The 71762-nt window shown below is 49.3% G+C and overlaps 1 protein-coding gene across 4 annotated transcripts; it reads left to right on the top strand.

Annotated features, from left to right (window-relative positions):
- The first annotated feature begins 15357 nt into the window (after positions 1 to 15357).
- On the top strand, positions 15358 to 49535 carry PUF60 (poly(U) binding splicing factor 60). Of its 4 annotated transcripts, none has more exons than XM_063921099.1 (11): positions 15358 to 15495; positions 26567 to 26662; positions 30315 to 30404; positions 30946 to 30996; positions 43602 to 43763; positions 44888 to 45001; positions 46393 to 46606; positions 47077 to 47267; positions 48231 to 48366; positions 48554 to 48789; positions 49110 to 49535. In XM_063921099.1, the coding sequence occupies exons 1-11, from the start codon at positions 15475 to 15477 to the stop codon at positions 49407 to 49409; spliced, it is 1611 nt and encodes a 536-aa protein (XP_063777169.1). In that variant the 5' UTR covers positions 15358 to 15474; the 3' UTR covers positions 49410 to 49535. The 4 variants fall into 4 exon arrangements, with proteins under 4 accessions (XP_063777169.1, XP_063777171.1, XP_063777170.1 ...); XM_063921100.1 differs by having other exon boundaries at positions 15360 to 15495; positions 44888 to 44980; XM_063921101.1 differs by lacking the exon at positions 30946 to 30996 and having other exon boundaries at positions 15359 to 15495.
- Positions 49536 to 71762: the final 22227 nt, after the last annotated feature.

Here is a 71762-nt window from a genome sequence, read left to right as displayed (position 1 = left end):
CGTGGCTCATGTAAACCGCCAAGGCGGGACAAGGAGCAGAGTGGCAATGGCGGAAGCCACCAGGATTCTGCGCTGGGCAGAAAATCACGTAAGCGCTCTGTCAGCGGTATTCATTCCGGGAGTGGACAACTGGGAAGCAGACTTCCTCAGCAGACACGATCTCCATCCAGGAGAGTGGGGACTTCATCAAGAAGTTTTTGCAGAGATAACAAGTCTTTGGGGACTTCCTCAAATAGACATGATGGTGTCACGCCTCAACAAGAAGCTTCGGAGGTATTGTGCCAGGTTAAGGGACCCTCAGGCAGTAGCGGTAGACGCCCTGGTGACACCATGGGTGTTTCAGTCGGTCTATGTGTTCCCTCCTCTTCCTCTCATCTCAAAAATATTGAGAATCATAAGACGAAAAAGAGTGCAGACAATACTCATTGTTCCAGATTGGCCTCGAAGGGCCTGGTATTCAGATCTTCAGGAGATGCTCACAGAAGATCCGTGGCCTCTTCCTCTCAGGGAGGACCTGTTGCAGCAGGGGCCCTGCGTGTTCCAAGACTTACATCGGTTATGTTTGACAGCATGGCGGTTGAACACCGAATCCTAGCGGGGAAGGGTATTCCGGAAGAAGTCATCCCTACTCTGATAAAGGCTAGGAAGGAAGTGACGGCGAAACATTATCACCGTATCTGGAGGAAGTATGTATCTTGGTGTGAAGCCTAGAATGCTCCTACGGAAGATTTCCACTTGGGCCATTTTTCTCCACTTTCCACAGACAGGAGTGGATATGGGCCTAAAGTTAGGCTCCATTAAGGTACAGATTTCGGCCCTATCTATATTCTTTCAGAAGGAATTGGCTTCTCTCCCAGAAGTCCAAACTTTTGTAAAGTGAGTGCTACACATCCAGCCTCCTTTTTATTTATTTATTATTTATTAGCAGTTTCTTATATAGCGCAGCATATTCCGTTGCGCTTTACAATTAGAACAACAGTTATAGAACAAAACAGGGCAAAGACAGACATAGAGGTAGGAAGGCCCTGCTCGCAAGCTTACAATCTATAGGGAAATAGGCATTGATACACAAGGATAGATGCAACCTGTTACATAATGGTTCCCCAGATTGCTAGGTTCTTAGTGGGTTGTATGATATGATCACCCAGCAATGTTGGAAGACAAAATGTGAGGTTATGGGGACTGTGCAGAGGGAATGTAACTGGATAGGGAAGCATTGAAGGTTATGTGTGTGGGTCAGGAATTTGGTAGGCTTGTCTGAAGAGATGAGTTTTCAGGGAACGTTTAAAGGTTTGGAGACTAGTGGAGAGTCTTATTGTGCGTGGGAGGGCATTCCACAGAGTGGGTGAAGCCCGGGTAAAGTCCTGTCATTTTGAGTGGGAACAGGTAATACACCTGGATGAGAGATGCAGATGTTGTGCAGAGCGGAGGGGTCTGGTAGGGAGATATTTTGAGATGAGTGAGGAGATGTATGATGGTGCAGTTTGGCTAATAGCCTTGTATGTAAGTAAAAGTATTTTATATTTGACACGGTAGAATACCGGTAACCAATGGAGGGACTGAAAGAGTGGATCAGCAGATGAAGAACGTCTGGCGAGGAAGATTAGCCTCGCAGCTGCATTTAAAATGGATTGAAGTGGTGAGAACCTATGTTTGGGAAGACCAGTAAGGAGACTATTACAATAATCAATGCGGGAGATGATGAGTGCATGGATCAGAGTTTTTGCAGTGTCTTGTGTAAGATAAGGGCGTATTTTGGATATGTTTTTAAGGTGCATGTAACATGATTTAGAGACAGATTGAATGTGTGGAACAAACGACAATTCAGAGTCAAGGATGACACCTAGGCAGCGAGCTTGTGGGGTAGGGTGGATAGTTGCATTGTCAACAGTTATGGCAATATCAGGTTGGTAACTACTCTTAGCTGGTGGGAAAATAATTAATTCTGTTTTGGAAATGTTGAGTTTGAGATGGCGAGATGACATCCAAGATGAAATGGCAGACAGGCAACCAGTGACACAAGCCAATACAGATGGTGATAAATCTGGGGAGGATAGGTAGATTTGAGTATCATCAGCGTACAAATGATACTGAAATCCGAAGGAGCTGATTAGTTTACCAAGAGAGGAGGTATAGATTGAGAAAAGCAGAGGACCTAAGACTGAGCCTTGCGGTACTCCAACTGATAGAGGTAGAGAAGAGGAGGTAGAATCAGAGAAGTGAACACTGAAAGATCGATTAGATAGGTAGGATGAGAACCAAGTAAGGGCTGTGTCCTGAAGACCTAGGGACTCTAGTGTTTGTATGAGAAGAGAGTGGTCAACAGTGTCAAAAGCAGCAGAGAGATCTAGAAGAATAAGTAGTGTGTAATGGCATTTTGATCTAGCAGTGACCAGATCATTCACTACTTTGGTCAGTGCCGTCTCTGTGGAGTGTTGGGCACGAAAGCCTGACTGAAGTGGGTCCAGTAAGTTGTGGGAGTTAAGAAAGTGTGTAAGGCGAGTGTAGGCAAGTCTCTCAAGTAGCTTGGAGGGACTGGGTAGCTGAGAAATGGGACGGTAGTTAGAGAGTGTGTTTGGGTCAGAGTTGTGTTTTTTTAGAATGGGAGTAATCACTGCATGTTTAAACAGAGATGGAAAGATGCCAGTAGAGAGAGAGAGATTACAGATTTTAGTTAAGGTTGGGATAAGCACAGGAGACAAACTTTTGCTGACCTGTGAGGGTATAGGATCAAGAGGAGAGGTAGTGGAGTAGGAGGATGAAAAGAGTGTTGATACTTCATCTTCACTTGTGGGATCAAATGAAGAGAAAGTGCCAGAGGGTTCAGTTAGGGAATTGAGCAGGTCACTGGCTGAGTTAGAGCATACCATTTCATCTCGGATTTTATTAATCTTATCCTTGAAGTAGGAAGCAAGTTCTTGTGCACTGATAGTGGCTAGTGGGGGAGGTGAGGGAGGGTAAAGAAGTGATTTAAATGTATTAAAAAGTCGCTTGGGGTTGGTGGCATGATAAGAGATGAGAGATTGGAAATATGTTTGTTTGGCAGTGTGCAGGGCCTGACGATAGGAGTGGTAGGTAGTCTTATATGTGAGAAAGTCACTTGGATTCTGAGATTTCCGCCACTGACGTTCTACCTTACGTGACCGTTTTTGTAGGTGTCTTGTGCCATGGTTGGCATCTAAGCCTACGTGGAGTGTGATGGGTACGGTAGCTGGAGCAACTTCATCAAGGGCACTCTCTAGGGTCTGGTGCAGGTAGGATACAGCAGTGTCAGGTGTGGTGAATGTAGAGATTGGTGAGAGACGTTGTTGCAGAGAAGTGGAAAGTTGTTGAAAATTTATATTGTTAGTATTTCTGCGTGTTAGAGGAGGCTTGCTTGGTTTTAGTGTCCTAGAATTTAAAGTAATAGAAGAGATTGTGAAGGTGATCAGGTTGTGATCAGAGAGAGGGAAAGGAGTATTAATGAGTTGGGAAACTGAGCAGAGCCTGGTGAACACAAGATCAAGGCAGTGGCCCTCCTGGTGAGTAGAGGAGTCGGACCATTGGGTTAGGCCAAGAGAGGAGGTTAGAGAGAGGAGTTTGGATGCATGAACAGATTGTGGACTGTCAAGAGCTATATTGAAATCGCCCATAATGATAATGATGATAAGAAGTGTGGGAGCCAGGCAGAAAAATCTTCTAGAAATTGTTGTTTAGGTTGCCCAGGAGGGCGATAGATAGCTGCAACACGCAGAGAAAGGGGGTGAAAATCCTGATAGAGTGATCTTCAAATGATGTGAATGCGAGTAATGGAACCTGAGGTAGAACAGTGTATGTGAAAAACTGTGACAGTAAGATTCCAACCCCACCACCTTTACTATTATTAGGCCAAGATGTGTGTGTGAAGTGGAAACCACCGTGTGACAGTGCTGCAGGGGAGCCCTTGTCTGATTGTGTGAGCCATGTTTCTGTTATAGCCAGCAGATTAAAGTTGTGAGATATGAAGAGGTCATGGCACCAGTGGCACCATGGGACCTTAACGTGGTGTTACAGTTCATAAAATCTCACTGGTTTGAACCTCTTCAAACAGTTGAATTAAAGTTTCTCACTTGGAATCTGCAAGGCGGGTGTCCGAATTGGCGGCCTTGTATCATAAGAGCCCCTATCTCATTTTCCATGTGGATAGAGCATAGTTGAGGACTCGTCCTCAATTTTTGCCTAAGGTGGTGTCATCGTTTCATATGAACCAACATATTGTGGTGCCTGTGGCTACGGGAGACTTGGAGGATTCCAAGTCCCTTGATGTAGTCAGGGCCTTAAAAATTTACGTAGCCAGGACGGCTCGGGTTAGGAAAACAGAGGCACTGTTTGTCCTGTATGCAGCCAACAAGGTTGGCACTCCTGCTTCTAAGCAGACTATTGCTCGCCGTATCTGTAACACGATTCAGCAGGCTCATTCTACAGCTGGATTGCCGTTACCAAATTCGGTAAAGGCCCATTCCACTAGGAAGGTGGGCTCTTCTTGGGCGGCTGCCCGAGGCGTCTCGGCTTTGCAGCTTTGCCGAGCAGCTACTTGGTCGGGTTCAAACACTTTTGCAAAATTCTACAAGTTTGATACCCTGGCTGATGAGGACCTCATGTTTGCTCAATCGGTGCTGCAGAGTCATCCGCACTCTCCCACCCGGTTTGGAGCTTTGGTATAAACCCCATGGCATACCTCCCAACTGTCCCGATTTTCGCGGGACAGTCCCGTTATTTGGGGACTGTCCCGCTGTCCCACCCGCGGGCCGCAGTGTCCCGCGGTGGGGGGGAGGCAGTTGGGAGGTCTGTCTGTCGCTGCCCTGCTTAGCAGAGCAGCAGTGAATAAACACTGTGCGCATGCGCACAGCATCTATTCAGTGCAGACAGGGGGAGAGGGGGCATGCCAGCGGCTCACAGAGCGCTGGGCATGACCCCTCAGTGACGAAAACGGGGCGTGGCTCGCGATCGTGGGTCCTCCTGTGAAGCCACGCCCCCTTTTCATAGGCCACGCTCCTTTTCAGGAGCGCGCGCGGCTTCGACGCACGTGTGTCCCTCTTTGAAAGCTGGCAAAGTTGGGAGGTATGCCATGGTCCTTACGGAGTCCCCAGCATCCTCTAGGAAGTAAGAGAAAATAAGATTTTAAACCTATAATAATAATAATAATAATAATTTTATTTATATAGCGCTCTTTCTCCAATAGGACTCAAGGCGCTTAACAGATACATAGCATAATATAGGCCCTCATTCCGAGTCGTTCGCTCGTTCTTTTTTTTCGCATCGCAGTGAAAATCAGCTTAGAGCGCATGCGCAATGTTCGCACTGCGACTGCGCTAAGTAATTTTGCTATGAAGAAAGGATTTTTACTCACGGCTTTTTGTTCGCACCGGCGAACGTAGTGTGATTGACAGGAAATGGGTGTTACTGGGCGGAAACACAGCGTTTTATGGGCGTGTGGCTGAAAACGCTACCGTTTCCGAAAAAAAACGCAGGAGTGGCCGGAGAAACGGGGGAGTGTCTGGGCGAACGCTGGGAGTGTTTGTGACGTCAAACCAGGAACGACAAGCACTGAACTGATCGCACAGGCAGAGTAAGTCTGGAGCTACTCTAAAACTGCTAAGTTTTTTTTGTTCGCAATATTGCGTAAACTTCGTTCGCACTTTTAAGATGCTAAGATACACTCCCAGTAGGCGTAGACTAAGCGTGTGTAACTCTGCTAAATTCGCCTTGCGACCGATCAACTCGGAATGAGGGCCATAGTACAGAAAAATAAGATTTTACTCACCGGTAAATCTATTTCTCGTAGTCCGTAGTGGATGCTGGGAACTCCGTAAGGACCATGGGGAATAGCGGCTCCGCAGGAGACTAGGCACAACTAAAGAAAGCTTTAGGACTACCTGGTGTGCACTGGCTCCTCCCTCTATGACCCTCCTCCAGACCTCAGTTAGGATACTGTGCCCGGAAGAGCTGACACAATAAGGAAAGGATTTGGAATCCCGGGTAAGACTCATACCAGCCACACCAATCACACCGTATAACTCGTGATATTATACCCAGTGAACAGTATGAAATATAACTGAGCCTCACTAACAGATGGCTCATAACATTAACCCTTTAGTTAGGCAATAACTATATACAAGTATTGCAGACAATCCGCACTTGGGATGGGCGCCCAGCATCCACTACGGACTACGAGAAATAGATTTACCGGTGAGTAAAATCTTATTTTCTCTAACGTCCTAGTGGATGCTGGGAACTCTGTAAGGACCATGGGGATTATACCAAAGCTCCCAAACGGGCGGGAGAGTGCGGATGACTCTGCAGCACCGAATGAGCAAACTCAAGGTCCTCCTCAGCCAGGGTATCAAACTTGTAGACTCTTGCAAAAATGTTTGAACCCGACCAAGTAACAGCTCGGCAAAGTTGTAAAGCCGAGACCCCTTGGGCAGCCGCCCAAGAAGAGCCCACTTTCCTCGTGGAAAGTGGGCTTTTAGATTTAGGGTGCGGCAGTCCAGCTGCAGAATGTGCAAGTTGAATCGTGCTACAGATCCAGCGAGCAATAGTCTGCTTAGAAGCAGGAGCACCCAGCTTGTTGGGTGCATACAGGATAAATAGCGAGTCAGTTTTCCTGACTCCAGCCGTCCTGGAAACATATATTTTCAGGGCCCTGACTACGTCCAGTAACTTGGAGTCCTCCAAGTCCCACGTAGCCGCAGGCACCACAATAGGTTGGTTCACATGAAAAGCTGATACCACCTTAGGAAGGAATTGGGAACGAGTCCTCAATTCCGCCCTATCCATATGAAAATCAGATAAGGGCTTTTTCATGACAAAGCCGCCAATTCTGATACACGCCTGGCCGACGCCAAGGCCAACAGCATGACCACTTTCCACGTGAGGTATTTTAGCTCTACAGATTTAAGTGGCTCAACCCAATGCGACTTCAGGAAATCCAACTCCACGTTGAGATCCCACGGTGCCACTGGAGGCACAAACGGGGGCTGAATATGCAGCACTCCCTTAACAAAAGTCTGAACTTCAGGCAGTGAAGCCAGTTCTTTTTTGGAAGAAAATGTACAGAGCCGAAATCTGGACCTTAATGGAACCCAGTTTTAGGCTCATAGTCACTCCTGACTGTAGGAAGTGCAGAAAACGACCCAGTTGAAATTCCTCCGTTGGGGCCTTCCTGGCCTCACACCAAGCAACATATTTTCGCCATATGCGGTGATAATATTTTGCGATCACATCTTTCCTAGCCTTAATCAGCGTAGGAATGACTTCCTCCGGAATGCCTTTTTCCTTCAGGGTCCGGCGTTCAACCGCCATGCCGTCAAACGCAGCCTCGGTAAGTCTTGGAGCAGACAGGGCCCCTGCTGCAGCAGGTCCTGTCTGAGCGGCAGAGGCCATGGGTCCTCTGAGATCATTTCTTGAAGTTCTGGGTACCAAGCTCTTCTTGGCCAATCCGGAACCACGAGTATAGTTCTTACTCCTCTCATTATTATTCTCAGTACCTTGGGTATGAGAGGCAGAGGAGGGAACACATACACCGACTGGTACACCCACGGTGTTACCAGAGCGTCCACAGCTATCGCCTGAGGGTCCCTTGACCTGGCGCAATATCTTTTTAGCTTTTTGTTGAGGCGGGACGCCATCATGTCCACCTGTGGCCTTTCCCAATGGTGTACAATCATTTTGAAGACTTCTGGATGAAGTCGCCACTCTCCCGGGTGGAGGTCGTGTCTGCTGAGAAAGTCTGCTTCCCAGTTGTCCACTCCGGGAATGAACACTGCTGACAGTGCTAACACATGATTTTCCGCCCATCGGAAAATCCTTGTGGCTTCTGCCATCGCCATCCTGCTTCTTGTGCCGCCCTGTTGGTTTACATGGGCGACCGCCGTGATGTTGTCTGACTGGATCAGCACCGGCTGGTGTTGAAGCAGGGGGCTAGCCTGAATGGCCCTTAGTTCCAGAATATTTATGTGTAGGGAAGTCTCCTGACTCGACCATAGTCCTTGGAAGTTTCTTCCCTGTGTGACTGCCCCCCAGCCTCGAAGGCTGGCATCCGTGGTCACCAGGACCCAGTCCTGTATGCCGCAACTGCGGCCCTCTAGAAGATGAGCACTCTGCAGCCACCACAACAGCGACACCCTGGCCCTTGGAGACAGGGTTATCAGCCAAAGCATCTGAAGATGCGACCCGGACCACTTGTCCAACAGATCCCACTGGAAGATCCTTGCATGGAACCTGTCAAATGGAATTTCTTCGTAAGAAGCTACCAACTTTCCCAGGACTCGCGTGCATTGATGCACCGACACCTGTATTTGTTTTAGGAGGTCTCTGACTAGAGATGACAACTCCTTGGCCTTCTCCTCCGGGAGAAACACTTTTTCCTGTTCTGTGTCCAGAACCATACCCAGGAACAGTAGACGCGTCGTAGGAACCAGCTGCGACTTTGGAATATTCAGAATCCAGCCGTGCTGTTGTAGCACTTCCCGAGATAGTGCTACTCTGACCAACAACTGCTCCCTGGACCTCGCCTTTATAAGGAGATCGTCCAAGTACGGGATAATTATAACTCCCTTTTTTCGAAGGAGTATCATCATTTCGGCCATTACCTTGGTAAATACCCTTGGTGCCGGGGACAGACCAACGGCAACGTCTGGAATTGGTAATGACAGTCCTGTACCACAATTTTGAGGTACTCCTGGTGAGGATGGTAAATGGGGACATGCAGGTAAGCATCCTTGATGTCCAGTGATACCATGTAATCCCCTTCGACCAGGCTTGCAATCACCGCCCTGAGCGATTCCATTTTGAACTTGAACCTTCGTATATAAGTGTTCAAGGATTTCAATTTTAGAATGGGTCTCACCGAACCGTCTGGTTTCGGTACCACAAATATTGTGGAATAGTAACCCCGGCCTTGTTGAAGGAGGGGTACCTTGATTATCACCTGCTGGAAGTACCGCTTGTGAATTGCCGCCAGCACTACCTCCCCTCGAGGGCAGCAGGCAAGGCTGATTTGAGGTAACGGCGAGGGGGAGTCGCCTCGAACTCCAGCTTGTATCCCTGTGATACTACTTGCAGAAACCAGGGATCCACCTGTGAGCGAGCCCAATGGTCGCTGAAGTTCCCGAGACGCGCCCCCACCGCACCTGGCTCCACCTGTGGAGCCCCAGCGTCATGCGGTGGACTCAGAGGAAGCGGGGGAAGATTTTTGATCCTGGGAACTGGCTGTCTGGTGCAGCTTTTTCCCTCTTCCCTTGTCTCTGTGCAGAAAGGAAGCGCCTTTGACCCGCTTGCTTTTCTGAAGCCGAAAGGACTGTACCTGATAATACGGTGCTTTCTTAGGCTGTGAGGAAACTTGAGGTAATTTTTTTTTTCTTCCCAGCTGTTGCTGTGGATACGAGGTCCAGAGACCATCCCCCAAACAATTCCTTACCCTTATAAGGCAGAATCTTCATGTGCCTTCTAAAGTCAGCATCGCCTGTCCACTGCCGGGTCCCTAATACCCTCCTGGCAGCATGGACATTGCATTAATTCTGGATGCCAGCCGGCAAATATCCCTCTGTGCATCCCTCATATATAAGACAACGTCTTTAATATGCTCTATGGTTAGCAAAATAGTATCCCTGTCCTGACAGGGTAATAGACCACGCTGCAGCAGCCCTATCCATGCTGAGGCAATTGCAGGTCTCAGTATAGTACCTGAGTGTGTGTATATACAGACTTCAGGATAGCCTCCTGCTTTTTATCAGCAGGCTCCTTCAAAGTGGCCGTATCCTAAGACGGCAGTGCCACCTTTTTTGCCAAACGTGTGAGCGCCTTATCCACCCTAGGGGATATCTCCCAACGTGACCTATCCTCTGGCGGGAAAGGGTACGCCATCAGTAACTTTTTAGAAATTACCAGTTTCTTATCGGGGGAACCCACGCTTCTTCACACACTTCATTCACTCATCTGATGGGGGAACAAAACACTGGCTGCTTTTTCTCCCCAAACATAAAACCCCTTTTTTGTGGTACTTGGGTTAATGTCAGAAATGTGTAACACATTTTTCATTGCCGAGATCATGCAACGGATGTTCCTAGTGGATTGTGTATATGTCTCAACCTCGTCGACACTGGAGTCAGACTCCGTGTCGACATCTGTGTCTGCCATCTGAGGTAGCGGGCGTTTTTGAGCCCCTGATGGCCTTTGAGACGCCTGGGCAGGCGCGGACTGAGAAGCCGGCTGTCCCACAGCTGTTACGTCATCCAGCCTTTTATGTAAGGAGTTGACACTGTCGGTTAATACCTTCCACCTATCCATCCACTCTAGTGTCGGCCCCACAGGGGGCGACATCACATTTATCGGCATCTGCTCCGCCTCCACATAAGCCTCCTCATCAACCATGTCGACACAGCCGTACCGACACACTGCACACACACAGGGAATGCTCTGACTGAGGACAGGACCCCACAAAGTCCTTTGGGGAGACAGAGAGAGAGTATGCCAGCACACACCAGAGAGCTATATAATGCAGGGATTCACACTACCCACAGTGATTTTTCCCTTATAGCTGATATAATACACAGATTTGCACCTAAATTTAGTGCCCCCCCTCTCTTTTTAACCCTTTGAGCCTGAAAACTACAGGGGAGAGCCTGGGGAGCTGTCTTCCAGCTGCACTGTGAAGAGAAAATGGCGCCAGTGTGCTGAGGGAGATAGCCCAGCCCCTTTTTCGGCGGACTTCTCCCGCTTTTTTATGGATCTCTGGCAGGGGTATTTTTCACATATATAGCCTCTAGGACTATATATTGTGATTTTTTATGCCAGCCAAGGTGTTAATATTGCTGCTCAGGGCGCCCCCCCCAGCGCCCTGCACCCATCAGTGACCGGAGTGTGAGGTGTGCATGAGGAGCAATGGCGCACAGCTGCAGTGCTGTGCGCTACCTTGTTGAAGACCGAAGTCTTCTGCCGCCGATTTTCAGAACCATCTTCTTGCTTCTGGCTCTGTAAGGGGGACGGCGGCGCGGCTCCGGACGATCGAGGTCGGGCCCTGTGTTCGATCCCTCTGGAGCTAATGGTGTCCAGTAGCCTAAGAAGCCCAAGCTAGCTGCAAGCAGGTAGGTTCGCTTCTTCTCCCCTTAGTCCCTCGTAGCAGTGAGTCTGTTGCCAGCAGATCTCACTGAAAATAAAAAAAACCTTAAATTATACTTTCTTTTCTAGGAGCTCAGGAGAGCCCCTAGTGTGCATCCAGCTCAGCCAGGCACAAGATTCTAACTGAGGTCTGGAGGAGGGTCATAGAGGGAGGAGCCAGTGCACACCAGGTAGTCCTAAAGCTTTCTTTAGTTGTGCCCAGTCTCCTGCGGAGCCGCTATTCCCCATGGTCCTTACGGAGTTCCCAGCATCCACTAGGACGTTAGAGAAATAATGAAGTACATTTTCATAAAATACAGAAGCATGAAGATACTAAAAGGGACATTATGGAAATGCTTGAGTAAACAGAAAAGTATTGAGTCTACTTTTGAAGGATTCTATTGTTGGGGCCTCTCGCACTGTGCGGGGAAGTGAGTTCCAGAGTCGGAGCCGCATGACTAAAAGCTCGACCCCCAGATGAATTACGGTAGATTCTAGGTACTGCTAAAAGTCCTTCATCTACAGATCGCAGTAATCGAGTGGGGCAGTATGGGGTCAGAAGCTGTTTCAGGTACCTTGGGCCTTGGTCATGAAATGCTTTGAAACTCAGTAAGCCAATCTTGAAGATGATTCGCCATCGTACAGGCAGCCAGTGAAGGGAGTAGAGGATGGGTGTTATGTGGCTAGAACGGGGCTGGTTGGTTAATAGCCTGGCAGCTGTGTTTTGCACCAGCTGTAAGCGCTGCAATTCTTTTGCTGGTAGACCATGGTAGAGGGCATTACAGTAGTCTAATCGAGATGATACAAATGCATGTATGACTTTTGGCAGATCATCTGAGGGAATTAAGTGCTTGATTCTGGCTATGTTCCTCAGGTAAAAGAATGAGGATTTGATTGTGGCTGATATCTGATGTTTAAGTGTCAAGCCACCATTCAGGACAACGCCAAGATTCCACACACGATCAGTGGTCTGTAATTCTGAATCCCCGAGTGTAAGTCCGGTTGGTTGGCTATGCTGCAGTCTTGTCCTTTGATGTTGCGGTCGTATCATAAGGACCTCTGTTTTATCCGGGTTCAGTCGCAGCCAACTGGCGCTCATCCACTCCTGTAGTTCAGCTAGACAACCATTTAGGGTTGCTATTGGGTTATCAGTGCCCGGAGCAAAGGTCAAGTACAGTTGTGTATGATCTGCATAGCAGTGGTAGACCAGGCCATGGCGCCTGATTATTTCGCCCAATGGGAGCATGTATACTGCAAAAAGCATGGGGGATAGTATAGAACCTTGTGGGACACCACATGGCAATGGCACTGGTGGTGATGAGTATAATCCAGATGATACTCTCTGTGACCTGCCTGTGAGAAATGATTTGAACCAGCTTAGGACTGTGCCATCCAGACCACAGAAATGTATCAGTCGCTCAATCAGAAGCCCATGGTCCACGGTATCAAATGCTGCCGAGAGATCCAGAAGGATTAATATTGAACAGTCACCTCTGTCTTTTGCCATCAGAAGATCATTTAACACACACACCAGGGCTGTTTTAGTGCTATGTCTTCACCTGAATCCTGATTGAAATGGATCATAAATATCATGGGTTGTCAGGCGGGTTTCCAGTTGATTTGCAACGACTTTCTCAATAACCTTTCCTAGGAAAGGAAGGTTTGATACCGGTCTGTAGTTGGTCATGCAGTCGGGATCTAAATTAGGTTTTTTAAGAAGCGGTCTAACAATTGCTTCCTTTAGGGGTTCAGGAAAAATGCCTGTCTGCAAAGAGCATTGAACAATTTTTGTAAAGACAGGACCAATTATATCCATACAACCTACTAGAAGCTTGGTTGAGGCTGGGTCCAGATCACAGGTGGTGGGACGCAAAATCCGAGCAATTTCAGCAGTGTCCTTTACATCCACTGGATCAAAGCTGGTCCATGAAGGCAGGTAGCTTATATTGGCAGGCTTTGTAGCTTGGCACTCCTTTGATGGCACTGTGGAGATTCCAGCCCGGATGGTGGATATTTTATCTGCAAAGTTTGCAAACTTGTTGCATCTTGCCTGGGAGAGGGTCTCATCAGTCTGCAGGCATGCTGGCTTGCAAAGCATCTCCACTGTGTGGAAAAGTTGAGCTGGCCTATTGTTTGCTGCTGTGATCTCATTTGACAGGAACTGTGCTTTCTTACGAGTAATTGTCGATTGATATTCTTTGTTATGCTTTATTAGTTTTATTTTGTCATCCACTAGGTTAGTCTTCCTCCATCGTCTTTCCAGTCTACGCCCCCTTTTCTTGAGCTCACTAACACTGTTGTCGAACCATGGAGCTTGATGTTGTGGTTTACGAGGTCTTAAACGCACAGGGGCGATAATATCAATTGCAGCCATAACATCCCTATTATAATAACGGACTAGGGAACAGGGATCTTCACAGGCACCCAGTATAGCAGAGAGATCAAGATTTGCTGCAAGAGCCTGGGGAGTCATACCCCTCCTTGGACGATACCTGGTCAACTCCACGGGCAGAGATCTTATTTGAGGGGTTGCAACTGAGAACCAGAGGGAGTAGTAGTGGTCTGACCAGATGACTGGGTTTATTTTTAGGTCAGTGACTTCTAATCCAATCTGAAAGACAAGGTCGAGAGTGTGACCACTTTTATGTGTGGCAGAGGGAATGACCTGTGTGAAGCCCAGACCATTCATTGTGCACAGGAGGTCTTGGCCAAGGCGTGAGAGCTCATCATCCACCCATGCATTGATATCCCAGAGGATGAGCCATCTTTGATGTTCCAGAACCAGGCCAGCAACAGTGTCTGCAATTTCTTGTAGAAATATCTTTCCATCTCCAGGTGGCCGGTAAATGAGAAGTACTCTGAAACCTAATCCTGTCGAACTCCGGGCAGCAATGCACTCAAATGAGCGAGTAGTTTCAATAGGGTGGACCCTAAGTTTAAGTTCTGTTTTGAAGCAGATAGCCACCCCGCCACCCCTGCGGTCCAGTCTTTACCTACCGGTAAATCTTTTTCTCCTAGTCCGTAGAGGATGCTGGGCGCCCGTCCCAGTGCGGACATATTTCTGCAAGACTTGTATATAGTTATTGCTTACATAAGGGTTATGTTACAGTTAAGATCAGTCTTTGGCTGATGCTGTTTTGTTTCATACTGTTAACTGGTTGCGTATATTCCAGGTTATATGGTGTGGGCTGGTATGAATCTTCCCCTTAGATTAACAAAAATCCTTTCCTCGTACTGTCCGTCTCCTCTGGGCACAGTTTCTCTAACTGAGGTCTGGAGGAGGGGCATAGACGGAGGAGTCAGTGCACACCCATTCTAAAGTTCTTTGTAGTGCCCATGTCTCCTGCGGAGCCCGTCTATACCCCATGGTCCTTACGGAGTACCCAGCATCCTCTACGGACTAGGAGAAAAAGATTTACCAGTAGGTTTAAAATCTTATTTTTATTTATATAGCGCTCTTTCTCCAACAGGACTCAAGGCTTTTGAACTGTTTTTGGTGTAATTTTTTTCCGTAACATGACCAGGAAATTTAGGAACCCCAATTAGTGTACCGCGTGGCTCACACTGCGGGCAAGGTGCCTCACTCCAGTACCGCTGCGCTCAGCACAGGTTACTATTCCCAATGGTAGTCCACGCGGATGGTAAAGCATGAAAAAGTAAAAAATCTTTTCTTTTTTTTAAGTCATGTCGACCATTTTTTTTTGTGTCGACCATTTGTCCATGTCGACCAATGGAGTGTCAACCTTAACATTGTCAACCATCTGAACGGATACCCTTTCACACGGCATGGCCCTGGCTGCCGGAAATATCCACTGAAAGGCCCGGCTGCCATGCCGACGCCCGTGCCGCCTTTGTAGGCAGAGAACCGTGTGGGTGAAGGCGAGCTTTCACACACACCGCTTTTTTTAGCCGCCGCCGCTGCGCACAGCAATACACATGGCTCTATGGCGCGGTGCGTGAAAGCCCCTGCCGGACACAGTTTGTCTGGCTTTTTGCCATCCGGGTAATATGAAACAGCCCTGACACCACCGCACAGATCCCATCATACCACTGACAACAATGAGGAGGCACGGCAGAGAGGGCGGGAGGGCCCCCCAAGTGCTCCCGCCCCCCCAAGTGCACGGTACAATACCCGCCCTACCGCTGCGGATTTCACCACAAAACAATGTTTAAAACGGAAAAAACACGGTGACGCGATCTCCCGAGACACCGCGCAGCCTCTGACGCGTTCTCGCGGGACTTGGGGGCGGGAAGGAGCCGGATTGATACGCTCGCGAGATGCACTACACCATGTGACCGGAGACTGCAGCTCTCGCGATATTTTCTTACTCGCGGAGAATCATCCCGAAGGGTCGGATGGCGGCTGCTATCATGTTGGTGAGTTTGGGCGGGGAGAGGGAAGCGCTGTACCGGGGGCATCGTCCATCACGGGGGTCAATACCGGGCACTGTCTGTGTGGGTGGGGTGTGATAACGGGGAGAGGGGTCGGTGGGGGGAGGAGAGGTGGAGGAGGAGGAGAGTGATACCGGGGAGATGGGGGGGGAGTGATACTGGGGAGAGGGGTGGGTGTGAGGGCAGATGGGGATATGATGAGGTAGATGTGGAGGGAGTGATACTGGGGAGAGGGGTGGGTGTGAGGGCAGATGGGGATATGATGAGGTAGATGTGGGGGCAGTGATACCGGGGAGAGGGGTCAGTGTGAGGGGAGATGGGGATATAATGAGGTAGATGTGGGGGCAGTGATACCGGGGAGATGGGGATATAATGAGGTAGATGTGGGGGCAGTGATACCGGGGAGAGGGGTGGGTGTGAGGGCAGATGGGGATATGATGAGGTAGATGTGGGGGCAGTGATACCGGGGAGAGGGGTCAGTGTGAGGGGAGATGGGGATATAATGAGGTAGATGTGGGGGCAGTGATACCGGGGAGAGGGGTGGGTGTGAGGGCAGATGGGGATATGATGAGGTAGATGTGGGGGCAGTGATACCGGGGAGAGGGGTCAGTGTGAGGGGAGATGGGGATATGATGAGGTAGATGTGGGGTCGGTGTGAGGGGAGATGGGGATATGATGAGGTAGATGTGGGGGCAGTGATACCGGGGAGAGGGGTGGGTGTGAGGGCAGATGGGGATATGATGAGGTAGATGTGGAGGGAGTGATACCGGGGAGAGGGGTGGGTGTGAGGGCAGATGGGGATATAATGAGGTAGATGTGGGGGCAGTGATACCGGGGAGAGGGGTCGGTGTGAGGGGAGATGGGGATATGATGAGGTAGATGTGGGGGCAGTGATACCGGGGAGAGGGGTCAGTGTGAGGGCAGATGGGGATATGATGAGGTAGATGTGGAGGGAGTGATACCGGGGAGAGGGGTGGGTGTGAGGGCAGATGGGGATATAATGAGGTAGATGTGGGGGCAGTGATACCGGGGAGAGGGGTGGGTGTGAGGGCAGATGGGGATATAATGAGGTAGATGTGGGGGCAGTGATACCGGGGAGAGGGGTGGGTGTGAGGGCAGATGGGGATATAATGAGGTAGATGTGGGGGCAGTGATACCGGGGAGAGGGGTCGGTGTGAGGGGAGATGGGGATATGATGAGGTAGATGTGGGGGCAGTGATACCGGGGAGAGGGGTCGGTGTGAGGGCAGATGGGGATATGATGAGGTAGATGTGGAGGGAGTGATACCGGGGAGAGGGGTGGGTGTGAGGGGAGATGGGGATATAATGAGGTAGATGTGGGGGCAGTGATACCGGGGAGAGGGGTGGGTGTGAGGGGAGATGGGGATATAATGAGGTAGATGTGGGGGCAGTGATACCGGGGAGAGGGGTGGGTGTGAGGGGAGATGGGGTTATAATGAGGTAGATGTGGGAGCAGTGATACCGGGGAGAGGGGTGGGTGTGGGGGGAGATGGGGATATAATGAGGTAGATGTGGGGGCAGTGATACCGGGGAGAGGGGTGGGTGTGAGGGGAGATGGGGGATATGATGAGGTAGATGTGGAGGGAGTGATACCGGGGAGAGGGGTCGGTGTGAGGGGAGATGGGGATATAATGTGTGGGCAGTGATACCGGGGAGAGGGGTGGGTGTGAGGGGAGATGGGGATATAATGAGGTAGATGTGGGGGCAGTGATACCGGGGAGAGGGGTCAGTGTGAGGGCAGATGGGGATATGATGAGGTAGATGTGGAGGGAGTGATACCGGGGAGAGGGGTGGGTGTGAGGGCAGATGGGGATATAATGAGGTAGATGTGGGGGCAGTGATACCGGGGAGAGGGGTGGGTGTGAGGGCAGATGGGGATATAATGAGGTAGATGTGGGGGCAGTGATACCGGGGAGAGGGGTCGGTGTGAGGGGAGATGGGGATATGATGAGGTAGATGTGGGGGCAGTGATACCGGGGAGAGGGGTCAGTGTGAGGGCAGATGGGGATATGATGAGGTAGAGGTGGAGGGAGTGATACCGGGGAGAGGGGTGGGTGTGAGGGCAGATGGGGATATAATGAGGTAGATGTGGGGGCAGTGATACCGGGGAGAGGGGTGGGTGTGAGGGGAGATGGGGATATGATGAGGTAGATGTGGGGGCAGTGATTCCGGGGAGAGGGGTCGGTGTGAGGGGAGATGGGGGATATGATGAGGTAGATGTGGGTGGAGTGATACCGGGGAGAGGGGTCGGTGTGGGGGGAGATGGGGATATAATGAGGTAGTTGTGGGGTCAGTGTGAGGGGAGATGGGGATATGATGAGGTAGATGTGGGGGGAGTGATACCGGGGAGAGGGTCAGTGTGAGGGGAGAGGGGGATATGATGAGGTAGATGTGGGGGAGTGATACCGGGGAGAGGGGTGGGTGTGAGGGGAGATGGGGGATATGATGAGGTAGATGTGGGGGGGAGATGGGGATATAATGAGGTAGATGTGGGGTCAGTGTGAGGGGAGATGGGGATATGATGAGTTAGATGTGGGGGGAGTGATACCGGGGTGAGGGGTGGGTGTGAGGGGAGATGGGGATATGATGAGTTAGATGTGGGGGGAGTGATACCGGGGAGATGGGGATATAATGAGGTAGATGTGGGGTCAGTGATACCAGGGAGATGGGTCGTGTGGGGGAGTGATACCGGGGCGATGGGGCATATGATGAGGTAGATGTGGGGGGGGGGGGGGGGGTGATACCGGGCAGAGGGGTCGGTGTGAGGGGAGATGGGGATATGATGATTTTAGTTCTGTCCTTCATTAGATCTTTCTGATATTTATCATGGTATCGACACGTCGGCCGCCATATCTTCTCGGTACTCTCTGTGTGTGCCCAGCTAAACACCATAAATAAATGCAACGTTGTTTATGGCAGAGGTTCCCAAACCGTGTGCCGTGGCTCCCTGGGGTGCCTCGGGACACTTGCAGAGGTGCCCTGGGTTGGTGGTCCAGGACCAATTCAAATTATTCATGGTCAATATAATAGGCAAAACCAGTGCTGATGGCTGCCAGTCATAAAATATGTGGCCAAACAGAAGCAAATCTTGTCCCTCACTACACAACTGACCCTAAGGATGACATATAAACTCGATCTACTTAATGTAATATTGCTGTCTAAATTTCTCAATAAGAAATGTTTGGCTTAGGGGTGCCGTGAAAACAATTCTGATATTCTAGGGCGCCGTGATTCAAAAAAGTTTGGAAACCACTGGTTTATGGTAAAATTAAGCGCTCTTAAAGTATTGCTGCAGTTCCTTATAAACAGCTCAGCTTTCTGTCTCCACACCAATATTATATAAAGATGGGTTACACAGCGCTGCACCTTCCGTTCTAAATTCTCTTATAGCGAGATCTACAATATGCAAGCTTTTATCTACACAGTAGCCCCAGTGCAGTAACTGCTTGGTAAGAAACTTCTGTTAAGCTTTTCTAACTCCACATTGATCACAGATGTAATAACGCAATCAGAAATTGGAATATAATTATGTTTTGCTGAAAAATATTTAAAAAAATTTGTATGTGGAATGTTTGTTTCTCCTCCTCAATAAGGTACCAGACTATACATAGTAGTTTATGCCACAAGCAAAAGTTCAAAGTTGGCAGTACTCATAAAAACGTCACATTTCATCCACCTAAAGTTCAGAAGGAAGGCGTCTCTCATACGGAGCACCTCTATTCCCTTTACGGGCAAGCGATTACTGCAAATAGTTTCTGAAAGGGGGGCTCACCAGGTCTCTGGAAGTAACTCGATGCAAAAGAGAGAGAACATAGATCCCACATATAAACTTTGTCTTTGTTGGATACTTTTTGCAGAACTACTTGATACAGTGTGTGGGACAAAGAAAAAAACGTTGTATTTATATGACTATTTCTTTTTCATCCACTAGGGGTCACTGGAGTACTCTTGGGATATGGACGGCCTCCGCAGGAACAGGGCACTGAATATTCAAATTTAGTAACACTCCTCCCCTCCATACTCCCAGAGTACCTCAGTGTTTTTTCTGTGCTCGTCGGAGCAACAGGGCTGGTGTGGCGCTGCCACACTTAGTGAATATTTATTTTATTTTTATTTTTACAACTTAAGACACATCCCTTCCCAGTTTCTACTAAAAACATGGGTCCGGGATTGTGCCGCTGCACGGAGCAGCGCATGGCGTGTCGGTCCTCACAAAGAGCACCCTCACAGCCACACGCAGCTCACTACCTGCTGCTGGACGGAGCTTACAGATAGAAGCCCCGTCACAGCCATGAACTGCTGCAAGAGCTGGACGGAGCTTGCAGGAAGAAGCCCCGTCGCAGCCCTCCCTACAGGACAAGGTATGCTGGGGGGACGGGGCGGTCAGCGCACGCTGCCGCCCCGCTGTGTGGGGTCTGTGTTGTAACCGCCGCCCGCACCCGCCGCTACTCCCGGCCGCCCGCCCCAGCCGCGCTGTCCGGGCTCAGCGCCCGCCGCTGCACAGCCCCGCCGCCAAGAGCTGCTCCACGCCGCTCCGGGCCGCCGCACTCCGTGCACACCTGCTCCGCCTAGCGCCGCCAAGAGCCGCGCCGGCCCGCCGCACTCCGTGCACACCCGCCGGCCACACTTCCACGGCCGCTCTCCTTATATCGCGCTCCCTGCACTTCCTCCGGACAGGACCGGCTGCCCACAGCGCTACACGGAGCACAGGGGGAGGGGGAGAGGTCTGCACACAGGCAGCGCAGCTGCAAGGAGAAAGCATAGGCTGCATGGCTGCCTGCATATTACATAATGCTATGCTGCATGGGGTATAGTGTGCTGCATGGGGTATATTATGCTGCATGGGTTATGTTAATAGGCTGTTAAGCCTATATTAAAGGCAATGTCAGGTACAGGTTATAAAGTCATGTATTGTAACCTGCCCTGTGATTCTAACTGTAAGCATGGAATGTGGGCCTCTTTTAACATGTTTCCTGTGTTTTCCTATGATTCCAGAACATTCCTGTACTACATCTCTACTCCACCGGAGGCGCAGGGGTGTAATGGGGAATTTCCTGTCAGGTTTCATGTAGTACTGGCCACGTGCACTGCGGCTATATATATATATATTTATATTACACACCTTAGTAACGATTTTACGGAGTCGTGGAAGTGTCTGTCTTTGTTTATTGTGTTGTCTGTCTGCTTAATGAGTACGGCACCAGCAAAGGCTAAAATGAAGTTTTACTGCAATGTCTGTACATGAATCTACCACATGTTCAGTATGTTTTGTAGGTTTCCACTCCGGAACCCGGTGTCATTCCTCTGTTACGTGGCCGCCGCTCGACACGAGCGGCTAGATCGGTGTCTCGGATGAGACCGCCAAATCTAACGGAGGAGTCTCAGCCGTTGCAAAGGTCCAACTTCACTTTGGGTAACAGGTATTAATTTAATTGGTCTTATAATTTAACCGTTTCTGCTATGTTGCAGTCTGACAATTCTATGCCAAACCTCACGGCGCTAAATAAGGGTGAGGAGGGCACATTAGACCAGCAGTCAGATAGTGCAGTTTTTGACACATTGATAATCACCAGTGCGTCAGTCTCTGAAGTTTACAGAGACTAAGGAGCCTCTAACATATAAGTCGTATTTACTAAACGACAGATCTCCAATGGGGTTCTTATTTAGGATACCTTAATAAGATGTTAGTAGAAACGCAAACTAACCGAATAACCGGTTCTCTACCTTCTACTTACCCGTTTCCACACAGTGACATCTACATTGGAGAATCCGCAATTGGTGGATTCGTCTGTGTCAAACCTTATAAAGACCCTTCAGACGCAAGATAGATTTGGGTCACTAAGGCGCTCTTTGTATGGGAACAATGACGATCACGTTATACTTATCGTTAATCAAATCTGAGAAGCTGCTGAGTATCTATGTACAGCTTCGGCTGCCGGCGGTTAGCTCGCTTCTCGCTTTTCATCGTCGCTCGTTACAGCACGACAAGTACTCTAGCTGCGTTCTTGGCAAGCGGAGTCAGAGGTCAAAAGACCGGTGGCACAGAAGTTGTTTGGTCCTAAATTGGACAAATGCATTTCTCAGGCCAAGGCGGGGGGGGGGGGGGGGGAGTCTGGTTTCCTGCCATTGCCTCCACCGGTACCAAGACGGTAATACTCTGGTCCGGCGTTCAAAGCCTTCCGACTTCAGTCCTTTCAAGGCTGTGGTAGAGAAACAGCCACGCCTTGTAACGCCAGGGCGCTAAAGTCACCAACAAGCCAGTGGCTTGCGGGCTCCCAGGCCATCTCGGATTTCCAATTGTGGGAGCGCGCCTTCAGACGTTACAATTGCCGGGATTCCAGGCATCCACTGATGGAGGTATCCGCAATTTAGTGTTAAAAGAAAGCTGTCTCCCGCCACTGCGCTTTTTCAAGACAGGCCTGCTTCTGTCGGACGACAAGAAGGCGTTTTGGCAGATTGCCATTCAGTCTCTGCTGGATTCAGCAGTTTTTAATTCCGGCCCTGGTACACCAACAAGGTCAGGGTTATTATTCCCGTCTGTTTGGGGTACCGAAGCCGGAGGGCTCCGTCACAGTCTCAATCAGTAAGTCACTTTCTACTGATTGAAGATGGAATTTCTGCGGTCAGTAATTGCAGATTTGTAGCCACAAGATTGCATGATTGCGCTTGATCTCACGGTTGCGTACTTACGCGTTTCGATTGGTCGCCTCATCAGAGGTTCTTGCGTTTTTCAATACGCCTCAACCATTAACAGGCTCTACCGTTTGGCCTCTCGTCAGCGCCTCGGGTATTCACCAAAGTGATGTCTGGGCTGATAGCCCATCTCAGATCCCTGGCAGTGACAATCGTTCCGTACTTAGACGATCTGCTCATAAAAGCTTCGTCTCCACAGATGCTCCTCCAACTTGCGCTGCTAACGTACACCATGGTTGGAGTGTCAACTTCAAGAAATCGCATCTAATTCCGTCTCAACGACTTCAATTCCTAGGTATGATTCTCGATACGGTAAATCAAGACTTTACCTACTATATCAGAAAGTACAGATTATTCACATCTGGTACAATTAGTGCTCAAGCCACGCACAGTCTCTGTACATTTGTGCATTCGCCTATTAGGAGCAATGGTGGTGGCTTTCGAAGCGCTTCAGTTCGGAAGATTTCACTCGCGTCCATTTCAACAGCATGTGCTCGCACAGTGGTCGGCCTCGCATCTGCAGATTCACCACAGGGTGCGGTTGTCGCCAAGGGCGAGGGTGTCTCTACTCTGGGGCTCAAGGTACACAATACCCGCAGGCGGCGGCTGGAATTGAATAATTCTAACGGCGAACGTGAGTCTCAGAGGTTGGGGAGCTGTGGTTCAACGACAGGTTCTCTGGGCGGATCACGACAGATTGCTGTCTATAAAGGTCCTGGAACTCTGCGCAATTTACAATGCACTACGAGTACACATGCTTCCCTCTCTGACTGTCCAAGTGCAGTCAGACAACGCGACGGCAGTCGCATACATCAACAACCAAGGAGGAACGAGAAGCCGCATGGCAATGCGGGAAGTAGCTCGAATCCTCAATTGGCCAGAATACCACCAGGTGATATTGTCGGCAGGGTTCATTCCGGGAGTGGACAACTGGGAGGCGGATTATCTCACCCGTTGGGATTTTCATCCGGGAGAATGGGCATTAAATCCAGAGGTGTTTCAAATGTTGGTCCACAGGTGGGGTTCCCCTCAGGTGGACCTGATGGCATCTCGCCACAATTACCAAACGCCCCAGTATGTGTCCAGAACGAGAGATCCTAGGGCAGTGGCGGTGGATGCTCTCACAATGCGTGGCCGTACAGCCTCGTGTATCTGGTTCCACCGTTTCCGCTGCTCTCTCGGTTGCTAAAACGGATCAAAAGAGAGTCCGTCACAGTCATACTAGTGGTGCCTCATTGGTCTCGGAGAGCTTGGTTCTCGGATCTCCGCGGTCTATTCTTGGCCGCTCCTACTACGTCCAGACCTGTTCCAACAGGGTCCGTTCTTTTACCCCGATTTAGCGCGGCTGCGTTTGATGGGGTGGCTGTTGAGACCGCCCTCTTAAGAAGAGAGGGCGTTACAGTATCGGTTATACCAACCATGTTACGAGCTAGGAAGCCGGTTACGGCAGCTCATTATTACAGAATTTGGCGTGCCTATATCGGTTGGTGTGCAGCTCGGAAGTTTCCGACATCATCTTTCAAGTTATCCCGTCTTTTGTTATTTCTACGGACGGGGTTAGATGGAGGACTGCGTTTATCTACACCAGTCATTCCCAACCACGGTCCTCAAGGCACACCAACAGTGCAGGTTTTAGTGATATCCAGGCTGCAGCACAGATGGTTAAATCAAAATAACTGAGGTACTAATTAAGTCACCTGTGCTGAAGCCTGGATATCACTAAAACCTGCACTGTTGGTGTGCCTTGAGGACCGTGGTTGGGAATGCCTGATCTACACTAACGGTGCAGGTATCTGCGTTGTCAATTTATTTTCAAAGACGATTGGCTCTTTTGCCGTCGGTACACTCTTTTCTACAAGGTGTCCTCAGAGTACAGCCTCCATTCATTCCACCTGCGGCGCCATGGGACTTGAATCTGGTTTTAGATTTCTTACAGTCTTCATATTTTGAACCCTTACAGCAAGTGGATATAAAGTTTCTCACTTGGAAAACAATTTTTCTTCTAGCCTTGGCTTCGGCAAGGCGTGTTTCAGATTTGGGTTCCTTGTCATGCAAGCCACCGTATTTGGTGTTTCATGATGACGGAGCGGAACTTCGGACGAATCCCGCTTTCTTACCACAGGTAGTGTCATCTTTTCACATCAATCAACCAATAGTAGTACCTGTGTTAACAGCACATTCTGGAACTCTGGATGTGGTACGCGCATTACGCGTTTATGTATCCCGAACGTCTACAGCCTGATACGTTGTTTGTCCTCTATGATGCTGCCAAGATGGGTTGGCCAGCTTTTAAGCAGACCTTATCCAGATGGATAACACTGACTATACGTCAGGCGTACATTTAATGCTGGGTTACAGCCGCATACATCAGTAACAGCTCATTCCACGCGTTCTGTGGGAACTTCATGGGCAGCTGGTCGTGGAGCTTCTACGACGCAGTTTTGCCGTGCGGCTACATGGTCTTCAGTGCACACGTTTGTGCGCTTTTACAAGTTTGATACATTTTGCGGCATCAGCATCTAGCTTTGGCCGCCTAGTGTTACAGGTGTCAAACAGCTCTCCCGCCCACGGGGGAAGCTTTGGTACGTCCCAAGAGTACTCCAGTGACCCCTAGTGGATGAAAAAGAAAATAGGATTTTGGTACTTACCAGGTAAATCCTTTTCTTTGAATCCATAGGGGGCACTGGACGCCCACCCAGAGCAGTTTTACCTGGTTTGTAGTAAGTTCAGGGGATCTTATGGTAACAATCGGTTATGGTGTCAACTGTTTAGTTGTCCGTTACGTTGTGTCAACTTTATGGTTGTCCGTTATGTTATAGGTAATTCTATAGGTAATTCTCCATTGTCAACTCGGCTCAGTAAAAAAACACTGAGGTACTCTGGGAGTATGGAGGGGAGGAGTGTTACTGAATTTGAATATTCAGTGCCCTGTTCCTGCGGAGGCCGTCCACATCCCAAGAGTACTCCAGTGCCCCCTATGGATTCAAAGAAAAGGATTTACCTGGTAAGTACCAAAATCCTATTTTTTGTGAGCTGGACATAATTGTATTCCATTTTCTAAACGAGATATTACATCTGTGATGTGCAGTTATAAGCGCTTGACAGAAATGGTAACAATCAGTAATTTCATTGGTGGCTGTTGTGGAGGTAAAAGCTTTGCAGGTTGGGGATATTTTCAGGAAGTGAATTCTGAGCAGAAGGTGCATCGCTGTGTAACGCTATGGGCGAGATTCATATCTTCTTGACGCCGACAGCCACTAGATGGCGCCGAACAGAGAGATTCAAATGTAGCTCCGTTCGGGCGCGATCGGCTGCTGGTGTCTATATTTCAGCTCACACCAGCCGGGTTTGGCGAGCTGAAATGTGTGAAAAATGGCACTCTTCCTGATCGCGCCCATTAGTTTAGTTGGGTTTACGCAGCTAAACCCCACACTAATGGGCGCGATAGAGGGCATCAAATTATTATCTACCCCTACGATCACTTTAGATGGGAGATCGGGGGGGATAACTTTTGAATTTCCCCCTAAGTTTTATATTATATAAATTTGACATTGTGTCAACATCATCTTTGTACTGTGTGTGTGTGCGCGCGATGTTTGCTTGCGGTCAGTGTGCCCACCGGGCTGCACATCCAGCTGTGTGTAGCCATTATATTGGCAGCGCTGGGATGTAATACTGGGATCCAGTTAATTTGCCGGCTATCTGATTCCGATCAGTATACAGATGCCAGACTCCTGGTGAACAGGAGCTATTGCACCCATAGAGTGGGAATAGAACCCGTGGCGATCCCGCAAGAGGTCTCTCAGCGCTAGCCCCGCTGCCGGCATACTTTGGGACGGGATTCCGTTGTCTGTATACTGACGCCCAGTAAATCATACTGCTGTCCTTGTAGGTGTATACTTACATGATTGTACCTGCGCTGCCCTACTAGTGTCTGATTGTATAGGGTTCCTCCTGTCACATCTGTACAATGATAAGCTGGGTATACACTAGACCATATGTTGTCCGGTCCAGCGGCTCAGAGCGACATATCGGGCACATCGTCTAGTGTGCACCCGCTGTGTCACTGACTATGTGCGCTCCCGCTCGTTGTCCGCCATATCCTCCGTCTGTGCTATATGCAGGAAGACATCGCTAGGGTGGGCCATGCTGCCGAATGCTCCCCTACCGGGTACACGTCTCTAAGTGTGTACTCAGCTTTAGTGTGTAATAACGTACAATGACAAGGCCAGACGGCAGCTGGCCATGTTATCACTGACTCCCCAGCCTGTAATAGTGAGTACAGAGAACGTATAGGTAGTTTTCATGCTGTTAATGTGATTTTATTTATTTTTTTATTGCAGGGAGTTGACTCCATTAAACTGGAAAATGGACAGAGCACCTCATCTAAACTGGGACTCCCACCGCTTACCCTGGAGCAACAGGAGGCCCTGCAAAAGGTGAGTACTCCAGTGTCTGAGTGTATGCTCTTGTGTCGTGCCCGGCCACTGGCTCTGCTGTTCCGCACGGCTGTCATCTGTTGTGCCTTGTTAGGCTGTAGCTGTACATAATGAATGTAATTTCTGTGTTGTAGAGCTTTTCACTTTACTACGCTGTGATCCATCGTATTATAGCAGATTGTACCTCCTCCTAAATGTCTTGTAGTCCTTATACCGAATATAGCGCGGCACTGTTACCCTGCTGCATTATGGTGGAAATATAGCAGGTGTCCGCTTCTCTGAAACCCAACATAGACACTGACCAGTATAAAAAGAGAAAGGGCTTAGCCCAAACTACAGAACCAGTCAGCCTGGCATAGAACAGCAGTCCTCAGTTTGAGAGATGCAGGTTGTCTATAATGTGGTTGCATTGGTCTCCCAAAATCCCCACATCCACCAGTTTCTCTTCCCCCAATGTAGCTGTAGTGGGATATCTGTGCTGGGCAGGAAGAGCGGAACCCTGTATTCCTTGGGAGGATCAATTGGGAAGTGGGCTGTAAAGACGTCATATGCCTTCCCCATGTGTGAGCACGGCAGACTGTATGGCTGCAGCTAGATGAGGGCAGTTAGGGTCGGACACCCCCGGAAGTATATTTGATGCAGTTTTTAAATAATAAAACGATAGTGTCTTGTAACCGCGTCTGTAGTGTAACCAATAACAGCTTGGTGTAAGATAGACGGACAGGCTGCCAGGGTTTATTTAGGTCCAGGTTCCATTCCTGTACAGCTGAGCAGTATTAGTAAATGCTTTATTTCCACCATAAGGCAGCGGAGTAATGTTCAGCAAATCCCAGACGTTATCTGAGCGTGGAAGACTGAAGAGAGGAATATTACAGTCCAGTCACTGTTCCATTATATGTCTGAGGTGATGGCGGATAATAAGACTGAACAGTAAAAGAGTGCCAGCCAGTGGGGTTACAGGAACATAATCCGCTATCTGAATGGTCTCTGCATTGTATATTTGTTATTCCATTGTATGGTGATCAGCTTGTTATCCCAGCTCTGGATACTGATATCTAGACATTAGTATAGAGGCAGATTAGGGGCACATGAAAGGGCTAGTATCATCCACAATGATTTTTATGTATTGTGTGAAGGTGAAGCTTTCTATTTTACGGTATCATTTCCTGATGTCATACATTGTAATTGTGCGGCAGTACCTTTATTTAGCTGTAGATGTCGCTCTTTCACCTGCTGGGACTGCTAAGGCTGGATACACACTTGCCGTTTTATTGTTCGTACAGCCAACGCGATATCTGCCGGACCATTGGCTCGCGTACAGCAGATGTCTGTGAATGATGTCGTTCAGACTTATCACGTTGGCTGTGCAGACGGTAGATACCGATATATCTTGCAGGTATATAGTCACATCGGCCTGTGTGTAAGGGCATCCTGCTGACCAACCCAAATATTAACCGTAGGAACCGCAATGACGTCATTACAGGTCCCTGAGGCCACGCACGTCGGGCGGCGGATTGCTAATGGGCCCTACACGTTGATCGATCTGCCGCCGAGCTGCCCGACGGCGGATACGGGCGACCTGGGGGGGGAGTGAGTGACGTTTCTTCACTCCACCCGGCTCCATAGCAGCGCAGGCAAATATGGACGAGATCGTCCATATTGCCCTGCATGCACAGGCAACGGGGCACCAGCGATGAACGAGCGCGGGGCCGCGCATCCTTCATCGCTGGAGCCTCCACACTCAAAGATATGAACGGTATCTCGTCCATTGAGATCGTTCATATCTTTGACGATTATCACCCAGTGTGTAGGGCCTATTAGTGTGTGTGCGCAATTTCTTTGTGCAGAACATTTTGGAAATCGGATCGGGCTACTTAGCTGGCCAGGTGGCGATCCATCTTCAGGTGTGTACCCAGCCTAGGTCTATGCATACGGTCTGCTGGTTCCACAATAAACCATATTCTATCTGGTGAGGGTATCGCTACATGTATATCCACAGTGGGGACTTCATTTGTTTTTTTACTTTCAGATCTGTTTGCTTAATGGAATTAACGAGGTGATTGTACAATAGAAAAAAACTTATAAATAAAAATCATTCCTCCCATCTTAACCAAAATACACAGTGTTGACTCTCAGACATAGCTGTAAGAAGTAGTTGACCATAGAATGAAGATATAAAAATGTTTAATTTTGGTTAGGTTGAAATAGAGTATTTATTGCTGGTCAGAAGAATGATTTCACAACACATTAACATCCCAGCCAAAACTAAACCCAGCATAATACTTACACCATATGTCTGCTAAGCATGTGTCCCATCCAGGTGACGGCACCGAGTTGCGATGGTGGTAGCCGTACGTGTGCCATTACTGTTTCCACACATAAACTGCAGATTCCAACCGCGTGGCCAGATTGAGACCCTAGTACAAATATTGCGGTTTTACCCTGAAATGATCTTCTATTGAAAAATATTCTCTATTATTATTTAGCAATTGTTTCTGTAGTCTTGAAATCCGGGAAAGCGTTAATTTCTGTGTGCGCAGATTAGCCTCCCACCCCCCCACTAAACGCTGCAACGGTACTTTTTTAGCCAGTAATGAGACCACTTAGGCCTCCAGTGTTCAGTGATGTATTTGCAGTGACTAGGGTCAGAACACCTATGTTCATTATTAAATACTGGAGACAGACAAGCGGGTGAGTGGGTGGGGCTAGGTCAGCACGTAGCCAATCACAGCCTGTAATCAGCAACTAGAACATGGAAAAGTGATCTGAGGAATATGGCATCACAGCGTCCTTACGTCTGTCTTGTTGGCTCGGGGTGGGAGAGTAATGCCCGTCACACTTATAATGGGTAACCTCGGCAGGGTGCTACGTTATAAACCTGTTAATATGAAAGTGATGAGTGCCAGGGTTGTAATGTATAGGCTGCATAGTTTGTTCTCAGATATGTACTTTACAGCAGCGGTTCTAGATTCGCGTCCTCACGTACCACCAACAGGCCATGGTTTGCGGCTGTCTCTAGTCATGCATGAGAGAGTTACTCTGTGTTGTTGGGTCAGTAATTACCCCACAGACAGGAATGCTGAAAACATGACCTGCTGGGAAACTTGAGGGTGGATGTTGAGAACCACTGGCTTAAAGCTTATCCTAGATGTTAGAGGTTCCTGGTGTACAAGGGGAGGTATGTATCCTATACTGTGCAGTCTGTGTTTCTATGACTTTGCTGTGTTGGCGTCTGCCTCAGAGATCCATTTCAGAAGCATGATTAGTTCATTGTAGCCGCTAAACAAGCGTCAGAACCTTCTGGGATTCTCCCGCTTCTATTTTATAGAGCTCACCCCACTGCTGGAGCAACGCCGTGAGTGGGAAAGGTGACCAGGCTTGGAGGAGGCTGCCCCTCCTCACCCAAGTGGTAGAGAGGTAAGGTGGGGGTGCCCCGTATAGAGCAGAGCGGCCCTCCGCTGCATGGAGAAGTGCCGTCATGGGCCGCCGCGTATTCTGCCTGATGCGGAACCTAAAGGCTAGAGGTCCGGCTGGGGTGCGTCTCAGTTCTGCTTGGTGGCCTCTCTGTATCTTCTACACTTTCCTAGAATGACGGCATCTGCTGGGCTCGTGTTAATGTCCTTCTCATGCGCATCTTATGGCTTTTCCGTAGGCTAAGAAGTACGCAATGGAGCAGAGTATCAAGAGTGTCTTAGTGAAGCAAACTATTGCACATCAGCATCAGCAGCTCACCAACCTCCAGGTAAGAGCCGCCTCTCCGGGGCCCCTACATACGCCAGGGCCAGCCCTCGTCTTCCAGACACCACTCGCTGGTTGTGACCCGGGCAGGAAAAGGGTCTTACACATGTCTTTTATTTTCCTTCCTCTTCCTTCTGTGGCTTTAAATGTTTTCCTATAATGTGGTTTATTTTTTTGTTTTTTTTTTTAACAAAAGCTTTCACCGTTCAGAACGTTTTTGGCATTAGACTAATCCGAGAGAAGCACTGTTTCCCTCCGCTCAATGTAAATCAGGATGACCCCTCCCTACCCCCGCCAGCTAAGGGGGTGACTGCCATTTCCACTGTAAATCTAGAGCATTGTACATGAATTGTTCCCTCCTATGGCGCAATGTCCCCCGATCTCCTGTGTAACGCAGGGATCCATGACATGAATTCCCCATCACTGCCCCTATCTCCCTTTATTTCTGCAGGTTCTCTGTTACTTCTGTCTACTTGAATCTAGAGCAGAGAACGTATGACACAGAAAGTGGCAGCGGACTGAACTCTGTCTTTACTGTCTTTCAGATGGCAGCAGTGACAATGAGCTTTGGAGACCCTCTCTCACCTTTACAATCGGTCAATAGAAATATTCATTTCTTCTGGGGCACCATTCCTGTGTGGGGGGCGGGCTGTTTACCTCTACCTGTTCTTGTTTTTCCCAGGGCCTGCGGAGGGAGGGGGTAGCCGTTGGTCCTTCAAGGGGGCGATTTTTGAACAATGACCACAGACACACTAGTTCTATACTACCTCTCGTCATTTCACCTTCCTGTACTAGATAGCATAGACTGTACAGCGCTAGCTTCATGTCAGATAGGAGTAAGGTAAGGGGTAATGTGTGTGTGATCACACAGCTGAGGCTCCTGTACTAGATAGCATAGACTGTACAGCGCTAGCTTCATGTCAGAGAGAGGTAAGGGGTAATGTGTGTGTGTGATCACACAGCTGAGGCTCCTGTACTAGATAGCATAGACCAGTGGTTCCCAAACTGTGTGCCGTGGCACCCTGGGGTGCCGCGAGGCACTTGCAGGGGTGCCTCAGGTTGGTTGTCAAGGACCAATTCAAACTATTTATTGTCAATTTAATAGGCAAAACCAGTGCTGGTGGCTGCCAATTAAATAATATGTGGACATACAGAAGCAAATCTTGTCCCTCACCACACAACTGACCCTAAGGATGACATATAAAAATAATTTACTTAATCTAATATTTTTTTCTAAATTTCTCAATAAGAAACTTGTGGCCTAGGGGTGCCGTGAAAAAAAAATCTGACACTCCAGGGTGCCGTGACTCACAAAAGTTTGGGAACCACTGGCATAGACTGTACAGCGCTAGCTTCATGTCAGAGAGGAGTAAGGTAAGGGGTAATGTGTGTGTGTGTGATCACACAGCTGAGACTCCTGTACTAGATAGCATAGACTGTACAGCGCTAGCTTCATGTCAGAGAGGAGTAAGGTAAGGGGTAATGTGTGTGTGTGATCACACAGCTGAGGCTCCTGTACTAGATAGCATAGACTGTACAGCGCTAGCTTCATGTCAGAGAGGGGTAAGGTAAGGGGTAATGTGTGTGTGATCACACAGCTGAGGCTCCTGTACTAGATAGCATAGACTGTACAGCGCTAGCTTCATGTCAGAGAGGGGTAAGGTAAGGGGTAATGTGTGTGATTACACAGCTGAGGCTCCTGTACTAGATAGCATAGACTGTACAGCGCTAGCTTCATGTCAGAGAGGAGTAAGGTAAGGGGTAATGTGTGTGTGTGATCACACAGCTGAGGCTCCTGTACTAGGTAGCATAGACTGTACAGCGCTAGCTTCATGTCAGAGAGGAGTAAGTTAAGGGGTAGTGTGTGTGTGTGTGATCACACAGCTGAGGCTCCTGTACTAGATAGCATAGACTGTACAGCGCTAGCTTCATGTCAGAGAGGGGTAAGGTAAGGGGTAATGTGTGTGACTGTGTGATCACACAGCTGAAGCTCCTGTACTAGATAGCATAGACTGTACAGCGCTAGCTTCATGTCAGAGAGGAGTAAGGTAAGGGGTAATGTGTGTGTGTGTGTGATCACACAGCTGAGGCTCCTGTACTAGATAGCATAGACTGTACAGTGCTAGCTTCATGTCAGAGAGGAGTAAGGTAAGGGGGGTAATGTGTGTGACTGTGTGATCACACAGCTGAGGCTCCTGTACTAGATAGCATAGACTGTACAGCGCTAGCTTCATGTCAGAGAGGAGTAAGGTAAGGGGTAATGTGTGTGTGTGTGATCACACAGCTGAGGCTCCTGTACTAGATAGCATAGACTGTACAGTGCTAGCTTCATGTCAGAGAGGAGTACGGTAAGGGGTAATGTGTGTGTGTGATCACACAGCTGAGGCTCCTGTACTAGATAGCATAGACTGTACAGCGCTAGCTTCATGTCAGAGAGGAGTAAGGTAAGGGGTAATGTGTGTGTGATCACACAGCTGAGGCTCCTGTACTAGGTAGCATAGACTGTACAGCGCTAGCTTCATGTCAGAGAGGAGTAAGTTAAGGGGTAGTGTGTGTGTGTGTGATCACACAGCTGAGGCTCCTGTACTAGATAGCATAGACTGTACAGCGCTAGCTTCATGTCAGAGAGGGGTAAGCTAAGGGGTAATGTGTGTGTGTGTGTGATCACACAGCTGAGGCTCCTGTACTAGATAGCATAGACTGTACAGCGCTAGCTTCATGTCAGAGAGGAGTAAGGTAAGGGGTAATGTGTGTGACTGTGTGATCACACAGCTGAGGCTCCTGTACTAGATAGCATAGACTGTACAGCGCTAGCTTCATGTCAGAGAGGAGTAAGTTAAGGGGTAGTGTGTGTGTGTGACTGTGTGATCACACAGCTTAAGCTCCTGTACTAGATAGCATAGACTGTACAGCGCTAGCTTCATGTCAGAGAGGGGTAAGGTAAGGGGTAATGTGTGTGTGTGTGTGATCACACAGCTGAGGCTCCTGTACTAGATAGCATAGACTGTACAGCACTAGCTTCATGTCAGAGAGGAGTAAGGTAAGGGGTAATGTGTGTGTGATCACACAGCTGAGGCTCCTGTACTAGATAGCATAGACTGTACAGCGCTAGCTTCATGTCAGAGATGGGTAAGGTAAGGGGTAATGTGTGTGATCACACAGCTGAGGCTCCTGTTACTAGATAGCATAGACTGTACAGCGCTAGCTTCATGTCAGAGAGGGGTAAGGTAAGGGGTAATGTGTGTGTGATCACACAGCTGAGGCTCCTGTACTAGATAGCATAGACTGTACAGCCCTAGCTTCATGTCAGAGAGGAGTAAGGTAAGGGGTAATGTGTGTGATCACACAGCTGATGCTCCTGTACTAGATAGCATAGACTGTACAGTGCTAGCTTCATGTCAGAGAGGGGTAAGGTAAGGGGTAATGTGTGTGATCACACAGCTGAGGCTCCTGTACTAGATAGCATAGACTGTACAGCGCTAGCTTCAAGTCAGAGAGGGGTAAGGTAAGGGGTAATGTGTGTGACTGTGTGATCACACAGCTGAAGCTCCTGTACTAGGTAGCATAGACTGTACAGTGCTAGCTTCATGTCAGAGAGGAGTAAGGTAAGGGGTAATGTGTGTGATCACACAGCTGAGGCTCCTGTACTAGATAGCATAGACTGTACAGCGCTAGCTTCATGTCAGAGAGGGGTAAGGTAAAGGGTAATGTGTGTGTGATCACACATCTGAGGCTCCTGTACTAGATAGCATAGACTGTACAGCGCTAGCTTCATGTCAGAGAGGAGTAAGGTAAGGGGTAATGTGTGTGTGATTACACAGCTGAGGCTCCTGTACTAGATAGCATAGACTGTACAGCACTAGCTTCATGTCAGAGAGCGGTAAGGTAAGGGGTAATGTGTGTGTGATCACACAGCTGAGGCTCCTGTACTAGATAGCATAGACTGTACAGCGCTAGCTTCATGTCAGAGAGGGGTAAGGTAAGGGGTAATGTGTGTGAGATCACACAGCTGAGGCTCCTGTACTAGATAGCATAGACTGTACAGCGCTAGCTTCATGTCAGAGAGGGGTAAGGTAAGGGGTAATGTGTGTGATCACACAGCTGAGGCTCCTGTACTAGATAGCATAGACTGTACAGCGCTAGCTTCATGTCAGAGAGGGGTAAGGTAAGGGGTAATGTGTGTGTGTGTGTGATCACACAGCTGAGGCTCCTGTACTAGATAGCATAGACTGTACAGCGCTAGCTTCATGTCAGAGAGGAGTAAGGTAAGGGGTAATGTGTGTGATCACACAGCTGAGGCTCCTGTACTAAATAGCATAGACTGTACAGCGCTAGCTTCATGTCAGAGAGGAGTAAGGTAAGGGGTAATGTGTGTGATCACACAGCTGAGGCTCCTGTACTAGATAGCATAGACTGTACAGCGCTAGCTTCATGTCAGAGAGGAGTAAGGTAAGGGGTAATGTGTGTGATCACACAGCTGAGGCTCCTGTACTAGATAGCATAGACTGTACAGCGCTAGCTTCATGTCAGAGAGGAGTAAGGTAAGGGGTAATGTGTGTGATCACACAGCTGAGGCTCCTGTACTAGATAGCATAGACTGTACAGTGCTAGCTTCATGTCAGAGAGGAGTAAGGTAAGGGGTAATGTGTGTGTGATCACACAGCTGAGGCTCCTGTACTAGGTAGCATAGACTGTACAGTGCTAGCTTCATGTCAGAGAGGGGTAAGGTAAAGGGTAATGTGTGTGTGATCACACAGCTGAGGCTCCTGTACTAGATAGCATAGACTGTACAGCGCTAGCTTCATGTCAGAGAGGAGTAAGGTAAGGGGTAATGTGTGTGACTGTGTGATCACACAGCTGAGGCTCCTGTACTAGATAGCATAGACTGTACAGCGCTAGCTTCATGTCAGAGAGGGGTAAGCTAAGGGGTAATGTGTGTGTGTGTGATCACACAGCTGAGGCTCCTGTACTAGATAGCATAGACTGTACAGCACTAGCTTCATGTCAGAGAGGAGTAAGGTAAGGGGTAATGTGTGTGATCACACAGCTGAGGCTCCTGTGCTAGATAACATAGACTGTACAGCGCTAGCTTCATGTCAGAGAGGGGTAAGGTAAGGGGTAATGTGTGTGAGATCACACAGCTGAGGCTCCTGTACTAGATAGCATAGACTGTACAGCGCTAGCTTCATGTCAGAGAGGAGTAAGGTAAGGGGTAATGTGTGTGACTGTGTGATCACACAGCTGAGGCTCCTGTACTAGATAGCATAGACTGTACAGCGCTAGCTTCATGTCAGAGAGGAGTAAGTTAAGGGGTAGTGTGTGTGTGTGACTGTGTGATCACACAGCTTAAGCTCCTGTACTAGATAGCATAGACTGTACAGCGCTAGCTTCATGTCAGAGAGGGGTAAGGTAAGGGGTAATGTGTGTGTGTGATCACACAGCTGAGGCTCCTGTACTAGATAGCATAGACTGTACAGCACTAGCTTCATGTCAGAGAGGAGTAAGGTAAGGGGTAATGTGTGTGTGATCACACAGCTGAGGCTCCTGTACTAGGTATCATAGACTGTACAGCGCTAGCTTCATGTCAGAGATGGGTAAGGTAAGGGGTAATGTGTGTGATCACACAGCTGAGGCTCCTGTTACTAGATAGCATAGACTGTACAGCGCTAGCTTCATGTCAGAGAGGGGTAAGGTAAGGGGTAATGTGTGTGTGTGTGATCACACAGCTGAGGCTCCTGTACTAGATAGCATAGACTGTACAGCCCTAGCTTCATGTCAGAGAGGAGTAAGGTAAGGGGTAATGTGTGTGATCACACAGCTGATGCTCCTGTACTAGATAGCATAGACTGTACAGTGCTAGCTTCATGTCAGAGAGGGGTAAGGTAAGGGGTAATGTGTGTGATCACACAGCTGAGGCTCCTGTACTAGATAGCATAGACTGTACAGCGCTAGCTTCAAGTCAGAGAGGGGTAAGGTAAGGGGTAATGTGTGTGACTGTGTGATCACACAGCTGAAGCTCCTGTACTAGGTAGCATAGACTGTACAGTGCTAGCTTCATGTCAGAGAGGAGTAAGGTAAGGGGTAATGTGTGTGATCACACAGCTGAGGCTCCTGTACTAGATAGCATAGACTGTACAGCGTAAGCTTCATGTCAGAGAGGGGTAAGGTAAAGGGTAATGTGTGTATGATCACACATCTGAGGCTCCTGTACTAGATAGCATAGACTGTACAGCGCTAGCTTCATGTCAGAGAGGAGTAAGGTAAGGGGTAATGTGTGTGTGATTACACAGCTGAGGCTCCTGTACTAGATAGCATAGACTGTACAGCACTAGCTTCATGTCAGAGAGGGGTAAGGTAAGGGGTAATGTGTGTGTGATCACACAGCTGAGGCTCCTGTACTAGATAGCATAGACTGTACAGCGCTAGCTTCATGTCAGAGAGGGGTAAGGTAAGGGGTAATGTGTGTGAGATCACACAGCTGAGGCTCCTGTACTAGATAGCATAGACTGTACAGCGCTAGCTTCATGTCAGAGAGGGGTAAGGTAAGGGGTAATGTGTGTGTGTGTGTGATCACACAGCTGAGGCTCCTGTACTAGATAGCATAGACTGTACAGCGCTAGCTTCATGTCAGAGAGGAGTAAGGTAAGGGGTAATGTGTGTGATCACACAGCTGAGGCTCCTGTACTAAATAGCATAGACTGTACAGCGCTAGCTTCATGTCAGAGAGGAGTAAGGTAAGGGGTAATGTGTGTGATCACACAGCTGAGGCTCCTGTACTAGATAGCATAGACTGTACAGCGCTAGCTTCATGTCAGAGAGGAGTAAGGTAAGGGGTAATGTGTGTGATCACACAGCTGAGGCTCCTGTACTAGATAGCATAGACTGTACAGCGCTAGCTTCATGTCAGAGAGGAGTAAGGTAAGGGGTAATGTGTGTGATCACACAGCTGAGGCTCCTGTACTAGATAGCATAGACTGTACAGTGCTAGCTTCATGTCAGAGAGGAGTAAGGTAAGAGGTAATGTGTGTGTGATCACACAGCTGAGGCTCCTGTACTAGGTAGCATAGACTGTACAGTGCTAGCTTCATGTCAGAGAGGGGTAAGGTAAAGGGTAATGTGTGTGTGATCACACAGCTGAGGCTCCTGTACTAGATAGCATAGACTGTACAGCGCTAGCTTCATGTCGGAGAGGAGTAAGGTAAGGGGTAATGTGTGTGATCACACAGCTGAGGCTCCTGTACTAGATAGCATAGACTGTACAGCGCTAGCTTCATGTCAGAGAGGAGTAAGGTAAGGGGTAATGTGTGACCGGAGGCTGTATTATGTGACCTCAATGATTCATGGCACGTGTCATTAGTTGTCTGCTCTGTGTCATGTATATTTGCTGAACCTGCCCTGGGGATGTTTTTATAAGCACATCTGCTTAATTTGGTTCTCGTTGGTCAGTAATGTACATCTCTACATACTGTGTTGGGGATTTATAAAGCAGAATACTCTGATAATGTTGGAACATGTTGAGCCAGTGTACTACACGCTGCAAGAGGCACTGCTAGTGGATGGAGCACCGGTTCAGCGCATAGCCGCTGACCGTATAGAAGAATGCTCCTCCCCCCTCCCACACTTCTGTGATATGGTCCATCCTGCAGTGGGCGGAGCCTCTATCGTTACATAATACCCCCGTTCTCGGTGTCCGTTGTCTTACACAGATAACGAGGGGCTGGTGTCTGTGTGAGACAGTACCCCTGGAGCTGTCCCTTCATCAGTCCTCAGTCTGAGGGTGTGCTCCGCTTGTATATTGCTCCTGGTACGATGGAGCAGCTTATTATACAGATAAAGTTTACTGATTGCGACAGCGTATTAGATTGATGGTTATTGGGGCAGTGCCCGCCGGTTTTGCGGGTGTAATATTTACAGGCCTCCCCCTATGAGGTTTATCGGTTATTACATTTTCCTTTGGATAATTACATTTACAAGCCACATTAAGGAACAGAGCACCGGTTCTGTATATTCTTCATAGCTGGGGACGTATAGCTGTGTAAGAGATAAAGTGGACTGGGCAATCAGAGCAGCGCGTGTTACACATACGTATGCCGCCTCCTATGGGTCAGTGTGTAGGTGGCTTTGGAGTGGGTGGGGGGGGTCAAAGCCAACCTGTCGCTATCTCGGCAGCAGAGAGTGGCGGCGTCTGGCTCTTGTCACACTGTACGCATCGGATTCATAGACGGCAGTGTACAGAAAATGGAAACACCCGGGCACACAAGGACACCAAGCATATTGAAATTAATGAATGCGTTTGGTTTACGCCTTAATAAAGCAAATTGGCGTCTCAGCACAGTTATGGTCCAGTATAATAATGCTGCACTACGCAGGAGACCTCGGTGACCGAGACACGGGATTGCTGGGATGTATCTGGCAGGAGCTTCAGTGACCGAGAGTCACAAGGACCAATGTATGGGGTGATGGCAGCACTTGTGCTCCGAGGGAAACACGTCACCTGTAGAGGGCAGCAGTGTGCAGGGTGATGGCAGCACTGGTGCTCACTGGGAAACGCGTCACCAGCAGGGGACAGCAGTGTTCGGGGTGATGGCAGCACTGGTGCTTCAATGGAAACACGTCACCAGCAGAGGGCAGCAGTGTGTGGGGTGATGGCACCACTTGTGCTCCAAGGGAAACACGTCACCAGCAGAGGGCAGCAGTGTGTGGGGTGATGGCACCACTTGTGCTCCAAGGGAAACACGTCACCAGTAGAGGGCAGCAGTGTGTGGGGTGATGGCACCACTTGTGCTCCGAGGGAAACACATCACCAGTAGAGGGCAGCAGTGTGTGGGGTGATGGCACCACTTGTGCTCCGAGGGAAACACATCACCAGTAGAGGGCAGCAGTGTGCGGGGTGATGGCACCACTTGTGCTCCGAGGGAAACACATCACCAGTAGAGGGCAGCAGTGTGCGGGGTGAAGGCAGCACTGGTGCTCACTGAGAAACACGTCACCAGTAGAGGGCAGCAGTGTTCGGGGTGATGGCAGCACTTGTGCTTCAATGGAAACACGTCACCAGTAGAGGGCAGCAGTGTGCGGGGTGATGGCAGTACTGGTGGTCACTGGGAAACACGTCACCAGCAGAGGGCAGCAGTGTGTGGGGTGATGGCAGCACTGGTGCTTCAATGGAAACACGTCACCAGTAGAGGGCAGCAGTGTTCGGGGTGATGGCAGCACTGGTGCTTCAATGGAAACACGTCACCAGTAGAGGGCAGCAGTGTTAGGGGTGATGGCAGCACTGGTGGTCACTGGGAAACGCGTCACCAGCAGAGGGCAGCAGTGTTCGGGGTGATGGCAGCACTGGTGGTCACTGGGAAACGCGTCACCAGCAGAGGGCAGCAGTGTTCGGGGTGATGGCAGCACTGGTGGTCACTGGGAAACACGTCACCAGCAGAGGGCAGCAGTGTTCGGGGTGATGGCAGCACTGGTGCTCAGTGGGAAACACATCACCAGTAGAGGGCAGCAGTGTTCGGGGTGATGGCAGCACTGGTGCTTCAATGGAAACACGTCACCGGTAGAGGGCAGCAGTGTGTAGGCTGATGGCAGCACTGGTGCTTCAATGGAAACACGTCACCAGTAGAAGGCAGCAGTGTGTGGGGTGGTGGCAGCACTGGTGCTCAAAGGGAAACACATCACCGGTAGAGGGCAGCAGTGTGTAGGGTGATGGCAGCACTGGTGCTCCCAGGGAAACATCGTCAGTAGAGGGCAGCAGTGTGTAGGGTGATGGCAGCACTGGTGCTCCCAGGGAAACACATCACAAGTAGAGGGCAGCAGTGTGTAGGGTGATGGCAGCACTGGTGCTCCCAGGGAAACATCGTCCGTAGAGGGCAGCAGTGTGTAGGGTGATGGCAGCACTGGTGCTCCCAGGGAAACATCGTCAGTAGAGGGCAGCAGTGTGTAGGGTGATGGCAGCACTGGTGCTCCCAGGGAAACACATCGTCAGTAGAGGGCAGCAGCGTGTAGGGTGATGGCAGCACTGGTGCTCCCAGGGAAACACATCACAAGTAGAGGGCAGCAGTGTGTAGGGTGATGGCAGCACTGGTACTCCCAGGGAAACGCATCACCAGTAGAGGGCAGCAGTGTGCGGGGTGATGGCAGCACTGGTGCTCAGTGGGAAACACATCACCAGTAGAGGGCAGCAGTGTGTGGGGTGATGGCAGCACTGCTGCTCAGAGGGAAATGCATCACCAGTAGAGGGCAGCAGTGTGCAGCGTGATGGCAGAACTGGTGCTCAGTGGGAAACATCACCAGTAGAGGGCAGCAGTGTGTGGGGTGATGCAGCACTGGTGCTCAGAGGGAAATGTGTCACCAGTAGAGGGCATCAGAGTGTAGGGTGATGCAGCACTGGTGCTCAGAGGGAAATGTGTCACCAGTAGAGGGGAGCAGTGTGTGGGGTGATGCAGCACTGGAGCTCAGAGGGAAATGTGTCACCAGTAGAGGGCAGCAGTGTGTGGGGTGATGCAGCACTGGTGCTCAGAGGGAAATGTGTCACCAGTAGAGGGCATCAGAGTGTAGGGTGATGGCAGCACTGGAGCTCCCAGGGAAACACGTCACTAGCAGACTGTGAAATTGCGTGCTCCAGGGTTGTAATATACGAGTGCTGTGCTGACTGACAATAACTACAGAGCAGGATATTGGTCGGCATCCTGGTAACGGAATGCCGGGGGGGGGGGGGGGGTTTGAACCCTTGTGGGGTCAGTGGGAATAGTCTCTGTCGGTCGCCATCGGGATAGTGAGGGGGCGGGATGCAGGGGGAGGTATCCTAAATACATCCCGGATATTACAGCACACAGGGAATGCGGTTTGTGAGCCTCAGACGGAAGGGGCGCAGGCAATGAACTACTGAGCGCTGCAGGTCGGTGATACTGTCCGATAGTTCATCCTTCATCAGCAAATGGAAAAGAGTTAATGTGGCATCAAATTTGTCTACATGCCCAACAACAAAGGATTTTGGCGGCTCCATAGTGCTGCAAGGCTCTCTCCTGGCATGGTTTCTGTGCCAGGTCAATGATCATTGTTACTTAATGGTGCCAAGTGCTCATCTCCTTCCAGGAGGACAATAGCCCCATCCACAGAGTGCGTGGGGTCAGCTGGTGGTTTGATACTTATATCACAGCCACCAGATCAGAACTCAATGGCGCATTCATGGCTCATTCTGTGACTTCCCCCTGGAAGACGGAGCTGCCTCCCTATGGCACAGCGACAGACATTGGTAGACGCCGGGCCATAGGGCACACCAGCTCTTCTGCCCGCACATGGTTACGTAGCACCACTGCTTTAAGTGACTTCATGTTGGTGTTTCCATTTTTTGCCGCACTTCCTGTGCGTCCGACGTGTGGCTCCTTAACTGGTCACAGGTAATGAATAGAGGTGACAAACCGCATTAACAGAGAGGAGACTAGACTGCTAGTGAGTGCTCGCTGATGTGACTGCATGGAGTGTGAGTATATGTCTCCCCTCATTCTATGTGTCTGACGCTACATCTTACCCCACGTCCTGTGTCTATAACATGGAGTCTGCATTCAGCGGTTAAAGTGGAGCTAAACCTGACTATGTTGCTTGCTTGAAGCTGCCATACTTTTACCTCACCTGTACCTATTTATATCACCCATTATCAGCTGCCGGCAGAGACTGCAGTATCTACGTTTAACTCCACTTATGCTGGGACTTGCAGATACTAACATTCATCGTTTGTTCCCCAGTCTATCTACCTATAGTACTTTGTCTACTTTGATACTAGTTTATATTATTGGATTTTACAGTTTCTCTAAACCTGTTGCTCCTTTCAGTGCTTCATAGCCTTGTGTTTATACCATCGGGCGACTTGTGTGTCTGCAGTGGGTCCTTTCTGATTATAGCCCATTTTCCCTAGTGATATAAATGCATGCCTGAAATGCACAGGAGATGGGTGTATGTAGCGGCACTTTCAGCCAGCCGGTGATGTAGTGTAGAGCACTGATTTTACTTCCCTGCGCACACTAGACGTACGATGGTGTAAAGCTCCACCTAACACTACAGAAGTCCGTTTTTGGAACATTAATAAGTTGTATGGGAGATGCCATTGTACCTATGTAGCGGCTGCTGGCATATATTGGGTGGGAATCCCTCCTAGACGAGCGCAGCTTCCCTGGCCCGCCTTATTGCTGCGGTATTATTCCGACCACCGCTGATCTGTGAGAAGTAAATCTGGGAGGAAACTGATTTTACCCAAAGCAACAAATCCGCTTCTAGCGGTCATTGCTTTCTCACCATTTATAAATGAAAAACGCAGAAGTTCCCAAACGTGGTCCTCCCAGTACCCCAACAGTCCAGGCTTTAGGGATATCCCTGCTTGTGCACAGATGGTGTAATCAAACTGACTTGGGTACTAATTAAGTCACCTGTGCCTAAGCGTGGATAGCCTTAAATCCTGGCCTGCTGGGGTGCCTTGAGGACTGCATATGGGAACCTCTGGTTTAATGCATTTATTTCCCTCAGCAGTCTTCATAAATCCCCCCTATTCTGATGGGACGGTTAGGGGTGAATCCTGCATAGTGATCTCCATAACACAGTAGCTGTCCCTGTGATTATTCTCACCCCATCCATCAGACATGCATGGCATTGTGTGTGGGGTCTGTGTCACACGTGTGTGAGCTGGGGAGGATAAGGCATCGGTGGTGTGTGTAACTTGCACGGGGCACGTGTATAGACTAATATGTGGTATGACGGGTCTGAGCTGAGGGGAAGAACCAGTCGTGTACCTGGGAGGTGGTGTGATGCATGACCGCACAAAGTGCACTAATGACCATCTAGGTGGCGCCTTTCACCTTTCTAATTCTTCCATTTTGTTCCGTATTGAGAACATTGTCTTTTTAGAGAGTGTAAGTTATATGTGACCGCTTAGAGCGAGTGTCAGTACCCAGCGGAAGAGGCTGTCACACTGCAGGTAATGGATCCTGGTCCTTTTATTTGTAGCGTGTCCTGCTAACCGGTTTCCTCCTCCTGCAGGTCGGGGAGGGCTAGCCGCGGCCACTGGCTTGCCGTTTGGAGGTGGTGAGATAAAGGGATTCAGTGTCCGGTGCGAGGGGGGCGGTGGTGGGGTTGAGGCAGGTGACATGTTGTTGGTGTGCTCATTGCCCCCTGTGGGTAACGCCGCCCCCACTGACAGCTGGGTTTTCTCTCCTAGATGGCAGCGCAGAGGCAGCGCGCTCTCGCCATAATGTGCCGCGTCTACGTTGGGTCCATCTACTACGAGCTGGGAGAGGATACCATACGACAAGCTTTCGCTCCCTTCGGACCAATCAAGAGCATTGACATGTCCTGGGACTCGGTCACAATGAAGCACAAGGTGAGACCCTGGGAGCCTGTGTGTGGGTGGGGGAGTTAGATTAGGGGCAATCTGCACCAGAAAGTGGTCCACAGTCTGGGGGTGGAGTGGTGGGGTATTACCTGCTGTGTAGGGGTGGTGGGGCATTACAAAGTGGGGTATTACCTGGTGTGTAGGGGTGGTGGGGCATTATAAAGTGGGGTATTACCTGGTGTGTAGGGGTGGTGGGGCATTACAAAGTGGGGTATTACCTGGTGTGTAGGTGAATGAGGTGGAATTTCTCCCTCAACTTCCTAGTGAGTAGATAGTATTCCCTCTAGGCAGAGGCAGGGCGCCGGAGTTTGGGGGGCACGCGCCCGAAACGGGGGCGCTGCCATGCAAATTAAGGGGCGTGGCCACACCCACGTAATTTTAGTGGGCGGTGCGGCCCACAGACACTGCTATAGAGGGCGTCTGTGGCCGTCGACGTCACTGTTGGGGGTGTGCCCAGCACCTCCGTCGGTGCTGGGCTTCCCCCAGCTCTCTCCCAATGCGTGAATGGATGCCGCGCGCATGCGCACGGCATCTTTACACGCTGGGAGGGCAGGAAGCGGGCGGCTGTTCTAGCAGGGCGCCGCAGAAGGGGCAGGGCGGGTTTTGCCTTCTAAAAAACGGGCAGGGCGCGGCGCCCTGCTAAAACAGCCTAGAGTGAACACTAAGTAGACCCTCTTATGTTATATACACACCCACCTCTAATGATCTTTCACTGTCAACATTCGTAGATGCAGAAGAGAAATAATTTAAGGGGGTTCTTATACCATATTGCTGGAGAGTAATCCTGCTATGGGACCTTGCAGCTAGCATCTCTAAGGACGAGCCTCGTACTGTGGGCAGCTGGAGAGTTGAGCCACATGCGGGGTCCACAGTGAACATGATCCAGGCTGGGCGGGCACATCTCTTATAGCATCACTAGGGCTGTGGGAGATAATCTGATATACTGGTGGATAGTCATCGTCCTTTATCCACCTCCCCGATGAGGATCCTATAGATATCGCCAGGGTTATTGTTGGGCATCGCCGTAGTTGTGATATTGTGCATATCCAGTATATTCTGTGGTGTCGCTATACCCAGTGCTGCACACTTGTTGATGGTCCCCTTTCCTCCAGGGATTTGCGTTTGTGGAATACGAGGTACCGGAAGCCGCACAACTTGCACTGGAACAGATGAACTCTGTCATGTTGGGTGGAAGGAACATAAAGGTGGGTGACAGGAACATAAAGGTGGGTGACCTAGACGACTACCAATAATGTATTATGCAGATGTTATCTATAGATGTCAGTAATGTAATAGCTAATACTCTGTTACTGTACCCTGGGGTTCTACTACTCTGTAATCCTGTCGGATATGTGTTTGTAACTACTTAACTGACTATTTTTCCCTTCAAAAGCGTTAACAACATTGTTTTTTTAAAATAAGTTGAAAAAGTATTTTTTAAATATTGCAGAATGGATCTCCTCGTCAAAAACGGGGGGACAGGGTGGGACGGCGCGGGTGCATGAAATCTGACCATGCCATAATAATATACGTGAAGCTTGGCAGCTCAGCGGTTGATGCCACTGGCTCTAGTGCAGGGGTGGCCAACCAGGCAGAGGCAAAGAGCCAAAAAAGGTGTGTAGTCAAGACCCACTATCATGCGTGCGCCAAAATTGGGACGTGGCCTAGTTGTCACAAAGCCACACCCCATTTTTGTGCACAACCTTTCAATATGACGTTTGTAAGAGTATGACCTTGTGTCATAACCTCATTTTCAGTCATGTTGTACAGTGCCACGTATAATGCCACAGTACAGTGCCACATACATATAAAAACGCCAAAAAATGGGTGCCCCCGCAGTGCCAGGTACACTCGTGCCCCCACCGCAAGTGCTGCTCACCGCGCTGCTGCTGTGTATGAGGGGAGGAGAGCGCAGCGTGCGCCTCTCCTGCCCCTCACTTTCCGGCTGCGGTGTCTATTCAATTAGGCGCCGGTCCGTGACCAAATCGGGAGCCTTAGCTGCCGTTCCGTGAGCTCTGATTGGCTCACTGGCCGGCGCCAAATTGAAGAGAGAGCCCGCCGCCGGAGAGGTGTGTGTCTGGGGCTGTGTCGGGCAGCGGTGGCCAGGAGCCGAGCGAGCCGCATGCGGCAGATGAAAGAGCCGCAGGTTTGCCACCGCTGCTCTAGTGCGTTATGGAGAGCTGCGACATACCCGGAAGTTGCCAGGAGATCATGACTGATGGAGCTGCTAGGCTTTGCAGACGTCTGGCTACTTCGTTAGCACTTTCCCTCCAGCGTTTTGCCATTTGGCATCACAAGGCCCTTCACAAGCATTCTGTAAAGAGCCATTAGCTTTAAAGTTCCTCCCAATGCAAAGATCTATCCAGAGCCGGTGGTAGCCAGCAGCTGTTTGGGTAAATAGGCGTGGTGGGTGGACATGAAGGAGGTGTGGGGGTCAATAGTGACTAACCAGAGTGTATTGTCTCTCCTCCCTATTATCCCCACACCTATGCCTTGTCCTTAGGTCAACCTCAGATATGACAAGATATAGGCTGTTCCTCTGTTGTAGCCTAGCTATGCGTGCAGCCTGCTGGTGTCATCTCCTGTTCACCTTGTTCTCCTGTCTCCCTGCATTCAGGTGGGCAGACCGAGCAATATTGGCCAAGCTCAGCCTATCATAGACCAGCTGGCAGAGGAGGCCCGCTCCTTTAACAGGATCTATGTAGCATCTGTTCACCAGGATTTGTCAGATGATGATATCAAGAGTGTATTTGAGGCCTTCGGAAAGATAAAGTCTTGTATGTTGGCGCGGGACCCAACGACGGGAAAACACAAAGGTTACGGTTTTATAGGTGAGTGTCCTGCCATCGTGAGGCCTGCATCAGTCTCTAGTCACCAGCAGCTTTTCGTGGGCCACGTGGCAGGCCCAGGAGCTTGCGGAAATTCTCTCATCTTTGGTGATGGGAATTTTATTTGGAAATGCAACTTGGGAACGTTTCATAGTGCAACAAAGTATCATACGAAGCTTTAAAAACAAGTTTCCAGGGTCACAACTTCGTCTATGTTTCCCAGTCTCGGTCCCATAATCCAAGGACTCTCCCACCCTTCTTTCCACACACCAATATGTTGTGGTGTTTTTATCTGTTCACCTGTGCTTTCTGAAGACCGGATGAGTACCCGGAAGGGTTTTGTATGGCCGCTAACTCGCCCTGAGATTGTTTGGACTGAACATAAATCCTGTCCTCTGTTGTTCATGATGACTGGGACAGCTGTGGTTCAGGATAGGAGATCTCACCGTGTCTGCTTTCTCTCCTGTTTTCAGAGTATGAGAAAGGTCAGTCCTCACAGGACGCAGTTTCCTCCATGAACCTGTTTGATTTGGGTGGTCAGTATCTTCGTGTGGGGAAAGCAGTTACTCCACCAATGCCTTTGCTTACGCCTGCCACCCCCGGAGGATTACCGCCTGCAGCCGCTGTCGCCGCCGCTGCTGCAACTGCCAAAATCACTGCTCAGGTGAGTCCGGATCAGGAGGGGAGTTCTGCGTATCAACATAGCCATTGCTAGGCCTGTCAGACATATGTCAGAGAAATGGAAAGCTTTATTTTACTGAACATTCTGCAAGAAATAGATATCACCCAGCGTACGACTGCCATAAATAATACTTCATGAAATACATACAGAAATAGGTGGTCATTCCGAGTTCGCTCGCTAGCAGTTTTTAGCAGCCGTGCAAACGCTAAGCCGCCGCCCACTGGGAGTGTATTTTAGCTTAGCAGAATAGCGAATGAAAGGATCGCAGAGCGGCTACAAAATTTATTTTGTGCAGTTTCAGAGTAGCTTCAGACCTACTCAGCGCTTGCTCTGTTTTGACGTCCCGAACACGCCCTGCATTCACCCAGCCACGCCTGCGTTTTTCCTGGCATGCCTGCGTTTTTTCGAACACTCCCTGAAAACGGCCAGTTGACACCCAGAAACGCCCTCTACCTGTCAATCACTCAGCAGCCAGCAGTGCGACTGAAAAGCTTTGCTAGACCTTGTGTGAAACTACATCGTTCGTTGTAATAGTACGACGCGCGTGCGCATTGCGCCGCATACGCAGAAGTGCCTTTTTTTGCCTCATCGCTGCACAGCGAACGAAAGCAGCTAGCGATCAACTCTGAATGACCCCCATAATCCGTTCTTATGCGACTATGGAACAGTAAAAACACATTCAGGGTTTTCTCTTCTTTGACCCACCAGGGGATCAGCACTAAACATTTAGGACTGTCACAGTGACGTCGGGTGGAGAGGATGTCTGAGTGTTACATATAATACCGTTCAGTCCAAGTACTGGTGACGCAGGTCGCATCTGCTTTCTCCCGTCCTTCAGTAGCTCACGCTCACTACCATAATCTCTTGCTTCCCCGTCTTCATCTGCTCAGAAGGTGGACATGTAATTGATTAATAAACTATAACTTCCCGTCTTGTCTCCTGCAGGAAGCAGTGGCTGGAGCGGCAGTTCTTGGGACGCTGGGCAGTCCTGGTCTGGTATCGCCAGCACTAACCCTGGCACAGCCCCTGGGGGCCTTACCACAGGCTGTCATGGCAGCACAAGCGCCAGGAGTTATTACAGGTTTGTATCCTCATGAATCTGTGAGTTTTTGTCCCTGGTATTTACGCTCTGTAGAAAGTATGGCATTGCGGCAGTGACACGGCTGGGTGCCGCATTCCCTGTCCGTCAGATACGGGATACTCTGGGGTCACAGAATAAGTGACATGATTGTTGACCTTAGTGATAATCTTTGGTTTTCTCCTTCCAGGTGTAACTCCGGTGCGGCCCTCTCTCCCGGTGACCATCCCACAGGTGGGACTAGTGAACCCTATACTGTCCAGCCCTCCAGCGATTGCACAGTTGGAAGTAAAGAAAGAGAAGGAGGAAGAAGAACCGGCGCTGGAGTCGGAACGTCCGGAGATGCTGAGTGAGCAGGAGCACATGAGTATCTCCGGGAGCAACGCCCGGCATATGGTTATGCAGAAACTCATGCGCAAGCAAGAGGTGAGTGTGACCGAGGTCTGGATCTCCCTTGAAAACAGGTAGCAGACCATGGTTCTGGGTGACATAGACACAGCCAGGCCTAGTCGCTGAGGTTTCAGCAGGAGCATGTAGCAGTGGCTTGGTGCGCTCCATGGTATGAGGTGGAGGTCTCGTGTACACTGGTGCTAACGAGTCGCATGAACCCGACCTCCGTCGCAGTACCTGGTGCCAGGAGACTAGGCGCAACCCCTGAACTAGCAGTCAGACGTTGTACAAGTTACATTACATATGTGGAACTTTCTAAGCTCTTCTGCCCTGACACTTCTCTTTCCCGCCCACAGTCTACTGTTATGGTCCTGCGCAACATGGTGGATCCCAGAGACATCGATGACGACCTGGAGGGGGAGGTGACGGAGGAATGTGGCAAGTTTGGCGCAGTGAACAGAGTAATCATCTATCAGGAGAAGCAGGGAGAGGAGGAAGATGCGGAAATTATTGTTAAAATATTTGTTGAGTTCTCCATGGTCAGCGAAACGCACAAAGCCATACAGGCGCTGAATGGCCGATGGTTCGCAGGGCGGAAAGTAGTAGCAGAGGTTTACGACCAAGAGAGGTTTGATAACAGCGATCTATCGGCATGAAACTTCTCGGACTTTTATCCCATTCCCCATATGTCCTTGTACTGTTTATTTTATATGATTGTGGATTTGTCCTTATTCTCCAGAGTAGAAGGCTGGGAAATAAAGTCTGTCTGTTTTTGTTTTTCACTGTGGTGTGTGGTTTTACCATCCCAAGATCTTACTGCCGCCTCTGTAGCGGTTCTGCCACTCCAGGATCTTACTGCTGCCTCTATGGCGGTTCTACCACCCCAGGATCACACTGCCGTCTCTGGCGGTTCGACCGCCCCAGGATCACACTGCCGCCTTTGTGGCGGTTTTACCACCCCAGGATCACACTGCCACCTCTGTATAATGTTGTTTTTTTGTTTTTATGCTTTACATTTATGTTTGGTAGCTAGATGGTTTTTGTTTTGTTTTTTTGTTTTTTTTCCCCCCATTACCTTATCAACGTCAAATTTGACAGCAGATAAGATTAATTTGGCCCATCTAGTCTGCCCTTTTAGGGTGTGGCTGTTAGGGTTAGAGTTGGATTAGAGGTTTGGTTAGGGTATTGGGGGTCAGGGTGTGGATTACGGGTAAGTGCTGTGGTGTTGGGGTACTAGGATTAATTGTGAGGATTAAGGCTTTAGTGTTAGGATTAAGAAGAAAAATTTTACATAGCACACTTTCTTCAATAGGACTCAAGGCACTTAAGGATGAGGGTTAGTAAGGTATTAGGATTAAGGGTTAGGGTACATAAGGCCTGTGGACAGATACTTATGGCCAGGCCACCAAGGCCCAACTGGGAAGAGACTACACAACAATTAGAGGTGTAGCAACAGGTGTTATATTCAAGCAACGTGTCCAGCAAGCAGTGTCCAGGACATGGAGAAAGCAGGTGTTATAGCCAAGCAGCGTTTCCAGGACATGGAGAAAGCAGGCGTTATATCCAAGCAGCGTTTCCAGGACATGGAGAATGCAGGTGTTATATCCAAGCAGCGTGTCCAGGACATGGAGAAAGCAGGTGTTATATCCAAGCAGCGTTTCCAGGACATGGAGAAAGCAGGCGTTATATCCAAGCAGCGTTTCCAGGACATGGAGAAAGGAGGTGTTATATCCAAGCAGCGTGTCCAGCAAGCAGTGTCCAGGACATGGAGAAAGCAGTCGTTATATCCAAGCAGCGTTTCCAGGACATGGAGAAAGCAGGTGTTATATCCAAGCAGCGTGTCCAGCAAGCAGTGTCCAGGACATGGAGAAAGCAGGTGTTATATCCAAGCAGCGTTTCCAGGACATGGAGAAAGCAGGTGTTATATCCAAGCAGCGTTTCCAGGACATGGAAAAAGCAGGTGTTATATCCAAGCAGCGTTTCCAGGACATGGAGAAAGCAGGTGTTATATCCAAGCAGCGTTTCCAGGACATGGAGAAAGCAGGTGTTATATCCAAGCAGCGTTTCCAGGACATGGAGAAAGCAGGTGTTATATCCAAGCAGCGTTTCCAGGACATGGAAAAAGCAGGTGTTATATCCAAGCAGCGTTTCCAGGACATGGAGAAAGCAGGTGTTATATCCAAGCAGCGTTTCCAGGACATGGAGAAAGCAGGTGTTATATCCAAGCAGCGTTTCCAGGACATGGAGAAAGCAGGTGTTATATCCAAGCAGCGTGTCCAGCAAGCAGTGTCCAGGACATGGAGAAAGCAGGTGTTATATTCAAGCAGCGTTTCCAGGACATGGAGAAAGCAGGTGTTATATCCAAGCAGCGTTTCCAGGACATGGAAAAAGCAGGTGTTATATCCAAGCAGCGTTTCCAGGACATGGAGAAAGCAGGTGTTATATCCAAGCAGCGTTTCCAGGACATGGAGAAAGCAGGTGTTATATCCAAGCAGCGTTTCCAGGACATGGAGAAAGCAGGTGTTATATCCAAGCAGCGTGTCCAGGACATGGAGAAAGCAGGTGTTATATCCAAGCAGTGTCCAAGCAGCGTCTCCAGGAAGCAGTATCCAGGACATGGAGAAAATAGGGTTTTGGTACTTACCAGATAAATTATTTTCTTTGAATCCATAGGGGGTACTGGACTACTCTTGGGATATGGACGGTGCGTTAGCAGGGATAGACATTTAAATATTTAAATGTGTAACCCTCCATACTCCCAAGTGCCTCTGTTTTTTTTTGTTGTTTTTTTTGCTGAGTCGACCAGGAGTGAAAGAGAGGATGAACAATGGAGAATTACATATAACATTATAAGATAACAAACGACTAGAAAGTTGAATTGACAACAGATAAGAATCGCCTTAACCTTTAAACAAGCATGTGATAATAGGATTTTGGTACTTACCGGATAAATCCTTTTCTTTGAATCCATAGGGATCACTGGACGCCCACCCGGAGCAGTTTTACCTGTATTGTGGTAGGTTCAGTATATTATACGTTTTCTTTTTCATCCACTAGGGGTCAGTGGAGTACTCTTGGGACGTACCAAAGTTTCCCACTTGGGCGGGAGAGCTTGTTGGCACTTGTAACACTAGACGGCCAAAGCTAGAGGCTGATGCTGCGAAAGTATAAAACTTGTCAAAGCGCACACATGTGTGCACTGATGACCATGTAACCACAGGGCCAAGTTATGTCGTGGAAGTCCCACGACCTGCTGCCCATGACGTGTCCACAGAACGCGTGGAATGTACGGTAATAAATGCAGGCAGTTATGAACTAGTGTGAAAATAAGCCTGACGAATGGTCATCTTAATCTATGTAGCCAACCTCTGTGTGGAAGCTGGCCAACCTATTTTGACTGCATTATAGAGCACAAACAATGGAACTGTTACGTACTGGTGAGGTTCGGGCTACATAAATACGAAGCGCACGAACCACATTCAAAATAGGTGGAGTTCCAGACCCTTCCGAGAAAACAGGAACTACGATTGAATAATTTATGTGGGGGGGGGGGAAAGGGATACTACCTTTGGTAGAAAAGCGGGATTCGTCTGAAGTTCCGCTCTATCATCATGAAATACCAGATGCGTGGTTAGCATGACAACTCCCTAATTCTGAAACACACCTTGCCGAAGCTAAGGTCTTGGAGAAATCCCGTTCCTAAATGAGGAACTTAACATCCACTTGTTGTAAGGTTCAAAAAGTGAGGACTACCACCAATCTAAACTAGATTCAAGTCCCATTTAGCTGTAGATGGTATAAACGGAGGTGGAACTGTAAGGACACCTTACAGGAATGAAAGCACTGTTGGCAAAAGAGCCAAACGGTTGTGAAAGAAAATTGACAAAGCAGAATCTGCACTTTTTAGTGTCGCTAAACGCAGTCCTCTATCCAGTCCGTCTGTGAAAAAAGAGCAAAAGACGGAATAACCTAAAAGAAGATTTGCGAGCTTCATACTAAGTAATATAAGCTTGCCCAATGCTGCGATGATGAGTTGGTGAGACTGGCTATCTAGCAAGTAACATGGTTGGTAAAACAGAGTCTGGAATACTCTTGTCGTAAGAGAGCGGTTTCAACAGCCACCTCTTCAAATGCAGCCGCGCTAAATCGGGGTAAAGAAAACAAACCCTATTGCAGCAGGTCTGGGCGTATCGGAAGCAACAACGGATCGTCTGCAAGTAGACCTCTGAGATATGAGAGCCACGCTCTTAGAGGCCAAGGAGAGGGCACTAGCATGATGATTGTGGTCTCTCTGGTTTGACTACCGAGGAAGCAGCGGACATGGTGGAAATAGATACACGAGGCTGTACGGCCACACTATTGTGAGAGCATCCACTGCCACCCCACTTGGATCTCTAGTTTTGAACACATACTTGAGTGTCTGATGATTTTGGCGAGATGCCATGAGATTTACCTGTGGGTAACCCCACCGCTGGACTAACACCTGGAACACTTTTAAATGTAAAGTCCCTTACTCTGTATGAACATCTTGATAACTGAGATAATGGAATCTCCACTTCTGGAATGAAGACTGCTGATATCACCTGGTGATTGTCGGCCCAATTTAGGATTTGAGCAACTTCTTGCATGTGCCAGGCAACCTCGACTCCTCCTTCTACGTTGATGTTATGCGACTGCCGTCGCGCTGTCTGACCGAACTTGAACAGTCTGAGACTGTAAGATGTGAACTGCCTGTGGAGAGCGTTGTAAATTGGCGTTCTAAGACATTTATTGCCAGTAATCTCTTTAGTCTGACCACAGAATCGTGAAGCTGACAATGTAGAAGTATCGCATTCCAGACTGAGAACCTTTCCTTGCAGTGAGATTTTGTATTTGGAGCCAGTAAAGTAGCGATACTCTGGCTTTTGGAGCCTACAACACCAGCTGATAAATTTGTAGATGAGAGCCTGACTGCTGTGCAAGCAAATGTAGTTGAAAAGGACGGGAGTGAAAGATTCCGAACTGGAGTGCTTGGAAAAACATCACCCTCTTAACTAACAGTCGAATACACAAGTGCACTGAAACTGAGGTGGTTTGAGCAGTAATTGTACTAGATGACGAATACTTTGTGCTTTTACCTCTGCTAGGTAAACTTGTGCTAAACCAGGACATTGTATGGCCGTAAGGCATGCTGAAAGAGTGTATGGAGATGACTCCTTCAGTGGGTCGTGTAAGTACGGAACTATTTTCTCTGACGTCCTAGTGGATGCTGGGGACTCCGTAAGGACCATGGGGAATAGCAGCTCCGCAGGAGACTGGGCACAAAAGTAAAGCTTTAGAACTACCTGGTGTGCACTGGCTCCTCCCCCTATGACCCTCCTCCAAGCCTCAGTTAGATTTTTGTGCCCGAACGAGAAGGGTGCACACTAGGTGGCTCTCCTGAGCTGCTTAGTGAAAAGTTTAGTTTTAGGTTTTTTATGTTCAGTGAGACCTGCTGGCAACAGGCTCACTGCATCGAGGGACTAAGGGGAGAAGAAGCGAACTCACCTGCGTGCAGAGTGGATTGGGCTTCTTAGGCTACTGGACATTAGCTCCAGAGGGACCGATCACAGGCCCAGCCATGGATAGGTCCCAGAGCCGCGCCGCCGGCCCCCTTACAGAGCCAGAAGACAGAAGAGGTCCGGAAAATCGGCGGCAGAAGACGTCCTGTCTTCAACAAGGTAGCGCACAGCACTGCAGCTGTGCGCCATTGCTCTCAGCACACTTCACACTCCGGTCACGGAGGGTGCAGGGCGCTGGGGGGGGGCGCCCTGAGACGCAATAAAAACACCTTGGATGGCAAAAAATGCATCACATATAGCTCCTGGGCTATATGGATGAATTTAACCCCTGCCAGAATACACAGAAAAACGGGAGATAGGGCCGCCGAGAAGGGGGCGGAGCCTATCTCCTCAGCACACTGGCGCCATTTTCCCTCACAGCTCCGTTGGAGGGAAGCTCCCTGGCTCTCCCCTGCAGTCACTACACTACAGAAAGGGTTAAAAAAAGAGAGGGGGGCACTAATTACGCGCAGTATTAAAAATACAGCAGCTATAAGGGGAAAAACACTTATATAAGGTTATCCCTGTATATATATAGCGCTCTGGTGTGTGCTGGCAAACTCTCCCTCTGTCTCCCCAAAGTTCTAGTGGGGTCCTGTCCTCTATCAGAGCATTCCCTGTGTGTGTGCTGTGTGTCGGTACGTTTGTGTCGACATGTATGAGGAGAAAAATGATGTGGAGACGGAGCAGATTGCCTGTAATAGTGATGTCACCCCCTAGGGGGTCGACACCTGAGTGAATGAACTGTTGGAAGGAATTACGTGACAGTGTCAGCTCTGTATAAAAGACAGTGGTTGACATGAGACAGCCGGCTACTCTGCTTGTGCCTGTCCAGACGTCTCATAGGCCGTCAGGGGCTCTAAAGCGCCCGTTACCTCAGATGGCAGATATAGACGCCGACACGGATACTGACTCCAGTGTCGACGGTGAAGAGACAAATGTGACTTCCAGTAGGGCCACACGTTACATGATTGAGGCAATGAAAAATGTTTTACACATTTCTGAACGAGGACCACCAAAAAGGGGTATTATGTTCGGTGAGGAAAAACTACCTGTAGTTTTCCTGAATCTGAGAAATTAAATGAGGTGTGTGATGATGCGTGGGTTTCCCCCGATAACAACTGATAATTTCTAAAATGTTATTGGCATTATATCCTTTCCCGCCAGAGGTTAGGGTGCGTTGGGAAACACCCCCTAGGGTGGATAAAGCGCTCACACGCTTGTAAGAACAAGGGCTCTACCCTCTCCTGAGATGGCCGCCCTTAAGGATCCTGCTGATAGAAAGCAGGAGGGTATCCTAAAATGTATTTACACACATACTGGTGTTATACTGCGACCAGCAATCGCCTCAGCCTGGATGTGCAGTGCTGGGTTGGCGTGGTCGGATTCCCTGACTGAAAATATTGATACCCTAGATAGGGACAGTATATTATTGCCTATAGAGCATTTAAAAGATGCATTTCTATATATGCGTGATGCACAGCGGAATATTTGCCGACTGGCATCAAGTCTAAGTGCGTTGTCCATTTCTGCCAGTAGAGGGTTATGGACACGACAGTGGTCAGGTGATGCGGATTCCAAACGGCATTTGGAAGTATTGCCTTATTAAGGGGAGGAGTTATTTGGGGTCGGTCTTTCAGACCTGGTGGCCACGGCAACAGCTGGGAAATCCACGTTTGTACCCCAGGTCGCCTCTCAACATAAGAAGACGCCGTATTATCAGGCGCAGTCCTTTCGTGGGCAAGCGGGCAAAAGGTTCCTCATTTCTGCCCCGTGACAGAGGGAGAGGAAAAAGGCTGCAGAAATCAGCCAGTTCCCAGGAACAGAAGCCCTCTCCCGCCTCTGCCAAGCCCTCAGTATGACGCTGGGGCTTTACAAGCAGAATCAGGCACGGTGGGGGGCCCGTCTCAATGAATTTCAGCGCGCAGTGTGCTCACTCGCAATTAGACCCCTGGATCCTTCAGGTGATATCTCAGGGGTACAAATTGGAATTCGAGACGTCTCCCCCTCGCCGTTTCCTAAAGTCGGCTTTACCGATGTCTCCCTCTGACAGGGAGGCAGTTTTGGAAGCCATTCACAAGCTGTATTCCCAGCAGGTGATAATCAAGGTACCCCTCCTGCAACAGGGAACGGGGTATTATTCCACACTGTTGTGGTACCGAAGCCGGACGGCTCGGTGAGACCGATTCTAAATCTAAAATCTTGAACACTTACATACGGAGGTTCAAATTCAAGATTGAGTCACTCAGAGCAGTGATTGCGAACCTGGAAGAAGGGGACTACATGATGTCTCGGGACATCAAGGACATGTCCCAATTTACCCTTCTCACCAAGGGTACCTCAGGTTTGTGGTACAGAACTGTCACTATCAGTTTCAGACGCTGCCGTATGGATGGTCCACGTCACCCCGGGTCTTTACCAAGGTAATGGCCGAAATGATGATACTCTTTCGAAGGAAGGGAATTTTAGTTATCCCTTACTTGGACGATTCCCTGATAAGGGTAAGATCCAGGGAACAGTTGGAGGTCGGTGTAGCACTATCTCAGGTAGTGTTGCGGTAGCACGATTGGATTCTCAATATTCCAAAATCGCAGCTGATTCCGACGACTCGTCTTCTGTTCCTAGGGATGATCCTGGACACAGTCCAGAAAAAGGTGTTTCTCCCGGAGGAGAAAGTCAGGGAGTTATCCGAGCTAGTCGGGAACCTCCTATAACCGAGCCAAGTCTCAGTACATCAATGAAAGGGTTCTGGGAAAAATGGTGGCTTCCTACGAAGCAATCCCATTCGGCAGATTCCACGCAAGAACTTTCCAGTGGGACCTGCTGGACAAATGGTCCGGGTCGCATCTTCAGATGCATCAGCGGATAACCCTGTCACCAAGCACAAGGGTGTCTCTCCTGTGGTGGTTGCAGAGTGCTCATCTTCAAGAGGGCCGCAGATTCGACATTCAGGACTGGGTCCTGGTGACCACGGATGCCAGCCTGCGAGGCTGGGGAGCAGTCACACAGGGAAGGAATTTCCAGAGCTTATGGTCAAGCCTGGAGACATCACTTCACATAAATATCCTGAAGCTAAGGGCCATTTACAATGCTCTAAGCTCAGCAAGACCTCTGCTTCAAGGTCACCCGGAGTTGATCCATTCGGACAACATCACGGCAGTCACCCACGTAAACAGACAGGGTGACACAAGAAGCAGGAGGGCAAGGCAGAAGCTGCAAGGATTCTTCGCTGGGCGGAAAATCATGTGATAGCACTGTCAGCAGTATTCATTCCGGGAGTGGACAACTGGGAAGCAGACTTCCTCAGCAGACACGACCCCCACCCGGGAGAGTGGGGACTTCACCCAGAAGTCTTCCACATGTTTATAAAACTTGACAAGTATTGCGCCAGGTCAAGGGACCCTCAGGCAATAGCTGTAGATGCTCTGGTAACACAGTGGGTGTACCAGTCAGGGTATGTGTTCCCTCCTCTGCCTCTCATACCTAAGGTACTGAGAATTATAAAATGGAGAGGAGTAAGCACTATATTCGTGGCTCCGGATTGGCCAAGAAGGACTTGGTAACCGGAACTTCAAGAGATGCTCACGGAGGATCCGTGGCCTCTACCTCTAAGAAGGGACCTGCTCCAGCAAGGACCCTGTCTGTTCCAAGACTTACCGCGGCTGCGTTTGACGGCATGGCGGTTGAACGCCGGATCCTGAAGGAGAAAGGCATTCCGGATGAAGTCATTCCTATCCTGATCAAAGCCAGGAAAGATATAACCGCAAAACATTATCACCGCATTTGGCGAAAATATGTTGCGTGGTGCGAGGCCAGTAAGGCCCCGACAGAGGAATTTTCAACTAGGTCGATTCCTACATTTCCTGCAAACAGGAGTGTCTATGGGCCTGAAATGGGGGTCCATTAAGGTTCAAATTTCGGCCCTGTCAATTTTCTTCCAAAAAGAACTAGCTTCAGTCCCTGAAGTTCAGACGTTTGTGAAAGGGGTACTGTATATACAGCCTCCTTTTGTGCCTCCAGTGGCACCTTGGGATCTAAATGTAGTTTTTGGGTTCCAAAAGTCACATTGGTTTGAACCACTTAAATATGTGGAGTTAAAATATCTCACATGGAAAGTGGTCATGCTGTTGGCCCTGGCCTGGGCCAGGTGCGTGTTAGAATTGGCGGCTTTATCCTGTAAAAGCCCTCATCTGATTTTCCATTCGGACAGGGCGGAATTGAGGACTTGTCCTCAGTTTCTCCCTAAGGTGGTTTTCAGCGTTTCACCTGAATCAACCTATTGTGGTGCCTGCGGCTACTAGGGACTTGGAGGACTCCAAGTTGCTAGACGTTGTCAGGGCCCTGGAAATATAGGTTTCCAGGACGGCTGGAGTCAGAAAATCTGACTCGTTGTTTATTCTGTATGCACCCAACAAGCTGGGTGCTCCTGCTTCTAAGCAGACTATTGCTCATTGGATTTGTAGTACAATTCAGCTTGCACATTCTGTGGCAGGCCTGCCACAGCCAAAATCTGTAAAAGCCCATTCCACAAGGAAGGTGGGCTCATCTTGGGCGGCTGCCCGAGGGGTCTCGGCTTTACAACTTTGCCGAGCAGCTACTTGGTCAGGAGCAAATACGTTTGTAAAATTCTACAAATTTGATACCCTGGCTGAGGAGGACCTGGAGTTCTCTCATTGGTGCTGCAGAGTCATCCGCACTCTCCCGCCCGTTTGGGAGCTTTGGTATAATCCCCATGGTCCTTACGGAGTCCCCAGCATCCACTAGGACGTCAGAGAAAATAAGAATTTACTTACCGATAATTCTATTTCTCGTAGTCCGTAGTGGATGCTGGGCGCCCATCCCAAGTGCGGATTGTCTGCAATACTGGTACATAGTTATTGTTACCAAAAAATCGGGTTATTGTTGTAGTGAGCCATCTTTTCTAGAGGCTCCTCTGTTATCATGCTGTTAACTGGGTTTAGATCACAAGTTATATGGTGTGGCTGGTATGAGTCTTACCCGGGATTCAAAATCCTTCCTTATTGTGTACGCTCGTCCGGGCACAGTATCCTAACTGAGGCTTGGAGGAGGGTCATAGGGGGAGGAGCCAGTGCACACCAGGTAGTTCTAAAGCTTTACTTTTGTGCCCAGTCTCCTGCGGAGCCGCTATTCCCCATGGTCCTTACGGAGTCCCCAGCATCCGCTACGGACTACGAGAAATAGAATTATCGGTAAGTAAATTCTTATTATCACTTCCGTGGATCTGAGATGAGCAATTATCACAAACATAGCTTTGTGAATACCTGAGGCACTGATGAGACGCCAAACAATAGTGCCTGAAATTGAGAATGGTCATGCTGTACTTCAAACATGAAGTACGCCTGATGTGGTGGCCAAAATGGAATGTGTAGGTACGCATTCTTAAGATCTAGTGGATCATGAATTCCCAGTTCTAGACACACAATCACTGACCGCAACGATTTCATCTTGAACCTGTAGTAAGTGACGTACTGATTGAGCCCCTGTAGGTTCAGTATTGGTCTGACTGAGCCGTCCAGCTTTGATACTACCAAATAAAAATTGGAATAAAATCCCTAGCCTTATTTCTAGTTGTCCATGGTACTGGCACTGAATAGAGGTCCACAACAATGCCTTTTTGTCGGCTGACACTGGCAGACTTGTCCTGATAAAAACCGCATAGGTGGTTAACCATCGTACACCATTTTGTAACCTGTGAACACGAAATTGTGGATCAACATACCTGTGGATGTCTGAAACCACGCCAAAGGAAACGTTTGAAGACAAGCTCTCACAACTGAAGAACAGATGTGCTGGAAGGGCGCCATGCCACTGGCTGTGTGAAATGTTAACGCTGGTCCAGCGTATCTTTTTTTTTTTTTTTTTAGCAACTAGTGCTGGGAACGGCAGACTTTACCCAAGTAGTCTGAGAAATTCATATTGTCCCCATAAGGACTGACATATTGCCATCATAAGGCAATGCCTCTATTCGTCCCGTTGCAATAAGAGAGTCCGAAATCCGAGAACTTATTTGACCAGCATCCGTAAATGCCGTAGTAAAATACTTCTTGATTCGCAAATGTGATCGTTTAGAAGGAAAAGGTGGTCTGAGGAATGACCCTGATTTACGCCAAACTTGATCTGTGTCAGCCATGCAACTACAGCTATGTCAACCGAACTGCAACTAAAGCAAGTCTAAACCCACTGCTGCTGCCTTATTAATGGACTTTAGCAGGGCCTTCAGCTAACGCTGTGACGGGTTGTAATGACGCGACTTATTAAAGGATACAACTTGCTGAGACTGGGACCTGAACCAGCATTCTCAGCACAGCTGACAGTCTATATCAACAACTTGCACGCTTGTCACTGAGCCACAGCTACTCCCGTCGATGCAGCTGGGACTGGAATAGTTAACGTATTTTAAAGTTTTCAAACTAAAGAGCCCACTGGTGGCGAAATTTCCCAGATAGTTATCATTGTGGGTAAGGATAGTTAGATAGACGTCGCTTTTCACAGAAAATTAATTATTTAGCTGTAAGAAAACCCCACCTGTTTCCTGATATATTCAGGACTGGTATTGACTGTAACACCGAGGAAAGCGTCAGTTATGATACACATGATGATTAGTTTTATTAATTGAACTAGACATGGACATGCACAGTTACAGAAATATTCTGAGTGTTATGGCTGGTCAGACAGTGTTACTGGGAACAGACTTAGCCGCCTTACGGTTTTTACGTGCAGCAGACCAATGTGACTGCCAATAAGCTATCACACCTGCCATCACTGGTGATGGAGGATCAGGGATCCGTATGTACAAGACACACTGTGCAAGTGGTGTTTGAGTTATTATGCCCACAGGCAGTAAGATAGTGAAACAATAGGCCTTTTTCTTAAGAAACCCCACTAACACCCCTGCACCCTCCAGTGGCCCGTGTGTTGTAGGACTGACCAAAGTCCTGTAGGAAGAAACAGGATTCATAAAATGGAGTCCTTAGCATGTTATTTTCAATTATTGTAAACACGTACATATACATAATAAATATATATATATATATATATACACACACACACACCTATACATTCTCAGCATAGGCTTAACAGCTGTCTTGCATTTAGATATGTAAACAGCACAAGCTAAACACATCCTTCGTATTAAAGTTAGTGAAATAGCTGGACTGGGGCATTTTAATACATATATTTCCCCACAGCTAAAACCCAGTGCATATTGCAGATGGAGATGGTTATATATACATACTTATGGCGGCCGCATGAGCTGACTGTCCGCTCGCTGCAGCAGCGGTGCAGCGCCTCGGGTGCGGTGACTGGCTCAGGACAGCTTATCATCTCGACTCCTCCCACTGCGCAGTGGGCTGGTACTACACTGCCACCACCAAACTCCTAACCTTTCGTGGCATCTAGAACCACGGTTCTGCTCTGTATGTGTCGACACGCCGTCTAACAACACCTGTGTGGTGCTGGCTAATCCCCACTAGCTGCTTGACTAGGCCTCTGCCGGTAGCTGGTGGAAGGCGGAGTTTGGTGACGCTGGTTACACCCTGGTCAGCCGGAAAACGGAGCTAGGTTTCACCTAGCCCTGCAGGTCACAAGATGAAGCGGCAGATGATGTTTGTTTGCTCAAATAGTCTTCAAAAAGACTCTTCCCTATTGCTAGGGGCAACCGCAATACAGCAAGATGTTACAGCAGAATGAAAATGGTAGAATACACTTTTTTCATGGGGTAACTGCCCTCCTTTTATCCTACTCCAATACCACAGGGGGTAAGTCTGCCCTGTGGTTTACAACCAGTCAATGTTTACCCATGGGCTGTGCATGCCTTGGTCACAGGAATTTGCCTGGGACCCAGCTCAGCATCTGCAGCCTGAATTCGGGCTCCAGATCTGGGCAGCCTAGATCCCCGGTCAGGGTTTCCTGCTCACAAAAGGCGATCCTTATGGAGCTCCAGAAAACCACTCAGCTTATTGGAAAACTGAGTTTTTCCTCTCTTCCCATGCTACTTTTAAGTTTGAGGCTGGATGAGAAAGCATTCCGTTTTTAGGGAAATGGTCTGGAGGAAACCAACAGCCTGCACAGCTATGGATTCCCCCCTCCTGGGACACAACAACCGGTAAGTGCATTTTACCTTAAAATACATTTAAGTACACTTCACATACATTTCTATTTAAATACACTGAGCCTGTGCCCTGCACAGGCTCCACATACCCAGCCACCGCAGTGCCTCACATCACAGTATACAGTATATATATTTACACATTTAAATCCATTGCCTGGCTGCTGGGGCTCTCCCAGTGCTGGAGGTATGGGGTCTGGCTTCCCTGTCCCCCAGCCAGCCGGGACATTGCCTGCCACTGGGTTCCAGGGAGCTGGCTCTCCCTGTCCCCTCAGTGTGACACTACTTATTGGTCTTGCTGCAGCGTGTGGCACACCCCCTTGATCCGGTGACTCCTGGAGCCCAGGACGCTTATCCTGGCCACCGCAGCTCTCTGTCTGAAGCGCTGAGGTGCCGGGTTAGTAGCTCCCAGTCCCCAGCATCCCGTGCCCTACACATGCCTCCGCCGCTAGGGAGCCGGCTCGCCCGGTCCCCCATGAGCGGCGCAGCCCGGGACGCTAGTCCCGGCTGGCCACCTCCAGAGTGCTGAGGCGCCGGCATCACGCTGCAGCGGGAGCGGATCTCCCGGATGCAGCGGCTCTCCCTTCTACTCCCCGGCGCGTGCACACAGCTCAGCACGCCAGGGGGCTCCCTCACTGCCGCGGTTGCTGGAGAGGTCCGAGACCGCGGCGCTGCATTAAATATACATATTAAAAACATTTTTAAATACACGGCGCCTAGCGCCCATGACATTTTAAAGATGGCACCTAGTGCCAGTTCTAATTCAAAAAGTTGCGCCAGTTTAGAATCTAAAAGCCTATGCTCTAATTAATAACTAGGGATATATGTGCTGAATGACTGGATTCCCCTCCCATTGCAGGGCTAGCAATGATTTCCTCAGCATCAAGCAATGCCTGAACATTACCCTATTTATCTAGGAATTAATAAACACATGCCTTAAATCAGACTAGAGTTTGCAGACTCGAATTCATGCCAATCTACCAAAAATAATATACAAGAAAGAATTTATGCTCTAATCACGTGTCTGGTGCAATAATAGGATTTGGGTACTTACCAGATAAATCCTTTTCTTTGAATCCACCGGGGGCACTGGAGTACTCTTGGGATATGGACAGTGCGATAGCAGGGATAGACGCATTTAAATGTGTAATCCTCCTTCCCCTCCATACTCCCAAGATGCCTAAGTGTTTTTTTACTGGGCCGACCAGGAGCTAAAGAGAGGATGAACAATGAAGAATTACATATAATAATATAACGAACAACTAGAAAGTTGAAACGACAACAGATAAACACCTTAAACTTCAAACAAGCAGGTGATAATGTGTACTATAAATATAAACAGAACCTACCACAATACAGGTGAAACTGCTCTGGGTGGGCGTCCAGTGCCCCCTATGGATTCAAAGAAAAGGATTTATCTGGTAAGTACCAAAATCCTACTTTCTTTTTCATTCACTAGGGGTCACTGGAGTACTCTTGGGACGTACCAAAGTTTTCCCCTTGGGCGGGAGAGCTGTTTGGCACCTGTAACAGGAGACGGCCAAAGCTAGAGGCTGTTGCCGCATAAGTACCAAACTCGTGAAAGCGCACAAAGTTATATCGCAGAAGGCCCACGACCTGGTACCCATGACGTTCCCACAGAACGCGCTGAATGTGCTGAAATAGATGCAGGCGGTTGTAAACTAGTATGAACGTAAACCTGATGAATGGTCAGCTTAATCCATCTAGCTAACCATCTCTGTCTGGAAGCTGGCCAACCTATGCTGACTGCATCATAAAGAACAAACAACGTATCTTTTATGTACTGTTGATGTTGGGGCTATATAAATGCCAAACACACGGACCACATTCAAAGTAGCTGGAGTTCCTGAACTTTCTGAAAAAGCAGGAACTATGTATGTGAAAAGAGGATACTACCTCTGGTAGAAGAGCGGGATTTGTCCGAAGTTCCACTCTATTATCATGAAACACCAGATACGGTGGTTTGCATGACCACGCACCTAATTTTAGAACACACCTTGAAGTTAAGGCAAAGAGAAAGCTGTTTTCTAAGTGAGAAACTTAACATCCACTTGTTGTAAGGATTGAAAAGGTGAGGACTACAAAAAGTCTAAAGCTAGATTTAAGTCCCATATAGATTTAGGTGGTATAAACGGAGGTTGAACTGCAACGACACCTTGCAGGAACGTATGCACTGTTGGCAAAGGAGCCAAAAGGCGCTGAAAGAAATTTGACTCAGTAGAAACTGCACCTCTAGTGTCGTTAAACAATGTACTTTATCTAATTCTGTCTGTAAATTAGCAAAAGACGAAATAATTTTAAAGAATATGTTGTAAACATCCGGACTTCACACCCACTAATATAAGCTCGCCAAATGCTGTGATAACGAGCTGCTGTAACTGGCTTTCTAGCACAGAACATGGTTGGTATCACCGACTCTGGAATGCCCTCTCGTCTTAAGAGAGTGGTTTCAACAGCCAGCAGCCGCGATTATTCGGGGTAAAGAAACGGACCCCGTTGTAGAAGGTCTGGGCGTATAAGAAGGAGCCACGGATCGTCTGCAAGTAGACCGTGGAGATCCGCAGACCACTCTCCGTGAACCATGAGGCGCCACGAGTATGATGGTCGTGAAGTCTCTGTTGATCTGCTTTAGCAACCTAGCAAAGAGCGGACATGGATAAATAAATACACAAGGCTGTACGTCCATGCTGTTGTGAAAGCATCCACTGCCACCACCTTCGGATCTCTTGATGTGAACTCATACTTGAGTGTCTGAAGATTTTGGCGATATGCTTCCACCTGTGGGTTGCCCCACCTGTAGACTACAATCTGGAACACTTCTGAATGTAAAGTCCATTGTCCTGAATGAACATCTTTACGACTGAGATAATCTGGTTTCCAGTTGTTCACTCCCGGAATAAACCCTGCCGATAATATCACCTGGTGATGCTCGGACCAATTAAGGATTCAAACAACTTGTCGCATGGCCACGCAGCCTCGAGTCCTTCTTTCGTTGATGTATGCGACTGCCGTCGCATTATCTGACCGAACTTGAACAGTCTGATCGTGTAAGACGTGAACTCCTGTGGAGAGCATTGTAAATTGGCATGAGTTCCAGGACCATGGGGTATAGACGGGTCTACCAGGAGCCATTGGCACTTTAAGAGTTTGAGAGTGTGGGCTGGCTCCTCCCGCTATGCCCCTCCTACCAGACTCAGTTTAGAAAATGTGCCCGGAGGAGCCGGTCACAGCTAGGGAAGCTCTCCTGAGTTTTCATGGAAAAACGTTTTTTTTAGTTTATTGTTTTACAGGAAGGCTGCTGGCAACGGGGGGGGGGGGGGGGGGGAGAGCAGTGTCCGCCCTGCGGGGTCTGAGCCACTGTCTTCGCTGACTGGACACTGAGCTCCAGAGGGGTCTGATCGTTCTCCGCCACAGGGGACCGCTCGCCCCAGCAGCATGCCGCCACCCCCTTGCAGAGCTGAAGAATCGGCGAGTGAGACACCGACCCCCCTAGCAAGCGGGGGGTCGGTGTGAAGATGGTGGCATCAGGGTAGGAGCGTAGTATTAACCGCTCTGGGGATGGCTCAGAGGTACATGGTACGGTGCTATGAGGGACGCCCTGAGCCAGCGCGACACCCTACACTGGTCCAGAAGCCTGTCAGGGTCCCCGGATCTCAGCCAGCACTAAATCCTCAGGCCAGTATAATCTGATGAAGAGCGGGAAGACAGCGCCATTAAGGGGGCGGAGCTTCTCCTCAGAGCGGACCCAGCAGCGTTCAGCGCCATTTTCCTGCCTGCACAGCGCTGACCAGGAGAATCAGGTCCCTCCACAGCAACTACGGCTATCTACAAACGGTACCAGGGGTTGCAGAAGGGGGGGGAGGCTGCAATACAACTGTGTATCCTATTAAAGTACACAGTCAGCGCTGCAAAGGGGTCTCCCTTTGGTATAAAAGCGCTGTGTGTGGTTTGGCTCCAATCTCTGTGTCTCTCGCCATTCTTGGGGGGGGGGGGGGGGGGGATCTGTCTGCCATCCCCTGTGTGTGGAGTGTTTGGTGGTCTCCTTTAGCTATGTCCAGGGACACTGTGTCATATGCTGCAGAGGATTTGTCCTCCCAGGATGATCCCATACCATGTAATGAGGATAGCCCTGGTTTAGCACAGATACCAGCAAGGGAGCCTGAGTGGTTTTCCTCTATCAAATCTTGGATTTCTCAGATTTCTGACAGGGTTGCAAGTAATGAATCTGCAACCCAGGTATTACAGAGCTCTATGGCAGTATGGCCGGTTTCTGGTACCTCAGGACGCTCCGCTATATACCCCCACAAACGTGCGCTTGCGCATGTCACGCAGGATGACACGGATACCGATTCTGACACCACAGACTGATAGCGATGTGTTGCGGGGGTCTGCATCTCTTGCAAAGGGGGTGCAATTGATGATAGAGGCTATCAGGGATGTGTTACATATTAATGATATCACACCTGAGCAGGTTGAGGAGGCTTTTTTCACTGAAAATAAAAAAGCCTCGCTAACCTTCCCTGCATCAAAGGAATTGAATGCTATATTTGAGAAAGCATGGGAAAACCCTGAGAAAAAAATCCAGATCCCTAAACGGGTACAGGTGGCATTTCCTTTCCCTGAGGAGGATAGAATTTTTTTTTGAAAACCCGCCGATTGTTGATGCATCTGTGTCCAGACTCTCAAAGAAGGTGGTTTTACCTGTTCCAGGATCTACCGCCTTAAAGGAGCCGGCTAATCGTAAAATTGATAACACACTTAAATCAATGTACACTGCTTCAGGGGCCATATTACTTCCCACTATTGCTAGTGCATGGATTGCAAAGACTATAGTAAAGTGATCGGCTACCTTACTAGAGTATTTGGATATGGGTGATGTTGAAGTATATTTACGCAACATTCACGATTCAGCAGGTTTTATGGTAGAATCCATGAAAGACCTGGGTTCCATGGCTGCGGGAATCTCTTCCATGTCTGTTTCAGCTCGTCGGGGACTGTGGCTGCGCCAGTGGTCGGCCGACACGGAATCCAGAAAGAGTGTGGATTCCCTACCCTATACAGGTCAGGCTCTCTTTGGGAGAGCTTTAGATGCGTGGATATCCACGGCTACAGCGGGTAAGTCTCCGTTTCTTCCTTCAGCTGCACCTGCTCCGAAGAAATCCTTCTCTTCTTCAGCAACACAGTCCTTTCGGCCTAACAAGCCTAGAAAGGCCAGACCGTCCAATACCTTCTTTAGGGGAGGTCGAGTTAAGTCCAAGAAATGCAGGTTCCCAGGAACAAAAGCCTGCTTCAGGTACGCCAAAGTCCTCCGCATGACGGTGGACCACGCAGCCTGGAGGTGGGGTCAGTGGGAGCAAGACTCAGACAATTCAGTCACGTCTGGGTATGGTCCGGCCTGGATCCCTGGGTGATAGATATTGTATCCCAGGGATACAGGCTGGAATTTCAAAGTCTCCCTCCTCATCGTTTTTTCAAATCAGGCTTACCAGCTCTGCTGGCAGACAGCACGCACTGTCCTACAAGAAGCTGTCCAAAAGTTGGTGGAGGCACAGGTCATTGTGCCAGTTCCTCCTCATTCGCAAACCACAGGTTACTATCCGAACCTTTTCGTGGTACCGAGACCGGATTGTTCGGTCAGGCCCATTCTGAACCTAAAATCATTGAACCCCTTTCTAAAGGAGTTCAAGTTCAAAATGGAGTCTCTCAGGGCCGTGATATCAGGTCTGGAAGAGGGGGAATTCCTGGTATCCCTGGATATCAAGGATGCGTACCTACACATTCCGATCTGGCTGCCGCATCAGGCTTATCTCCGTTTCGCATTACTGGACTGCCGTTTCCAGTTCCAGGCCCTGCCATTCGGCCTCTCCATAGCACGGAGGGTGTTTACCAAGGTGATGGCAGAGATGATGGTTCTCTGCAAACAAGGGGTGAACATCATTCCATATCTGGACGATCTGCTGATAATGGCATCGTCCAAGGAGAAGCTGCTGCAGTCCATTGTTCTCACAACCCGCCTCCTCAAGATCCACGGTTGGATTCTGAACTTTCCAAAGTCACATTTGGAACCAACCCAGAGGTTGTCCTTTCTGGAAATTATCCTAGACACAGAAGTGCAGAGGGTGTTTCTTCCACAGGAGAAGGCTTTGGTGATACAAACAATGGTCCAGGATGTCCTGATGCCAGCTCGGGTGTCAGTTCATTAATGCATTCGCCTGTTGGGAAAGATGGTGGCTTCCTGCGAGGCACTCCAGTATGGGAGGTTCCACGCTCGGGCCTTCCAACTGTATCTCCTGGACAAGTGGTCAGGATCTCATCTCCACATGCACCAGAGAATACGTCTGTCGCCGAAGGCCAGGATTTCGCTCCTCTGGTGGCTACAATTACCTCACCGTCTGGGGGGGCGCATGTTCGGGATTCAGGAATGGGTCCTTCTAACCACGGATGCGAGCCTTCGGGGCTGGGAATCAGTCACTCAAGGAGTAACTTTCCAAGGAAGGTGGTCAAGTCTGGATGCCGGCCTGCCCATCAACATCCTGGAACTAAGAGCCGTCTACAACTGTCTTCTTCAGGCGGCCCTTCTTCTAAGAAATCGGGCCATTCAAGTGCAGTCGGACAATGTAACGACAGTAGCCTACATAAACCGACAAGGCTGAACGAAGAGCAGAGCTGCAATGTCGGAGGTGACAAGAATCATCCTCTGGGCAGAAAGACACGCGTTGGCGCTCTCAGCAATCTTCATTCCGGGAGTTGACAACTGGGAAGCAGACTTCCTCAGCAGACACGATCTCCATCCAGGGCTGTGGGGTCTCCGTCCGGAGGTGTTCAAGGAAATAACAGACCTTTGGGGGTTACCCCAAATAGACCTGATGGCCTCTCGTCTCAACAAAAAGCTTTGGCGATATTGTTCCAGGTCGAGGGACCCACGAGCAGTGGCAGTGGACGCCCTGGTGTCGCCGTGGGTGTTCCAGCTGGTGTACGTGTTTCCACCACTTCCACTCATTCCAAGAGTTCTAAAGCTCGTACGGAGAACAGGAGTTCAAGCGATCCTCATTGCTCCAGACTGGCCAAGGCAGGCTTGGTATACGGACCTTCTGAATCTCTTGCAGGAAGAGCCGAGGCCTCTTCGGGAGGACCTGCTGCAGCAGGGGCCGTTCGCCTTGCAAGACTTACCGCGCCTGCGTTTGACGGCATGGAAGTTGAGCGCCTGATACTTGCTCGGAAGGGCATTCCGAAGAAAGTCATTCCTACCCTGATACAGGCTAGGAAAGGGGCAATGTTTAAACATTACCATCGTATTTGGAAGAAATATGTCTCTTGGTGTGAATCCAAGAAGTTTCCTACGGTGGAGTTTCAACTCGGACGTTTTCTATTCCTGCAAGCGGGTGTGGATATGGGCCTGAGGTTGGGATCTGTGAAGGTCCAGATTTTGGCCTTATCCATTTTCTTCCAGACACAATTGACTGCCCTCCCTGAGGTTCAGACTTTTTTTGAAGGGAGTTCTGTACATCCAACCTCCCTTTGTATCGCCTACGGCGCCTTGGGACCTTAACGTGGTGTTGCAGTTCCTCCAGTCGGATTGGTTTAAGCCTCTACAGGAGGTTGAGGTCAAATTTCTTACATGGAAGGCTGTCACGTTGTTGGCCTTAGCTTCGGCTAGGCGTGTGTCCGAATTGGGGGCTTTATCCTGTAAAAGCCCTTACTTGATCTTCCACGAAGATAGAGCTGAGCTCCGGACACGTCAGCAGTTTCTTCCGAAGGTTGTGTCGGCATTTCATATCAACCAACCTATTGTGTTGTGAGTGGCTACTGACTCCTCAATTACATCAAAGTCCTTGGATGTTGTGAGGGCTCTGAAGATATATATGAAGAGAACTTCTCGTCACAGAAAGTCGAACTCTCTGTTTGTCCTATATGATCCCAAAAAAATTGGGTGTCCTGGTTCTAAGCAGACGATCTCTCACTGCATTAGGTTCACTATCCAGCATGCTTATTCTACGGCAGGATTGCCGTGTCCAAAATCTGTTAAGGCCCACCGGTCTTCCTGTGCGGCAGCCCAGGGTGTCTCGGCATTGCAACTTTGCCGAGCTGCAACTTGGTCTGGGTCGAACACGTTTGCAAAGTTTTACAAGTTTGATACTTTGGCCTCTGATGATCTGAAGTTCAGTCAATAAGTTATGCTGGAGCCTCCGCGCTCTCCCTTCTGTTCTGGGAGCTTTGGTACATCCCCATGGTACTAATGTGGACCCCAGCATCCTCTAGGACGTAAGAGAAAATAGGATTTCTTCTGCGGGGTACACTGGGCTCCACAAGTCTGGACAATGGGGTGTAGAGTAGGATCTTGATCCGAGGCACCAACAGACTCAAAGCTTTGACTGTTCCCAGAATGCACAGCGCCGCCTCCTATATCACCCCGCCTCCCAGCACAGGAGCTCAGTTTGTTAGTTGGTGCTGCAGTAAGCAGGCACTTAACAGAGGGGCTGCTCCGGGCAGCCCTAAGAAAGGCTTTTTTTCTGAAGAAAAAGTGAAGACTTCAGGGCAGCAGCAGTGGTAAATGTCTTGTGACATTCTCTGCTGCGGCTCCAGCTCTCCCCAGCGGCACTGTACACTCCCAAGCCCTGGTTGCCGGGTACCTACAGCGGAGGCTCCGGTTTACTTCACGTGAGGCACACACGGCTGGGGCTCTCCAGGATCGCGTGGCCGCGCTTCGGGAGGGGGTTAGTGGGTCCCGCTTGCGGGACCTGGTCTTTATAGCGATCCGGCGCGGTCAGTGGGAGGCGGGCCGCGCGCGCTGGCGATGGACACTGTGGATACAGGCGATCCCACTTGATCACCAGGGCATGGGCGCAGGTCAGGTTTTCTGTCAAAACCGATTTTAATATCGCCCACAGTACCTGGTGGTTTTGCCAGCAAGGGGGATAAGGCTTAGACCTGAAGCCCCTCCCCCAGCCCCAGGGCGCCATTTCCAGCAAGTGTTCCCGCCCTGGAGCTGCATCTCTGTCTTTTCCTCACTCCCTGTCAGTGTCTGCGGCGCCATTACTCCTCAGTTCACTGTTCCTGGGACTGCTGCAGTCACAGACCCATATGAGGAGAATATAGCAGCTGTGGGCTCTGGTTCTGGGGGCTCCTTGCCCCCCAGTGGGACTGTGGCAATGGAGGCACATACTGACCCTCCGTGGGCCGCTTTTTCCACGCTTCTACATACGCTAGTTCACAAACTTAACACCCCCTATGGGACCCCCAATGCCGGTACAACCATATGTGGTCCCTGCAGCTAACCCGCC

The sequence above is a fragment of the Pseudophryne corroboree genome, chromosome 5 (genome assembly GCF_028390025.1).
Source record: "Pseudophryne corroboree isolate aPseCor3 chromosome 5, aPseCor3.hap2, whole genome shotgun sequence".
Taxonomy (NCBI): domain Eukaryota; kingdom Metazoa; phylum Chordata; class Amphibia; order Anura; family Myobatrachidae; genus Pseudophryne; species Pseudophryne corroboree.
The sequence above is the reverse complement of the archived record's forward strand: the minus strand, read 5'-3'. Positions and strand labels throughout refer to the sequence as shown.

Bases quoted from the DNA above. Each gene is read 5' to 3' on its own strand.
- PUF60 (XM_063921099.1), top strand. From the start codon at position 15,475: ATGGCGGCTGCTATCATGTTG. The intron at 30,997-43,601 runs GTCAATAGAAAT...TTTCTCTCCTAG, and splicing joins CTCTCTCACCTTTACAATCG to ATGGCAGCGCAGAGGCAGCG. The intron at 45,002-46,392 runs GTGGGTGACCTA...CCCTGCATTCAG, and splicing joins TGGGTGACAGGAACATAAAG to GTGGGCAGACCGAGCAATAT.